This window comes from Bidens hawaiensis, unplaced genomic scaffold (assembly GCF_021521415.1).
Source record: "Bidens hawaiensis isolate Kalapana, Puna unplaced genomic scaffold, B.hawaiensis_p1.1 tig00022524_1, whole genome shotgun sequence".
NCBI classification, from domain to species: Eukaryota; Viridiplantae; Streptophyta; class Magnoliopsida; order Asterales; family Asteraceae; genus Bidens; species Bidens hawaiensis.
In genome coordinates this window covers 151,283-223,371 of record NW_027493513.1, presented here as the reverse complement: position 1 = coordinate 223,371, position 72,089 = coordinate 151,283, and the positions used below count along the sequence as shown (strand labels likewise).

Here is a 72,089-nt window from a genome sequence, read left to right as displayed (position 1 = left end):
CACGAAGGGCAGCATCCCAGTGACCGGTGTATGGTGTAGCCATAAATTGGCTCAGAACACTGACAGTAAAGGAGATATCCGGTCGGGTGACGGTTAAATAATTAAGTTTACCAACCAGCCGTCTGTATCGCTCAGGATCTTTCATTGGATCTCCTTCCTTTGGGAGGAGTTTCTTTGTAGGAAGCATTGGTGTATCAACAGGTTTACAACCCAGTAAGCCACATTCAGTTAACATATCAAGAACATACTTTCGTTGGGAGAGAAGTATTCCTTGTGGAGAGCGGGATACTTCTATGCCAAGGAAATACCTCAGTCGACCTAAGTCGCTTACCTGAAACTGAGACTGAAGAAACTGCTTGAGTTCGGAAATCCCGACCTCGTCATCACCTGTGATTATAATGTCATCCACATAAACAACTACGATAATCCTCTTCCCTTTCTGGTGTCTAAAGAAGACAGAGTGATCGTAGGCACTCCGCGTCATCCCAAACTGTCCCATAACACTAGAGAATCGACCAAACCATGCTCTGGGAGACTGTTTAAGACCATATAGAGAACGACGTAGTTTACAAACTTTCGAGGCCTCCTCCTCAACGACGAACCCTGGGGGCTGCTCCATATATACCTCCTCCTCAAGAACACCATTAAGAAAGGCGTTCTTGACATCAAGCTGGTGGAGCGGCCAATGATTAATGGCAGCAAGAGCGATGAAAATACGGACAGATGGCATTTTAGCAACCGGAGAGAAAGTTTCATCATAATCAATGCCATATGCCTGAGAATACCCTTTTGCAACCAACCGAGCCTTTAAGCGGTGTAGGGAGCCATCCGGGTGTAGTTTAACCGTAAACACCCAACGACAACCAATAATACGCTTCCCTTTAGGAAGTGTTTCAAGATCCCATGTATGATTGGACTTTAGAGCCCCGATTTCATCTTCCATAGCCTGTCTCCATCCTGGGTGAGCGAGAGCGCTCGTCACATTTTTGGGAATCGGGTAGGAATCAAGGGTAGTGGTGTACGCATGAGATTCAGGAGATAGGTGGGTGTAGGCAACATAGTCCTGAATTGGGTAACGAGTACATGTCCGGGGTTCCTTGCGAAAGGAAATAGGTATATCGGGAAGTGGGGCACCAGGAGGATCATAAACAGGTGTGTCAGAGGTTGGTGGATCGGGTAACGATGTAGTAGTGAGAGGTGTGGATTGCTCAGATGTAGGCGGAGTATCGGAGGGTATTTCGGGGTCGTGGCCAGGTTGTGAATCAAGAGTCGCTGATGTTTGACCCCTACCCCGCCTAGCATATGTGAAAAGCAGTGGCGGAGATTATGTCGGTGGGTCAGAATCAGTAGAGATTGGATCGGTAAAAGGAATTGACACAGGAATGGTGGGGATGAAGGGAGATGTGGGTATATCGAGGTCGGGAAACGGGTCAGAAACAGGAGTGGAACACTCGGGAAAGTAAGGAGACTCGTGAAAAGTGACATCGGCACTGGTAAAGTATCGGTGAAGTGATGGGCTATAGCATCGATACCCTTTTTGAACCCGTGAGTAACCAAGAAAGACACAACGAATGGCTTGAGGATCAAGTTTGATGGTTTTTGGACTATGGTCATGAACATAGGCGACACAACCAAATACTTTAGGTGCGAGAGGAAATGGATCATCGTTGGGAAATAGTATAGAAAACGGTGTTTTACCATGAAGAACGGTTGAGGGCATGCGGTTAATCAGATATGTGGCAGTGAGAACGGCATCTCCCCAAAAACGATGAGGAACACGTGATTGGATCATGATTGTGCGAGCAACATCCAATATGTGACGATTTTTGCGTTCGGACACACCATTTTGTTGAGATGTATAAGCACACGATGATTCATGAATAATGCCGTTGGTTTTTAAGTATGAAGAAAAGTCGGTGGAAAAATATTCTTTAGCATTATCAGATCGTAAAGTTTTAATGGTGGTGTTAAATTGGTTTTGAACATAAGCATTAAATTCTCGAAATATGGAAAATACCTCACTACGAGATTTCAATAAATAAACCCAAGTAGTGCGAGAATAGTCATCAATAAAGGTAATAAAATATTCAAAACCCAACGTAGATTTGATAGGGCAAGGACCCCATACATCAGAATGCAACAGTTCAAAACAAGAACTGACTCGATTGGGCACCCTAGGGGGATAGGGACGCCTGGTATGTTTACCAAGTTGACACGACTCACAATGAAAATTAAAAGACGAAATAGGTAAATCTGGTCGCATTTGCCTCAGAACTGCTGTAGAGGGATGACCTAACCGACAGTGAGCCTCCCTGACAGCGGAATCACATAAGTTTGCTACAGGATGCGAAAACGGGGATATACGATAGAGACCTCCTGATTCAAAACCAGTACCAATTACCCGATTTGTTCCTAGTTCATGAAAAACGCAGTGAGTTGGGTAAAAGGTCACAGAACAGTTGTTTTGTTTGGTAATCTGACTCACTGAACAAAGACTGGTAGGAAATTTAGGAACAAATAGGATAGAAGACAGTTTTAGGTTTTCCGAGTTACTGATGGATCCTATGCCGAGAACGGGACATGAAGATCCATCGGCAAGACGTACTGGTGCATGGGAAACATTTTGAAGACTAGAAAAAATACCCCGATTCCCAGTCATGTGATGTGTGGCTCCAGAATCAATCACCCATGATAAGTCAAGGCTAGAAGGTTTACCTGAATGTGCCGAGCTGGTTTGAGGATGAGGCAACTGGGAGGTAAGAAACCGTTGAATAAGATCATGCTCCTCTTTAGTAAATGTATACATGTATGTATTTTCGCCCATAGTGATACACGAAACTGAAAATTGACTGTGACCAGTAACAAGTGCGGGTGGAGGGCAGGAACAGATTCCGGCGTAAACAGTTACTCGTCGTGAACAGTTAATCCCGGCAGCGAACAGTAACTTTCCGGCAGCGAACAGTAATTCCGGCAGCAAACAGTAACTTTCCGGCAGTGAACAGAAATCCCGGCAATGAACAGTGTTTCCAGCAATGAACAGTACCTGTGAACAGTGATTTCGCGTGAACAGTGCTCGTCAGTGAACAGTAGTTTCCTGGCAGTGAACAGTGTTTTCCGGCATGAACAGTGTTTCCGGCGATGAACAGTACGGGTGAACAGGCTCGCGTGAACAGTGCTCGGACAGAACAACAAGGCAGGAGCTTGTTTCAGATCTGAAGGTTGCTGGTGACGGCTGGTCAGACTCAGGTTCGGGTCAGATCGCGTCTAGGGTTTGGATCGAGAGCCGTAGCTCTGATACCATGTTAAGAAGATGGTTGTAGTGAAAGTAATGTTTATTACTTGAAGGTGTGTCTAATACATAAGCTACTACACCTATATATACACAACTAAACCCTAGCTAACAGCCCATAAAAGGCCCATGGGCTCTATCTAACCAAATGGGCTAAAACCCTAACTAAATACAATTAACAATATCTTTTTAAAACCCGAGGTATTTGGTGGGTTTGAACTTTGAAAGATACCCATTATTACTGGTATAAATTTCAATTTTATAACCCATGTCCATATGCTTAAGACATTCTTTCACCATCATTCTCATTTTTGATATCCATACCCCCAAACGGAACACACCTTGATAATTTCTTAGAAAAAGAAAAAAAAAAGTGGACAAATGTGTTTTGGGTTAACTGATCTAACATGACGTGTTCAAACCAAACAATTAAGTACTTGTTTGGATCTCAAAAGGTAGTCAATTCGTCTCTCTGTCATGATTATGTTGAAAAAGATGTCAGATTTAGTGGTTCAAGTGAAAAAGGTTTTAGTTTCAACTGAATGATCGAGAGTTCAAAAGTATGATTGCAAATTATGAGATATTTTAAAAAAAACAGTGAACTTTAATGGTAACAGTTACCAACAATTAAGTGTAACTAGTAATCATCTCATGGTTTCAGGCTTTGGCAAACGTAACCTAGATATAATGATAAATAGTGTATTTATATTGAAAAGTCACATATACATAAGTTCCACGGTTGTTAAATTAACAACACGCCCACTATTATGTCATCTGCATTACGAAAATTAAATAATGTTGGACAATTTTGAGTCTTGCTTATATTTTGTTAGTTACATGTACCAATAGTTTCTGCTTTACACGACCACATCACTATAAAACTTTACTTGCTGCATGCAGAGCCAACTTGGAGGGAAATTGTTAATTTTCCAGAGCACTCTTCCCTCACTCGGCATTGGTCGGTTGAAGTTGCGTGGAGACGATCTTCGTATTTATGGAACAGATAAGGAGCATACTTTAAGAATACCAGAAGACCCGTTTTATAAACAGATGGCTGCTGATTTCACCAAATTTCAAGTTGCAGTTAATGTATATGCATTTAGCGACAAGTATACTGATATAGCCTCATTAGGTATGCAACAATGGCCAGTTTTGACCCATTTACCTATAAACGGGTCAAAACTTTTATCTCTTAACAGGCCAAAGGGTAAACTTTTAAAAAATAACTTAAAAAGGAAACCTGTCATGTGTCATATGCGTTGAAAGGGTTGAACATTGTCAGGGTATTCATATGCATAAAGCCACCTGATTCGTTTTATTAAATAAAGATTTAGATTTTTATTACTATACTCTAGTTTTGTGTGAACATTTGACCCTTTACATATTAAAAATGTTTAAATGATCAACAATATCTTATTGATTTACGTGCAGGCACTTTAGCGAAATACACTGGCGGCCAGGTATATTATTATCCAAGCTTTCATTCTGCCATTCACAAAGACAAGTTGAGACATGAGTTGGCTAGAGATCTCACTAGAGAAACTGCTTGGGAAGCTGTAATGCGTATTAGATGCGGGAAAGGTTTGGCTAATTTTAAGGCTGTGATATGCAGATTTTTTCTTCATTTGATTCAGATAACTTATTTTTTTAGTTTCTTTTTCTAGGAGTGCGCTTCACCTCGTATCATGGGAATTTTATGCTAAGATCCACGGATCTGCTGGCACTCCCGGCAGTTGATTGTGATAAAGCCTATGCGATGCAGTTTGCTCTTGAAGAGACATTGCTTACAACTCAGATTGTGTACTTTCAAGTTGCGTTACTGTATCCTTCAAATTTTTATTTGAAAATGAAAAATGGGACAATTTGGGTTATGTTCAATTAGTAGCGGGTCAAATAGGTAAAATGAAAAACTGTAGCTAAAAAGCTACTTTTGACAGTTGTTTTACATTTGTGAATACTTAACCACCAAAAGATACACTGCATCTTGTGGTGAAAGGCGTATTAGAGTACACACTGCTGCAGCATCAGTGGTTGCAGATTTAGGAGAGATGTACCGCCTGGCCTGGTGCCGTTGTTTCTTTGCTTGTTCGGTTAGGTAAGACAACTATCTCTCTCTTTCTCTCTCTCCCCCCTTCCCCCAATCCATTAATAAAGGGGACAGGACAGTTTTTGAAAAAAACATGGTTACTGTTTTGTAGATGCGGCACACTTTCCTATAAAAGGTTTAATTTTGGTTATCTTTGATCTAATGAGTCAAACGGGCTAAGCTAAAAGATTTAACTAAAAAGGTTACGTTTCATAGAATGAATGGGCTCTTTTAACATGTGCTCAAATACATAAAACCTCCAAAATCAGTTTATTAAAAAAAATATATTTTTATTCTAATAAGTAGGTTTCTCAATAGTATATAACACACCAAGATAAAAAGTGTTGTATGTTGACCCGATTCAGGCCAGATTATTTTGACCTGCCTATAAAGGTGACCTGTTTTAACCTGTGTAATAATCAATTTTCACTTTATGCCTGCTCTTAGTTTAACCATTATTGTATTATGAACTGCAGCAATTGAGAAATCATTATCATATAAATTGGAAGATGCTCGCAGCGCGGTTCAACTGAAAATCGTGAAAGCCCTCAAAGAATACCGAAAACTCTATTCAGTGCAGCATCGTGTAGGAAACAGGATGATTTTCCCAGAATCACTCAAATATTTGCCTTTATATGGATTATCACTATGCAAATCAACAGCACTTCATGGTGGTTATGCTGATGCACAGCTTGATGAACGGTGTGCAGCAGGCTTCACCATGATGGCTTTACCTGTTAAAAAAATGTTAAAGCTCTTATACCCTAGCTTGTTGAGAGTCGACGAATATCTTATCAAGGTATGTTATTTTCTCACATTGTTCCCGTTGTTGAAAGGTAATCATTTTGGCCCGTGCAGTTATGAACGGGTAGATTTGGATTATGTTTATCCAATAGCGGGTCATACGGGTAAAAATGCCTGGCTTAAAAGGAATGGGTAAAATTAGGGGTGCGCATTATACAGGGAAAAAAACAATAATCTGTAACCAAAAAAACTGAACCCAAACAAAAACCACGGTTTGGTTTTATGCTTTTCGTAAACCGAACTTTTTAGTTTGGTTTCGGTTTTTCATGCAACTAAATTCGACATAACCGAACCCAATAAAAACCAACGTTTTGATTTTAGCTTTTCGATAAAAACGAAATTTTGGTTCAGTTTTGGTTTTGCATGTAACTAAAACCAAACTGAACCAAATTTATGGGTTTTCATTTTTATTTTTGAATTTTAAGTAATACTAATTTATAAGAATTTCATAAATATTGTTACCCAAGTGCATCACATCAGTTAATTATTTATTAACAAAAAGATTTTGGCTCAAAGTTTTAGGCACAAATTCATTACTTTTGGTCAGCCTAAAAGTTTTAAGCCCAAATGGTCCTGAAACCGATTGGGTTTCAAAAACTCAAAAAATGAATTTTTGATTTTTGGTTCTGTTGAGCCCAGAACCAACACATGCATACCCCTATGTAAAATGGGTCGAATCAGTCTAAAAGTTTGCCCTTGTTACCATATATAACACTGGTTACCAAATTACCGTTTTGGCCTATTAAGTTATGAATGGTTCAGTTTGGATTATATTTGGCCATACGGGTAAAAACATCTAGCACTCTAACCTAAAATGAATGGGTGAAATGGATTGGATGGGCCTAAGAGTTTGCTCTTGTTAATCATATATGGCACTAATTACCAAATTACCCCGCTCTGACCTGTTACCGACACACCTAAACCGACAATTTGCCACCTCTACTAATGTTTATATTCCAACTTTTAAGTCTCATATTGGAAGATTTGTTTGCTTGTAGACACCTACTGTGGATGATGAATTTGACAAAATTTGTAGAAGGCTACCACTTGTTGCAGAAAGCTTAGATTCTAGAGGAATTTATATATTTGATGATGGTTTCCGTTTTGTTGTGTGGTTTGGTCGGATGCTTTCACCAGATTTAGCCCGAAATCTAGTTGAGGAAGATTCAGCTACTGATTTCTCAAGGGTATGTTCTTTTACACATGTGGTTTGTGCATATTTATATAATCACGCTTGTGAGCACTAAAAACCACCTTAAATAACCAAATGATTTCTTTTTAGGAATCTTGTTGATCTATTTTGCTATGACTAAAATACACTTTTTGTCTTTTATGTTTTTACCACTTTCAACGCATTTCGCTTTTTTAAACCTTGAATAACCAAACGATTTTAGGGATCGAATCGCATCGGATCGCAAGGCGCTTTTTAAACCAAGCTCCCAAAGTCCATATTTATCACATACAACCTCATAAAGCTTTTTATTTAAAAAAATAGTTAAGACTATTCTTGTAACCATAATTGATGCATTTATGATTTGCAAAAGTATTTTATGAAAACGAGCAAGAGAAAAGTTTGCTAGTCAACCCAACCTAACCTAGATCACCCACTCGCACTAAAAAAGGACCACACGTTTGCTAGTCATGGTAATTTGTTTTCTAACTTATTACTACTGATTATGTTTTTGAAGAATCAGGTTTGTCTGACCGAACGTAACAATGACATGTCAATAAAGCTGATGGGCATACTAAAGAAACTTAGGGAGGCTGATAAATTATATTATCAATTATGTCATCTTGTGAGACAAGGCGAACAACCCCGCGAAGGTTTCTTTCTACTCTTGAATTTAGTTGAGGACCAGGTCGGTGGTATGAGCGGTTATGCTGATTGGATGCTTCAGATTCATCGACAAGTACAACAATAATTCACAATAAATACGGTAAATATCCTAACTTTTGTTTGATAAAAAATTTTCATCTATGATTTTTTTTATAATAATCTTTTTTAATATAACATGATACGTACCACAAATACACGCTCAAACAATATTACTTATTTTGCAGGGACTTCACTATCATTCATAGACGTTGAGTTAACGAGAACGTGGATTTTTATTTTCCGGAAAGTTGGTAATTTATCAGTTGTGATAACGATAAAACATCGCCACAAACTTTTGTTTCATGGTTTCTTGAATGCATGCTTAAAGCGAGAAGCACAGGCACATGCCAGTGTAAAACCACCTCTAGTTGATATTTGAATTTTGATAGAAAGTTAAAACGATGACGTTTTGTTTGACAGGCCTAACATTTTATAGACTAGTGTTGTTTTTGTTGTGGAAACCTTTTGTAATTTGTTTTGTGTCATAAAATTTGGGGTTGATTTTGATTTGTTCTTATGCTACATATATATTGTTCTTTTTTCTTTATATAATAGTAATAATAACAAAATATAAGTTTTGAAAACAATTTTAATAAGCAACAAGATCAAGAATCTTTTAGCATGAAGAAATCAAATAAACTTGGAAATATTTAAGTGGTATATATGATCATATTTAAAAAAAATCTTTATCGTGGGTAAGATGTAGTAGGATTAGAGGGTGTGTTTGTTTCCTATTATAGAAAAGAATTAAAGAAAATTGCCGTTACTATACTTTATATCACAGAGTATCATTTGAAAAACAATGAAAGAGAAACCGAGCGAAAACCAGTGGTTTCACAAGTAAAGTTTTGAAGATTCGTGAGACGCATATACAGATGAAGATGTCGCATGATCTAATTTTTTCTTATTAACAACTTTGAAGAAAACATTAGATCATGCTGGCAGCTTCATCTGTTATTGCTTCACGCGGGCGCATTGTATCACTTTACCATGCAGACAATCTATGTTGGATATGCAGATAAAGAGGATGTGAATCATGCAATACGAGATAAGAGGGTATATACAGAGAGAAAATGAACTAAAGTACAAAATATTAAATTAAGAAAAGACACACGATATGCCCAATGAAAGGCTTCCATGTGAGTTGGGATAATTGTACTGTCGTCTTCAATTATGGGGTTTTGTTGGTATTAAGGGAACTTATTTGGAGATTTTAATGTTTATTATTTTAAAAATATTTGTAAGAGCATAGCCCAAATAAATGTATATTTGTTAATTTATTGATTCTTATCATAAACGCTTTGTGCTTAAATTATTACCAAAACAGCCACATTTGTTCGTTAGTAAATGGTTCATATACAAAAATAAGATTTCAGCTAAAACACGTAAGACGTGTTTGATAAAACAAGATGGAGAATGAGATGTCATTAACGTGGAAACTTTTATGTATAAATATATTTTTTTTAAATAGGTTTTATAAAATGTTAAAAAATTGGGACTTGGTGTAATCATATTATTTTTATCAAATTAAAGAAAATCGCTATTAAACAGGAGTCAAAATCTAGATTTCACCAAAAGTCGACAAGTAACATCTAATATTTATTCAATATTTAATATGAGAGAGTGTATGGAAAAAAAACTATTAGTTAGCCTACAAAACTGACATATGTCCCATACTAGACATAAATTGACACATAATCATTAATTTATGAGATCACATTAGTTTGTTCAAAATACATAAAGTAAAACCAACTTAGAACATCAATTTTGACCAAGATAATGAAAATAAAATCAACTCTAAAACACTGGAGGAGATGTGTTCTTAGTTGAATTATGTTTCATTTAGTAACCAAAAGAAAGAAAGAATTGAAGCAATTATTATTTTTTTTTAATTTGATAGTTTATTTGAAGGAAACAGAATGATATCGTCTTTAACAAAAAGGGCCTCAACAAGGAGCTTCTAGTTGATTCAATTATGGCTATAGGTTTTTATGGCTTTCAAGTAGAATTAGTAATTTTAAAATTAGTTGAACCGAGTGATTGAAAAACCGGCTGTTTGTCATGTAATTTTGGTCGTTGGCCAACTAAATTATTTTTAGTCGGCGGGTTTTAATAATATAATTAAATTTTATGGCTTTGTCAAAATAAATAAATAAATAAACCAATAATGATTCCCCATCTCATCTTACCATTAAGTTCTACTACTATAAACTGAAAAATAAATTGACCTTTCATAAAATATTTTTGTCTAGTAACCCAATTTCGTTTTATGAGTATACATCTAGTAAAACGAACGTGAGTTGCCCACTTGAAATAGCCTACTTTCATTTTATTTAAACCAATATAAATAATGAATTATACTTAATATAAAAATATATATTAATGTTACGATCCGGTCTAATCCAGTTTTATACGACTGAATTTTGTTATAAACCACAAACCAAACCATTTGTTATGGTTGAAAATTTTGAAATCGATCGATCGAAATATAAAACAAAAACCGACCACAAAACCAGACCTATGATTGGTTTGGATGATTTTACATTCTTAAACAAAACAGTAAACAACCCTATATATCACCCATATTTATGTAAATAAACTACTCAACATATATATACATAAACTCTTATATAATTATACAACTGTATGTATATACGTACCTACACTTGTACATATGCACAACCTTTATGTGCGGTAAAACATACATTTCAAAAAGTAAAAAAAAAAGTTGTTTCTTTATGAAGTATATACTTAATATAATAAAAGTACTATTGTGGCTTTCGCCCCTCTATAAAAGTTCAAATTTCGTCATTGATTATCATTACGTGTATTCTTAGCATTATATATGCACGATAATCTTTTATGGATAAATAAGAAGCAATAGATAAATAAATGAAAGTGATACAATGATATAAAACACATGTATTCTTTAAGTTTAAGTTTTGTTTGCTGTTTTTATGGAACTCCAAATGGCTACATACACGTGTACAAAGGCACTATTTTAAGTCTATAATTAACTAATAATATTAATATTTTAAGGGGGAACAAGAAAAATGACAAGTGGCTAATTAGAGAGGAAAACGTAATTAATTAACTAATAATTGCATGGAAAAACTATTTATGAATTGTAAGAGATGACATATGCAAAGTAACTTCTAATCAAATGAGAATCTCTCTATTACACGTTTCTTACTAGTTACGTGTAAGCCTCTCGATCATATTCTAGAAGCTCACTAATTATTTAATTTTTTGCTAAATCTTATGTTAACATTAGATGACTAAGATAGTAACTTTTTTACTAGTAATAAAAAAATTACCTTACCAAAAGTAACTATTATTCAAGTTAAAAGTAAATACAAGACACGTGTATATACAAATAATAAATAAAACAAAATCTAGCTAAATAAGACGAGGGTGGTTGGGATGTGCTACTTCTAATTGTTCGCGATGTAATAGTTTATTCATGGTTGATCAGAGCATATGCATAGTGCTTTTGTAGCGCATCCGCCTTTGTGTTCTTTGCCTACACCTCGGTCACCCATGCCGTGTTACGTGCCTCCATTGCTTCTAGTTTTTTTATTATTATTTTAAATAAGATGACAATCTACACGCATAAAATAAACGATTAGTAGTTTGATGACGATATAATACTTACATTGTATAAAATTAGCTACATACATGCGTATGAGGATGAAGTGCGTGGGATATTCCTGATGTTGGAAGTCTCAGTAGTGGCCCCGAAGCCGAAGAAGTGCTCCTTCTTGTTGTTTACAACGCTCTCCTCACACAATTGTAGGGAATCAGCATGTACTATAGTAGGATCAGTATTGGCACATTTGTCATGGTATCGCCTTGTATACCTCTCTTGTGATTTACAAAATTTAGAACGAAAGTGCTAGTTTATGAAAACACACCCGTGCTCTGTGACCTATAGCAAAAAAATTAAGTTGTTAGTCATGAAACAAATAAAAGTGTTAAGATTAAGATAAAACAAAAAAACAAATTACAAAGTTCTTCGGTTGTTTCCCCTCAATGTGCCTGTCAACATTCCCTAGTGTTACGAATCTTTTTATCGGTCATCAACTTCATCTCGATGTTTCAAACCTAAAACCAATAAAAATATATGTATCTGATTATACTCATAGCAATGCATGCTCTCTCGACCATCTCACACCAATCAATTAATTATATCCATAAGGCGGGTATGACTCCCATCCTCTTATACTATCCAATATTATCCATTTTGCCCACAAGAAGCTAATGTATTTGTTTTTGATTGCCCAAATTAATGCTTTCCAGGTGATCATCCATCTAATTAGTAGTGCTCTTACTCAAGCACTCTTAATTCCGGAGTTCTCCCCTCATCTACGACCATTGTACCCAAAACACATTACTGATTATTGAGACGAGCTATTCCTTATGAATATAAAATGACACACAAGTGCCTCTGTTACAGCCTTTAACCACTGGCATCTCACATCAACCCACATTGTCCTCTTTGTCCGCACGGAACTTACATATTTGTTTTTAGTAGCCCGTGAGAGACCAATTGCGCACACTCAACTATGGAGCCTTCCTATATAGCCATCGTGTCCACAACGCGTTGGTGATATTTGAGGCGAATCATTCCTTAGGAACTCAATCTCTTCTATCCACATATGAGATTTGCCTAGGGTATTATAATGGTCTAGTGGATATGCCATTATGATGCTATAGCCAAGACAAATTAATCTCATGCACCGCTATGTTTTGCCATTCTCACGGCATAACCAGACTATTCCCTTACAACGTCACCATATCGGCGGGTCATGGCCTTGTTCCATGTTGTGTGTACCCCGTTCGCTATGTTGGGATGCCACTGAAAATGCCCCTACTCATATTAACTCTTGGCCCATTGAAATATAAGAGTTTTTTTTAATATAACAAGGGTATTTTAAAATTTAACCAAATATGTTTACTTTCATTCATGTCAGGGATAATATTACTGTTACTTACTTGGTTGATCTAGATCAGTAATTTATGAGATTCTTATAATTACTTCACGTTATTATTTATATATATATATATATATATATATATACTTTTGTCGTTGGTTATTCCCATTAGTCTAGTGAAAAAAGTTGCCATACAGTAAAAAGGCGAGGCATATATATAGGATTAATAAGTAGTGTTTAGGCTTTGCAAGATTGTTGAATCTCTATTGACTTTGCTTAATTCCCACTAGTTAAAGCAAACCCATTTAGTGGTTTCGTTTAGTCACTTTGCTTAATCATTATTAACATATCTTAATCACTTAAAAAATTGAGATTTGGTTGTCAATAATCGCTAATTATTATCATTAGGTTAAATTAAGAAGATGGCTTGCTTTTAATATACTACTACTGTACATTTGTTTTTTTGAACGACTAACGAATAAAGCCCGACTATCCGGGGTAATTCAATGACAAAAGACAACCTCATGCGTTCACGATCACAAATAGCTATTAGTAATTGAGTAGCCCAAGTCCACCATCTTTTGTTCTGGGGAAAACTCGCTGCCTGAATACCCCACTGTGGTAAAACCCGGTTGAGATCAGATTCGAACTTGAGACCTTGCGACCTCTGGCACGAATCTTCACGTCCCCTCCAATTTCAATTAAGCTAAAACTCATGTATTCCATTATACCAAGGGATGTCTTTTGGGCTAGCAAGAACTAGCAGTCAAAATTCAAATAAATGATTTTTCGTCAAATAACTATTCATCTATTGTATTTTTATGCAAATATATAATATATAGGGGTTGGATCAAATACAAACTAAAATATTGTACAAAACGTGCGAATTAAAAGTTTCACAAATTTCTGGCAATGGCATTTTTGTAATTAAATGGTTCATATCTTTCATCCACCTGATTCAAACATATCAAACAATTAAAGCTTTCAAAGCAATCAATCAACTATAAAACACTTAATTGATCATTTGTAAATACCAAATCAATCGATCAATTGTAAATGTGTAATCAATCGATCAGTTTAAGAAATCAAGTTTATTAACAAAAGTTCACAATAGAGACGAATTGATGCTTGCAAATTGTACTAATCCATCAATTTGAAGCTTGTGAATTAAATTAATTGAACAACTAAAGCTTTTTGCAAATGGAATTAATTGATGATTTAAAGCTTTCAACGGAGATTTTTTAAAACAACCAAAAATTCAAAAAACAGAGTAAGATATGTTGCTGGGTATTACACTTCAAAGGTTTTCATATGATAACTAGAGTAATTATTTTCCTAAGTAGAGTAATTATATTATTGGATATTATGACCTAAACATGTAACTAGAGTAATTTTTTGTCCTAAGTAGAGTAATTATATAACTGGTATTGTGAGTAAACATAAAATTAGAGTAATTTTCAATTTCAAGTACTGTAATTTATATAATACATGGAGTAATTTTCAATAACAAGTATTGTAATTTTATTACAAATAGAGTAATTTTCATTTCAAGTAGCGTAATTATATATTACAAGTAGAGTAATCAACATTCATAAGTAGAGTAATTTGTGAAACAAGGGGGTTCATAATTTGTTTGATTTCATAATTACTCTAGTTATATAAATAATTACTCTAGTAGAGTAATTATCATATCGTACGTCTTCTACATCTGAACATCCTTTAAAAACCCTAAAACTTCAAAATCTTTAATCGACTGGTTATTGCACTACGTGGGCTCAACTGAACAATCCCAAAACTCAAATTGAAGTGTACGGCTCATGATTCTGATTCTAAAAATCAAATTAATTTGATGAAGATACCGAGCGATTTTGATGAAATTTGGGAAACAATTTGATATAGTAATTAAATTTGATGAAGACGTTGAGCGATGTTTATTTGTGGAGCCTGAAGAATCAATTTCCTGTTATATATTTACGACTATGCCACCGCCCAAGTTTTAATTTTTGTTCAGTTCAGACGTTTAGTACCATTTTTTACTTTGTATGATAGCCCCCCCTATATAATACTACTATACTAATAATAATAATAATTTACCCCTTGTTTTATAACAGTTTCTAAAATTTTCTAGGCACCTTACAATATCTGAATTCTCACAACACACCATTTGATCATCTGGATATCCTTTAGGGACAATTATCTATTATTGCTATTTGAGTGAAATTTATTAATGCTCATTTAACTTCGGGATAAAATGCAAATAATAGTAGGTAATTTTAGTCGGAAAGTTTGGATGACAATATTGCTAGCTGAAAAGTGAAAAGTAAATAATAAGAATTTTTAATATGATTAGTTGATTATTATACGTTTAGAAAACTAAATAAACCCAAATAAGTTATTATTATTATTATTTAAGTAATGAAAGAAATAGGGGAGAGGGAAATCAAATTCACCTAAACTTTAAACTTTACACTCAACTAGTAATTTACCCGCGTGATGCGCAGCTTCCGGGCATTGAGGCGGTAACTCGACGTTAATTCGGTCGGTTTCGATTACGTTCATTACACTACCAGAACAAAAACCAAAAAAATATAGAAATTGAGGTGGGCCAATGGGGTGATGCCAGTCGGTATAACTCGAGTGTTGGTTAACCTATGCGTTGTCAGTCATGTGCATTAAGGCGATGAGTCTATGTAAATTTGGTTGGTTTCCGTCATGTTTATTACGCTTTTGGTTATATTCATTATGGTGTCGAAACAAAAACAAACACAAAAACACAAACAATATAAATAATGAGGCGGGCCAATAAGGTGGTGTCAGTCGGTAAAATCGGGTGTTGGTAAAACCCGAGCAATGCCGGTCCTGGGCGTTGAGGTGAACGAGTCAACGTGAATTTGGTCAATTTCCACGGTGTTCGTTACAATACTAGACATAAAACAAAAAATTTGGTCGGTTATGTTTAGAAATAAAACAAAAACAAAAAACAAAAAATATATATAAATTGATGTGGACCATTGGGGTGGCGTCGGCCGGTAAAGCCCAGACGTTGGTCAAACTCGAGCGTTAAGGCAGTGAGTCTACGCAAATTCGATCAGTTTTGTCACGCTAGTTAACGATACCGGAACTAAAACCAAAGAATAAAATTGTCGTTTGGTCGGTTAGTGTTACGTTCGTTATGTTGCTAAAACTAAACAAATAAAAAAAAGCCCGGCGAATGAGGTGACGCCGCATGGCCCAATAAGGGCCTTGCGGCACCAACATCCTATTTTACTATATACAGATAATTGGTTGTCAGTTTCCGGCAACAAAGTTGCACTAACACTATGTGTAGTGGAGCATTTTGTGCCCCCCCCCCCCCCCCTTTCATTTTGAGCAATGCTTTTGGCTGCATCGTTGTATATACAAATGGTGGCTTGTGAGAGAGAATGAAGAAAATGGTAATAATTGCAGGAGAGTTTTGACGCTTTTATCACCACACTTTTTGTAAAACTCTTCATTGTTTACTAGAACGTCATATGTCGTATAACGCCCCTATATGAAGAGTTACCTCTACACATACGTCCCTATGTGAAGAGTTACCAATACACATAGTCTAAACCCTAAACTTTAAACTCATCAATAACAAATATTGGTGTCTTTTCTACACCTTATCAGGGTTAAATTAAACAAAGTATGATTCGAGGTGCCTAGACTAAGTATACCAACCTAACAATGTTTTATTTTGTAATCAATTCAAATTACTTTTTTGGCATAATTATAAAGTTAGTCTCTGAAGTTTCATTACAATAATAAGATTGGTTACTAAGGTTTAAAAGTTACAAGTTTAGGTAGTAAGATTTTAATTTTGTAACGATGTAAGGTACTAAGTTTAACTTCCGTTTAACTTAGTTAAAAGTTAACGGAACTCGCCGCCGTAACGCTCAGGTTTACCAATGCCCATGCTTCAACGCTCGGATTTTACCAATGCCGATTTTTACCGACTGAATAAACATCGTTTTAAATGTTTTAATTTTTTTGTATGCCAATCTTTTTATATGCGAATTCAACAAATTTATATTTTGGGTTTTATTAAGGTACTTTTACTAGCGTATTCAATACCCATCGAATATGTGTCAACTAACTGCTGTTACACAATGCGTGGTTTTACCGTTCGAATTAATATTGTTTTAAATATGATAATTTTAAAAATAATACGTTATACGAGCGCTGCTATTTTTTTTAAGTATGTTAATATGATGAACTTATTTTTTAGGTTTAGTTCCGGTACCGTAACGAATGTAGCCGGTATAGACAAAATTCACGTTGACTCATAACTAAAACGCCTGAGTTTTACCTACCAAATTCGTCACGTGACGCACAGGTAAATCACCAGCTGCTATACTAATTAGAACGTGAAATTCTAATATATTCCTAAACACAAATATGCCAAATAATTTAGTGAAAATGTGTAATGACAAAAATGTCATATTTAAAACAATATTTATTCGGCCGGTAAAATCGGATATTGTGTTACAACAACGAGTTGACACATATTCGGTGGGTATCGGTTACGTTAGTAAAAATACTTTAATAAAATCCAAAATATAAATTTGCTGTATTCAAGTATAAAAAGATTAACATAAAAAATTAAAATCGGGCATTGGTAAAATCCGAGTGTTGAAGCCTGGGCATTGGTAAACCTGAGCGTTACAACGACGAGTTGAGGCAAAATTCCGTTAATTGTTAATAGAAGTTAAAGTTAGTACCTAACATTGTTACAAAATTAAAACTTTAATACCCAAACTTGCAACTTTTTAAACATTAGTACCTAATCTTGTTACTTTTTGTTAGAAACCGAATTTATTTATGGGAGTTGAAGGCATCATATTATAGAAAAGAAAACCTTAAACTAGGTATATTCAAAATAGATATATTCATTGTAAGCTGTGGATGGGTGTAAATTAGAGGTGCATAAATTGGGATTTTTCAAATACCCGGTTTTGGGGATTGGAAAATCGGGTATTGGTAATATCCGGTCGGGTTCGGGTGTTGTTTCTAAAAACCATACTCTATGCATCGGGTTCAGGTCGGGTATAGAACCGGGTATTTGAATACCCTATTTTTGGGTATTGAAAAACCCTATTTACGGGCTTTTTTTGGGTATTTTTGGGGTATTGGTTGAATTTTTTAAGGGGTTACACTTTTTAGAGGTATTTATCGGGTATTTTTCAAGTATTTTTCGGTAATTTCGGGTATAGATCGGGTATTTGAAAAACCCGGTTCCGGGTATGGATCCGGTTCTGGTTTTCGGGTATTGTCTGGTACAAATTGAGTACGGGTTTTGGTACTGAAATGCATACTCTATCCGTACCCTATGGTTATGATCAGGTACGGGTTCAAGTATTAAAAGCCCGTGTATAAAAAACCCGGTTCCTGGTTTTTTTTCAGGTTCGTTTTTTTTTCACCTATAGCAATTTGGTTTTTTAGTAAGCTCCACTGCTCCAGTCTATTTGAAGTTATGGGCTTTTTACAAGGCCTAGCCCATTACTAGCTCAAGAAAATCAAAGCCCAACTACAGGCAAAAGCACTAAGGTCTAAGGCTGTTCAATGTACATCACTAAAGTTTTCTGATTTTTTAGGATTAATAGCATAAAATCAACATGCTTTATTATTTTTTATAAATTCTTTCATTCCAAATTTTCACTCGTTATACAAAACTAGTCAAAATCTGATGAAGTAACATCCATACACTTTGTGTTTTTCATGTTTTGGAAATGTGATTTAGAAATTTTAATATATAAAAGTTAGGTTTAGTGATTAATTTTTTTTTCATGAAAAATAAGTTTTTCCTTTTACAATATTAACCTTTTAAAAGTAATGTTTTCACTTTTGAAATAGAAACTGATGTCGGTTGTTTACCCTTTTGTTCATTCCAAGAAGTGGGGGAAACTACATATGTTTTTACCCTTTTCAGACATCATTTTGTTTGGACTTTGGTTGTTATTTTCTCATACAACAATTAATTGAATATTATTATTTGTACCATTAACATTGAAAACAAAATATCATCATACTATTCCACATTTTCATCCATTTTCAAACAACAATATTTTGAAACAACCACCCTAGCCAAGGTGAATTGAAAAGTTCAGGTTTCCTAAATAAAACATGTAATCAAGAGCATGTACGGATGTGTTATTATTACGAATACGAATCCCCAAAACATTAAATTAAACAATGTTGCAATAATAGATTTAAATTTATTATCCTGACTTTTAATCTTATACATGGAGTATAATTTCTTTTGCAAGGTAATTCCATAAATCTCACTTAACAGTAATAACATTTTATAAATGTTTGAAAAAGCTAAAAAATAAATTTTGTATTTAATTATCACCAAAGTTTAAATATACTTTTGGAAAATGCAAACAAGTTAAGAGTTTAAGAAATGAAATAGAACACATACGAAACTTAATTAGTGTATAACTTATATATGAACCTAAAGAAACAGACCAGTTTAAAAAGAATTACCTAAAGAAAAATACAATTTAAAAAGAATTATTTGAAAGGAACTCAGTTTTAAAACCATTTCACAATAATGTAACAATTGCTAAATGTATGAACTATTCCATTTATCTATAAAACACACCCACCACCACTGCCATTCCCACTTTGTGGGGTGGTAAGACGATTAGGGTATAAAATAGGAGATTAAGGGTTCAATCTATGTAAATCTATGTAGAGTGCAGCATTTAGTCGCTAAAAAAAAATCTAAAAGCACACACAACAGATTAAAACTTTTTAATAGCTCAATCCAGCTAGCATACAGTGGGGTTTACTCATTTGTTTGCATTTAATAACTAAAATAATTCTCTGCAATGAAATTGTAATTATAATGACTAAAAACCAATATATTAACTGCAAAAATCACAAACCTTGCACACAAAGATCCAAATATCATAAACACATAAAAATCCATGTCTCATATAGAGAGAATTAATTAGATAATAGACCCTAATTGCTAATAATTTATATAAAAAGAAAACTAAAACTGCTACACCAAACTTTGCATCAAGTATATATAGTTATATAAATATGTATTATATCATAAATATTTATGACGTGCAATTCATAATCTAAGAACAAGAACATCAAGATGTAATAACAAGAAAATGTAATAAAGTCATACAAATCATAAGGATTACCTTCATGTTTTTATAAACTTGGAACAAAGGAACGAGTGAAGCTGTCCGCATGACCTAGCTATGGTTTGAAAGTATTATCAGAAAAGATGGTGTTTTGTCTACCAAAAAAGATATAAAATCAACCATCCTTATAATACAAACACTTAGTAGATCATGCTGGCAGCTTCACTGATTCCTTAAATCCCTATGGCATCCATGGAGTTTTTTCCAGCAGGTTGCTTAGGGTTTCTGAAGAAGTGGTTAAGGGAATGAAGTGTGTGGATGGATAACATAAACCCTAATAGTTTGAATTTATAATGGGTTGGGGGTGGGGTTAGGGTTTAGAGGGTATTAAAGATTGTAACCTAGAGAGGTAGGAACAAGAGTATAAAAAACCAGAAGGTGAAACAGTGAAATAAAGATACCTTTAAGAGTGAATCATGTGAGCAGCAGCTGGAAATAACAGCTCATGACCTATGTTTTATACTTCACATAGGGTTTCACTTACAACTTGCAACAGATATACAATCTCTTTCTCTCTCTCTCACACATACACAGGTAAAGTTGTGGACCAAACTTATAAAATTGTCCATTTATATTTATATGTTGATACAACACCTAAAAAATATAGAATACTGATACACACTATTTTTGGATGGGGTGCGTTAAAATGGGTAAAACGGGTACCGGTACTGATTCGGTACTAATACCAGTATAGATTTAGTATCATCGGTATTGATTCAATATAAATTAATGAGTTTTCGGTACTAGTATGGTACTAGTATGTCTTCAATACCGGTGTCATCCCTAGGGTGAATTGGTTTTTGTTTTTGATGAAAACGTACTCTTTCAACTATTACTTTTGTTATATTCTATTCTAATTCAGTCCAAGTGTAGTGGGCGACAAATATGGTGCGACAAAGATGGGTCGACAAGGGGTGAGAACATCGCCCCCATAGGCGACAAATGGACGATTTGTGTTGGGGGGGGGGGGGGTACATTTGTCGCCTGCTTGTGTTATGAAGATGCTGGCGTGGCAATTAACTATAGGTGTGGGACGATTTTTGGGCTATAACATCGCCTGCTGGGCTACATATTGCTCCCTTGACCCTATATAGAAAATCTCCTTTGTTTTGTAACCCCTTCACTACACATAGCATCACTAGTCTACATACTTTTGTTATATAATACTTTACCCACTAAACAACTTAAGTTCTATGTACCTCACTTTGTCCCTTACCTACGTCACCCATTGTACGACCACCTCCACCTGTTCGGGTGTACATGCTACCCGAACACATCCATCACCCTACCCCACAAATTCCACTCAAGATCCACACAACGCATTTTTTAAGTTATTCACCCTATCTTCGTGGGTATCGATGCTATGATCCATCATCATTCTCAATACTTCCAACTCTAGTTTTTTTTTTTTTTTTTAAAACAATCATTAACACCCTCTCAAGGGAGTTTGCTATGTCAGATTTAGGTACCCTCTGTAGGGCCAATATTCTATATTGTTATTAGGATTGTGAATATCGTTTTAGTTTGCTTTTAATCGATGTATTTCATACTCGGTACGTTTATTATGTGAACTTTGGAGAAATGTGAACCCTATAAAAGGGTCACTTTACCCATTTCTCCACAACAACTAAAGACAAGCAACTCTTTTCACAACCCTCTTGAAATAAAGCATCATCTCTCCACATTTCATCTTTTCTCTCTTTTATATAAACAAAACTAAAATCTGAGATCCGAGTGTTGTTGGTGATTTTCGCTAACCAACTACACGGATTGATCCGAGTAAAGTTGTTAGATACATCTAGAGGACCTACACCCACCACCATTTTTAGGCATCACCACTACATAAGACAAACCAAGTCTTTTTCTGTCTTAGTATGCATATGCGTGTTATATCATCGAACGAGCTGCATGACAAATTGCAAGCCGTACCACCCTGGATGACACCTCAACTAAATGAAGTGCCTCCGCCATCAAATGTTTCCCAGACTATACATTTTACCATACACTTGTTGGGGCATTACAGTACTTAACGTTTATTAGCTCGACCGAATATCACATATGCGGTTGAGCATATTTGTCTATATATGCATGCTCCATGTGATTCTCACTTCGTATTTATAAAACGCATTATTAGGTGCCTAATGTAACATCCCCAAGGTTTAGGTCTCAATTTGACAAATTTATAAAGAAGAAAGACCAGAACATTCATGAGATAAGTAATTGAAAAAAATAATAAGATAACGAAATTAAGACAATTTTATATTAAGGAAATAAGTAAGAAAACTTCATCCCACATGGAAAGTGGAAAAGAAATAAAATCACTTTATGAATAAGGAATTTTCTATGGTAATGTTCTTATGTGGCTAATTACTCTCACTAACGCACGCGCATGGGCTCGGGCGATGAGCGCAACGTGGAGCTTTGATGGCGCACTTCGCACGCTTGCATCGTCGCATAAGGGCCGCTTTAGTATTTTTGAACTATAATCGAGATATGACGAGCTACGAAAGACCAGGGACGAAAAATGAAACTTTTGAGATTTAAGTTCCTTCGCTTGACGCGAAGGAAATGGATAATGAAACTTCGCGCTACGTGAAGTAGCAACGAAGTAACCTCGTCAGGTGATGGCACGTGTCACCACGTGTCGACACGTGGCAGGTCTAGTGGGTTAACTCATCAAACCTATTGGTCTACTTCGCCCGATGCAAAGTATGCTTCGTGCGACGCGAAAGAATAAAATAATAAAGGCGGCTAGGTTTGTCCTTCGCGCTACGCGAAAAAAGCCCAGTTTAGCCTATAACTAACAACACTAGGGTGGGAATCATTTCTTCACCACACACCACACTATCTCGAATTTAGTGCCAAAATCCCGTCAGTTCCGACATGCTCGTTGTCTAGAAGTATGTACAAGTAGAAGTGCTGCCCACGTGAAGTTTAAGCATTTCGTATAGACAAGCCATACAAGGTAGGGGTTCTGCCCGATTATTTTATTTTATATGGCTTAGACCATAGTCAGGAGTATAGTCTATACCTGATCAGATAAATAAGTGAAATATAGCTTTCATATGATAAGATTATAGATGAAATATTATTCTTTATTTTACATTAAGATATTTCTTATGAAAGAAGAAATTTGATTTACACATTTCTTCATGAAGAAGAAACATAGCCTATAAATGTTAAACATATGTTTTATAAAAGAAATGGATATCAAGGTAAAGGTTATGCAAGTAGACTAAAGGTCTAAAGCTATATTGTAGATCTAGTTATTTATAAAATGTTATTCTCGTGTTATAGGTCCGAGATAAAGATTAAGAATATATCAGTGAGAAACGTTGAATATAATAAAAGGTGAATACGTCCAACATTTTTATAAATGCGTTTTACAACGTGAGTACATCAAAATGTATTATCTTTTTAAAGATATTTACTCTTTAAACTATGGACGGTTATCCATATATAAAGAGTATTTACATGAGGGTTGATTCAAATCCTCTAAAACGTTTTGATACAAGGTAGTACTAAACACTCAAACTAAAATACACATGTGTTTGGATCCTTACATATATGTACTGTAGTGGGCACACTACATACACACTAACCATGAGGCAAGTGACTGTCTCTAGGGCGAGTGAAGTCCGATTATGTGGTTTGTGCGTATGTTTAGTTCCGGTGAGATGGGATTGAGACCCACAGAGTCGTTGAACGCTATTGATGTTGTGTCATAACGAATTATGAAAACCTTTTGCTGAGTCAGCGTGTTCACCAGCATATAGCTGACGTATTTTAAAACCATTTTTAGGTAATCAGGAGTAAAAAATAGAGGTGGATATGTCAATGAAGATAGAAGATCACTAGGCATAGAATACAGCTGATGGCTCAGCTAATTTTGTAATGATGCATATGAAAAACTTGTTTCTAAACAAGTAATTTTGTAAAATGAATAAGGGTATTTAAATTCCCTATGTTATGAAAGTAAATATTTTTATTTAACATTTTCGCTGCAAACTTTGATAAATTGACATAATTGGTATGAACTATTGGTCACACACCTAGGCCTGAAGGTCGGGTGTGACACCTAAGTGCCACGCTCGACTACGGTTTTTGACTTTGTTGGGAAAACAATGATTTTAACTTTAATCACTTAATTAGCGCAATGTGACATAAAATAATATTACTTCATCCTTAACACTTAATTGATCATCATTAGTAACAATTAAGCAAGTTGAAACACTTAATGACGACTACACATTTAAGATCAATTATGAAAAAATTAACAAGTTTAATTCAAGAAGCATTGCATGAAGATTTCTACATCAACATTGAAGATGAAGAATGAATCAACAAAGTGCTTAATAAAATTCTGCATCCTAGATTAAAGATTGTGAAATTACAATCTCAATTCATTAGAAGAAATCTCCATAAAATATTAATGGTAGTTTTACTACTTTATAAACTTAGGAAATGTCTTTCATTAAAACCAACCTTGAAGGCTAAACTTTGCCATAAATTGTTAAGTCGAATATAAGAATGAAATGTGTAGAGATTTTGGATGAATAAACTAAAAGATGTTAATCCATTAAGTGAAATACTTGGAATATGTTGCAAAGTCAAAAGATGATGAAAATAATACTTTGAAGCATGCGAGTAATTTTAGTTACAAGACTAAAAAACTTAAAAAGATTTTATAAAATAGAAAATTTATAAATCTTGCTTGTGCTTTATAAAAATCGTTTTATAAAACTTAGTTATTTGAAACTCAAATAACCCTTGAAAGAATAATACCACTAAGGGTAAGTTTTTCATTCAAACCAACCTAGAAATCCCAACTTTGATCAAAACATATGAGAGGAAGGTGAAAGAACTTGGGTTGGATAAACCATAAAATGTTATCCCATTTGGTGAAAAACATGATTAATAGTACAAAGTCAAAGTTTAATGATAAGACATGTTATGGCATGTGAAGAATCTCCATTTGGTGGCCAAAAAGGAGATAAAGACCTACATAGCATTCATATTAGCAGGTCCAAAGTTGTAGTGAACAAGGTGTCCACGGTCGATTGAATCAACGATGGAATCGGCCCGTCGGGTCAACAGATTGAAGGCAACCTTCTCCTCCTCGTTGTCTTATAAATAGAAGACTAGTTCACAATTAGTCTTAACCCATTTGCTCTATAACATTCACATATACACACAAAAATATTCTCTTCCATATATCAAGATGAATTCAAGCTTCAATTCCAAGAGAAGAGATCAAGATCTACAAGAGCAAAAAAAGGATCTTCAAAGATAAAAATCTTATTATTATTCTTACTTGTATTTTTTTAGGGGCCGTCACTAGAGGTTGTTCTAGTGATTTGACAAACAAGGTATCATCAATTTGTTGATGATTTGAGAGGAGAACACACTATCTTGATATAACGTTGTTATTGCATTAGGTTGAGAAACTCTATCTGCTTGATATAGAGTTTATTAGTGATTAAGAGAAGACTCACTATTTTAATATAGTAAAATATTAAAGAAGTGTAAAACTAGTCACTTGGTGTGGCTAGTGAAGAAGTTGTTCACTACCTTTGATTAGTGGAGAATTGTAAAGCTAAGCACTTGATGTACTTGGTATCACACTCGGCCTCGAGGATCTGGCCGTGCAACCAATAGTTGGTACCTCTTTTTTAAATACATCAAAGATGCGTTCTTTAGCGAAAGTCTATGAATAAAATATTCTTTTATAAAATCTCAGGATTGTAATACCCTGTCTTTTATTTAAAACATCTCTATGGTTAAAAACAAAATTTACATTGTTTTATAATTTCAATATCCGAGCCATCAAAAAGCATCTAATAACTAAATCTTGTTGGGTCTAACCTTAGAAATTCCTATAAAACAATTTTGAAAATACGTAAGATATATGCTGGTGAATCGTCGACCGACTCAAAAACATTTTCAGATCCATAGGGTGCCACTTCACGATCCTCGGGCTTCATTAAATATAATTTTCTTAATAATTCCGCAGGGTGCTATTTAACGATCCCTGGGACTCACTAAGACACAAATATGGTTGACTCAACATTGTGCCGCTTTTCACTATCCCTAGGACGCGTATCCACTAACATACACACATAAGTAAGCATTTCTCCAGGAGCTACGCATAGCCTACCTGCTAATTGTCAATTGTGTTTGGATTCAGACACATGTACATTTTAGTATGAGTTTTCGGGCTCTTCAAAACAAACAATCGGCAAGTCTTTTAGAATAAAATCGGTGTAAAGATAAGTTTAAAATTTTAATGTAACCACGTTTGGTAAAAGTTGTATGTAACCACACACATAAAAAGATTAGGCACATTTATGTTTGGAAACGTTTTCTGACTCTTCTGAGACAAACACTATAGGAGTAAATCCATTTAGAAAGGTAAGACGTATACACATGTTCTTTCGGTTTGATAGATCCCTATATGCTAATCTTCTATCTCGGACGCTTAACCTCAAATAAGCTTTACGGCCCAAGTACTAGTCGATGGTCGCTTGACAAGAACTGTCATGCTTTCCTAGATACGAGGATGAGGCTACTTGATAGCGAAGCAACACTCGGTAAAAGGGTCACTTTTTTTAAGTGTAGAAAGTGATTCAAGTTTGGATGAATCAAATTGAAACGACCAAAGTTTCTATCTACAATGTTAAGATTATTTCATGGGTAAGCTAAAAAAGATGAGGTGTCTTTTATAATAATGATTCTTTACTAGAATTTAGCATGCGTCAACTAATGGGGAGTGGTGACATCTATATCTTTGGCACGGGCCATTCTTTTTTCACCAATAACTTTAGAGTTTTCATGTGTTACCATAACTAATCAAAGCATTATATGAGGTGTTGAGGTATTAAAGAACTAGGATTTGATATGTATCATCTCACATCCACCATTAAATTTAAAGTGTGCATATGTCCGTCGCATTCATTTTGGAAAGAAGATATTTTCTTTTAATTATATATATATATATATACACACTAGTTTTAGTGCATGTGTCACACACGGGATTATCCAAATTAAAATTATAAGTAAAGTTAATAATTACATAACGTATATAAGAATATGTATTACATAAGTAAAACAAATAATTACATAACGTATATATAAAAATGTATTACATCTATGCTTATATCTATGCTATGCGTACATAAATTAATTTTATCTATATCATAAAATGATTTTTTTGAAATGAACTTAATAAAAAAATACATGTGCATACATATACCCGAGAATGTTCTTTTTATTAAAAATTTCATTCTCAATGTCATATATGTATAATTGAAAAAATTTTGGTTATTAACCAATTTCAGGAATAAACTTCTCATACAATAGTAGTTCTAACCACTCAGCCTAAATACAAAATAAGTGTTACATTTATTGATATATTTATCAATTTACCATCCATCGAAGGAAAGAAGAACATTAAATTGTAACGACAGATGTTCTTCGTGAACTATGTTTTTCTGAGCATCATCATAAAAAAGATTTTGATAAGTTTTAGAGAGCCTCTCGACTTTATCATAATGACAACATAAAAAACAGCATGTTAACTCATTCAATCTTTTGAATATTTTGCTTCATTTGAGCATAGTTTTTGCATGACATGCTTCCCATACAACGCTCTGATCACAATTGAAGGAAAAGTTAATTGTTATATAAATATCTCAAATTTGATAAAAGTTTGAAGAATTGATAGGTATAGAGGTCGCATGTCGAAAGTGTTCGCAATCTTTTCTTAAATTTTAATAGTCGATGGAAAAATAGTCAATTTGTCAAATCCCGAACCTTTATTTCCAAAAATGCCCTTGAAAATAATTTTGAAACCCGAATCATGTTTAAATTCTAACTTTTATTCGTTTGACATTTTCAAGTCAACACTTTGAACCCGCAACAAATTTAATGATAAATCTATTTGCATTTTAAAACTTTTAAAAATACATAGATTTCTCATTTTTGACTTGCAACAAATTTTGATCATAAATGTAGTTAACTTGTATCAAACAATTTATTTATCAACTTTTGACCCATAAAATCAACTTTAAGTTCCATAAAAAATCCAGAACAATCCTTGATAAAAATACTAAAAGATTAAATATGATAAACTTTGTTATATCTGAAAGTGATTGGTATATACTATCCTTACATTTTAACATATATATATAGTGTACTGAATTAACCCAAAAATAAATGTATAGATTTAAAGCTTAGATTTATAATTTATAAATTTATATGACAATTTACAATAATAATAATAGTAGTAGTAATAATAATAATAATAATAGATGAATTGATTGATTTTAAAAAAATGGGCAATATATATATATATAATTTAATGATCAAAAAATAACTTTATAAAATGAAAGCATATTCAAGTTTTGTTTTTTTTTACAATATTTTACAATATACATAGTATAAAGTACAATATATTAATGATAACATTTGAAACTATATGTTTTCAATATTTGACAACCATGGTTTGTTGTTGATTTTTGGATTTCATAAAGTATTTTGGAATATGTAGTAAAAGAATATGTTAATATTTGATTTTTAGATTTCATAAAGTATTTTGGAATATATAGTAAAAGAATATGTTAATATTTATTTTTTATAAAAATCTACCTATTAATATATAGTAAAAGAATATGTTAATATTTATTTTTTATAAAAATGTATAGATATAATATAAATAGAGTATTAAAAGAAAGTGAATAATTACTGATCTATTACATATATCATGGTTAATTAAGATCTTAGTTTTGGAGGGGAAAAGAATTGTAAGAATTAACCAAAACATGACAAGTGTTCACAATTATTTTATTTTATTAGAATAGGTAGATATATATATATATATATAAAGATATTATAGAAACATATATATTATCTTTTTATCTACAATATTTAGACTTAATTGCTCGGTTAAATATCTTGTAACTTCGTACATTTATATATATATATTTTTTCTTAACGATCGTTTAATATAAACCGAAATATTTTGTTTTATGACCCTATCTTAGTTTTATACCAACTTTTTATGTTGGGTATTTACCCTTCAATCCTTCAACTTTTAAAAGTTGATATTTCGATACGGAATTTTGACGGGTGTTACACTTGGTGAAGTAGGTAATCATTTTTTTTGAAGAGTGAGACATCTGTACCGGTGATCTATATCCTTTGGGGAGAAGATTAGTGAAGAAAACTCTTGATTGAGAGACCGGGGAGAGAACATATGATGGATTAGTTAACATTCACTTGAACATCTATACACTCATTGTGTATCTCTTTCCCTAAACTTTTTCCATAATTATTTGTATATTATTAGCATGTATCACAATTGTTCTTCTATACACAAGGTCTAAACATTAACTAAATACTTGTATCGTCCACTACTGACTCACGACTTATTCTAATGTGGATTGGGGCGTTTGTCCAGATTCTCGAAGACGTATGGCTCATCAGACTCCAGATCACTTAATAATATCATCTTTTCCACTTATTCCATGTTATATTTATAGTTTCCTCAACATTGTTATGAGCTTCTATGAGGTGACACGTAGATTCATAGGTTCAACCAGACACAATTGAAAAAATATATATAATATTACATTGAAATGATGGAATAAAAATATAAAAAATGATACATAAAAGACAAGAAAAAAAAAGATAATGAAATTAGTCTTGATGATAATAACTAAAAAGCTGCTAAAGAGTAAACAAGACAGTAAATGTTGAACAAGATTGTAGGTATAGCCTCTGTTCTGTGTTTACTGTATAGAGTGGTCCTTTCTTCCTCTTTTCCAACTATCTTTGTTTTTATATTTACTTTATAGATTCACAAATACTGCTTCTAATTTATAATCTTTTTTTTTTTTTTTTTTTTACTTTTGTTGTTTCAAGGGTTCATGCAAACAAAGAATATGTAGTAAGTGTTTTAAGTAATGGTATATATACTCAGAAAATGAAGATGATCGGGTAATGATTAAAATAATTGTTAGAAAAAATGGTCCAAGTAATTGTGTGTGTGTATATATATCAAAAGGTAAAGTATAAACTATGATTTCTTAAAGTTTGATCACATCACTTTAAAAACTTTAGTTCACTGAACTTTTGTTATAAAAGTTTCTACTAATACTTTTTGGCGCATCAACTTTAGTTTCGTATATTTATATTTATGTTTCTCTATTTTGATAATGAAACTTTTGTCCTTTCAACTTGCATGTTTACTTTTTAGCTCCTAAACTTTGTTAACGAAACTTTTTCCAAAAAACTTTACCATAACGAATCGAACCAATGCCATTGACTTCCCACCGCGTACCCGCTGCAACACACGGAAGCTTTTAAATATCTAATGCATTTAACCCCCCCCCCCCCCGTTACAACGCGCAAGTAAAAATACTCGTTTATCATTATTTACCTTTTATGGGGACATTTGAGTGGCAAGCCACATTCCTCTCATGAAAATGGCCAGGCTCCAGGCTTCCAGCCAACCATTTCCATTAATTACAACTAATGTCATCATACAATTACAGGGAAACTAAATGGAGTAAGCAAAAGAGTTAGGTGTTATTATCACATAGTTTTATGGCCCAACAAGTTACAAGTCCTACTATATTTGAAAATTAAATTTATATATTTTTAAATAATAAATGAGTAAATATTGGGCCTATTTGTTGCAACTTCAAATGGCACACCCCATAACAAGATTCTGTTTTCACTTGGTGTGACTACATACCTAAAATATACCTAAAGTTACTCATGTTAGTACTCTAGAAGTGACAAAACAAACAGGCCAAGTCAAATAGGGTCCAAGGCTCTAGTTTATTCTTTCTAGCTTCAGGAAATGACGCTTTTGCCCTTGAACAATATCTTTGGTACTTGGTTGTAAACCAGCCAAGCCACTAATAATTTATTTCTTATCAGCTCGCTAAGAACTTGAATCGAGCTAAGTTGTAAACAAGATGGGCTTAAAAGAGCTCGAGCTAAACATAAGCTCGTTTGAGCTCATTAAAATAGCAAGCATAAACCCGAACTTCATATGCCGAGTTTAGCCAGGCTAGGAAACTTAAACAGATATATTGTTCATACACATGTAATTATATGCATATGTGTGTGTATGTGTGTGCCATTAAGAGAGAGAACTAAATAATATATCAGTAGATGGGTATCCGTGTGATGCAACGGGATGCGCGCACAACCCGACATCGAATGCATAATCGGTGTGCCCGATGACGGTGCATACGTAACTCGAAATTAGATGTGTCACGCGCGACTCGTGCAAAGCCCGTATGTGTGTAACCGAAGATTGAACATGTGTAGCCGGCACAGTGTTGCACACTACCGAACATGTAACTCACGCCGATTACTGATTTGGCGAGTTGGATTGGGCTCTTACCAAAGTTGGGTTGTGCGCATTAGGTGGTGCTGGACACGCGTTTATCGGCCTCGGTACGTGTAAAAAAAACAATGTCATCCTTGTAAATGATGCCTGAACGCATGTAACCGATGGCAAAAATCAATAAACAAAGCTAACATATATAGTAAATTCAAATATATCTTTTTTTGACCTGAATCCCTTTCCGACCCAGCAACGTTCTGATCTGAAACCTAGGTTCTAACCTGACCTGACACCTTTCGACTCGAACCCCTACCGACCTGATCCAAACAAAATTAACTATTTTTTATCGACTCGTTCCGACCCTTAATTGGTCTTACACATAACTCGAGCTCACCCGACCAGACTTGTTGCCGGTCCTAACTAGTAATCATGTAACATGTTAATATTTTTAAAACTAAAAATATATAGCAATACTATACTCATATTAAAGAGAATAAAATATTCGTGTTTATAGTTAAATTTAAATATAGAGAAAATTATGATTTGTCTTCGTGTGCTTTGTGGGCGTGCGCAACTTACAGGTCCCTTCTCGATTGGGCGCGCATTATGTCGCTGCTGTTTCTGGGCAGGCTCACTTTGATCCAGCCGCTAGTTTTGACCGTTAAAGACTGTTAGAGTTGAGGGTATTTTTGACTTTGTTCAAAAAAAATTAAGAGGATGATACAACTGTGCAATTCTGGTTTACTGTTTGAGTTGTACGATGGAGAAATCGGGTCTTTTTGAGCAATCTACTATCTTCTGCTTAATCACCTCCAAATCTTCTTCTTCTGGCCTCGATTCCAGTGCCTTACTTTGGGTGTTGGATTTACTCATAGACACAGTTTTAAATATCATTGTGAATTAAAACTTTTCGCTGAATAATTAAAAGTCAACTATATATTACTTAAATTCAAATCTTGTCTTAATAAATATCCATTTGTCGTTAACTAATTTTTTTTTTTTTTTAATAAAAATATATTTCATCCATACTAGTAGAAACATAGATATTACATCAATATAGCAGATAGGCGGGCAACAAGCTGCGCCGCCACCCCTTTCTGAATTGCAAACCCTAACCTGCTAAAGACATACCCCTGCCCCTTTGGAGTCGACACATTGCTATGCACAACCTGTTGGACCCTGGTTAGAAAACGGATAGCTTCCGGTGCCAAGGAGCCAAATGTTAACTAATCAAAACATAATAAAAGAAAACACCATAACATTCTTTCTCTTCAGATACCAGCCTCTTCAGTTCATGCCATATGTCTTCCTTAAGCCAACTGCTTTAGTCTATTTGTCTGCGTGCATACTAAAAGTCAGCTAGGCTGAGTGAGTTCTAGTTACTTAGGCAGCATGCATTACATCACATACTTACATATACGCATCCGAAGATACATATTACATACTTGAGATGCTTACCTTTCATTCATACATACTTACATGCATTCATCCTATGTTAATTTCATACTTTCATTCTTTCTTGCTATAACTTACTAATGCATACATAATTATCTCTACGATTTAAAGAGCCTCCAGTCCTATAATCTTTGTATATATTATTAGGGTCTACAACCCTTTAACCATTCAACTATACAAACCATTCATTCTTTGTCATGTAACCATACAACCATACATACATTTATATATATATATGCATCTACATACATACTCTCGACCCTTTCTATATATTCAATCAACATTCATAAAAGATTCATGTAGCTTACACTTACCACCTAAGGTAAGTGTATTAACTAAGCACAGAAGAGTCTGCATACAGCCCCGAAAAACATAGCAGAGAAAGGGGGCTAGAAACTCACCTGGATCATGTTTCTCTAGGAGTTAACAGTAACACCTTTCTTCAGCTGGGCACCGCTAACTGTGTAACAAATTACAAGCATCACTTAACTACTTCTTAGCATGTCATATTTCTAGGTTAAAGAAGTCCCTAACGAGCAGGGCCCTAGGGCAATGCTCCTGGCGGCGGCGGCCCCTAGCAGGGTCCAAGGGGCAGACCCCTGGTTGGGGTTATTAAGTCTTTGTAAGAAATTCATTGGACGAAAAATTGACTTTTTAAATGAATCGAATCGAATTCCAAAACGAATTTAATCGAATTCCAAAATGAATCAAATCGAATGGCGTTAACCCCAGCCAGGGGTCTGCCCGTTGGGCCCTGCTTTACCATAGCAAGTCTTTATGAAAGAACTCTGATGAGAAGAAAAAGAAAGACGTTAAGACACCCTCCTGGCCCAACCCTATACACTCTGAGACCCTTTTCCAAACATGCTTTCATTTCAAGTCTGCGTCTATAATTACATAATTTTGTGCATTACATGCTTTATTTTTTGCATGCTATCTTGTACCTCTTAAATTTTAAGAATCCGTCAAATTTGTATTATATATAGTATATATAAGTTATGTGATATATATAAAATAATAACTATAAGCATATAAAATCGGTATTTATGCATATGAATAAATAAGTTCTATAATTAATAAATAATAATAAAAAAACTCAAGATTACAACTATGCATATGAATAAATAAGTTATATAATTAATAAATAATAATAAAAAAAACTCAAGATCACAACTAGCCAAGTTTGAGCTTTGTTAAGCATAAAAAGGTATGAACTCCCGACTGCACTCGCAAGTCTATTATTTGCATGGTTGTATAAATCTAACTATGCGCCGATTAATTGTGATTAATTCTGATTAATCTCGTGTAATCGCTAGCATTCATCCACACCGCCCGACTAGCGATTGCTAAAAATAACTGTATATACATGTAGGATTAAAAAAAAATTACTAAAGGATATATTACATATATAAAATCACAATTGTATAAGAAAAGTAACTATATATGTATAGAAATACAATATTTATATGATTAAAAACAACAAATAAGTGTAGTTTGAGGCTTTTAAACTTTATATACCGGAACTAGCCGAGATTGAGCTAGGTTTGTTAGCAACTATTTCAATGCATACTCCTCATTAATTGACCATTTTTCCAACACTTTTCCTACTTAGACTTATTTTTCTTATGTTTCCATTTTGTGTTGCCCGGTCCCGTTTACTGGAACGGGTGTTGCTTGTGTTCCCAGGAGCATTTGTTGCGTAACTTGTGTTTCGGCAACTACATCAGGTGGTGGTTGGCGTTGTATAAAGTTTAGGGAATGCCATGGCATTATAGAGGCTTTGTTGCGGGTTTTGAATCGGGTTTTGTTGTGGGTTTTGTTGCCAATTTTGGTAGAACGGGGTATTAGGTTAGTTTCGTAAAAGGTTTTGAAAGAGTGGGTTGCTTGGGTCCCATGGGGTCATATTTATTTTATAAAAGAATTTAGGGAGAGAGAGAGAGAGAGAAGAAACGATGAAAATGTAAGAGATTAAGAGGTTGAATATTTATGAAATAAATAATGAACTTTAATAATAATAATAATAATAAAGAAAACCACCTCCAACGGTCATTGAAGATAGAGCGGTTGACGCCTCTTTTACTTGGAGTGTAACGGTGTTGGACGCCTTGTGGCACCCATAACACACCCCTAAATAAAAATCACTTGCTACTCTCCTAGTGCTAATCTCATTTGATAATTTCCAGCTAACACTTTTATAATTACTTTAGCAACTTGAAAGTGGTGACGGATAGTAAACTCAAAAAACATCACATAAGACTAGGAGGGATGTGTAAATGATACCAGGTATCAAAACCGAACCGAGCCAAACCAGGTACCATTGGTATCCATTTAGGGACCAACTGTTTAAGGTTTCTGAGTTTGTATGGTTAGGTATTTACCGTATTTTTTCTACAGTACCGGTACCAAACCAAGCATTTTCGGTACATTGAACCATGCATTAAAAACCATAGCAATTGTCATCAAGTTTGGAATATGGATTTGAAATCATATATATCTGTTCATATCCTTACAAAATAAAGCACAACACATCACAACTATATTCCCCGACCCAAATAGGGGCAACTCATCTCCCATAGACAAAGCTATACAAAATCCATCTAAGCATCCTCTTAATTAAAACCCCATCTTCTATGTACATTAGTTCATCATTCATCATAAAAACAAAAACAAACACCACAACCCCATTTCCCCGCAAAGTCCGTGTACCATGGCTTCATCTCCATCACGTTAAACATCCTGTCCTTCTAAGGCCAGCCCGTTTCGTGTTAGGAGGACGAACACAAAACCCATCAGGGCACAAACAATAACATACTCATATCTACCCGACTCACCCCCGTCTGATGGAATTTCTCAATGTTTCATCAGGTAATGTCCATGACATCAAATGACCATCCGAGTCACCACTCAAAAGCTGTTTCAAGTCACTTGTGAGATGCAAGGCGGTGACTGGATGTTTATGACCTCGGAGCACCTTTCGTAGGACCAACGTGTACTCGGGCACCTGGCCACCTAAACTTAACCCAAACGTCTGGGCTTGGGTTTGGGTTGGTGTGGTTTGGACACTTTCACTAGAGTTATGAACCATTTGCCAAACCTTAACCGCACCACTTTGATGACCGGACACATACCAATTGTTTTCCAAATAATCAGAAAACGTACACATAGTCACCGAAACAATGAAATCAGACGGTAGTTGGGATGTGTTGACAACCGATAAGCAGTCACCATTTATACTCCAAACCGCAAGCATAATACCTGCAGCCGTCACGATCTCACCGGTTAACTCATTCATATAAATAGCCGACACAGGGGATGAGAACACGGGAAGCTGTCTAATGAACCCCAATGAGCTAAGGTCCCATAAGACCACGGTGAAGTCATCCGAACCACTTATTACAACCATGTACGGTTGGCATATATGAAGACACGTGACTTTAGCGGTGTGAGCCGAGAGAGATTTTTCCAAATGTAGGGTTCGTGGTGCACGGGACCCACTTGAGCTACCGACCCGCCACACACTGACCAGACCATCGTCTGCACCGGTGACCAGGACCTGCCCATCATGGCTAGCACTGGCACACTGGATCTGGCTCCCACCGTGAAGGTTTTCGTGAGTCGAAACGAGCTTATCTTGGTCATAACTCATGTATCTCAAACTACGGTCCGGGAAACCCCATGCAACATACGTCGAGTACGTTGGCGGTTTCAAAAGATTGTTGGGGCCGACTATGAGAATTTTGTCGTTTAAGGTAAGGATTTGTGTGATCGAAGACGCGCTTTTGCGAACCTCGTGTGGGACGAGGTAATTAGAGTATTTGAGTGGGTTTACTGGCGGTTTTTTATTACTCTTTCGCTTCGGATGGGCCCGTTGAAACAGTTGTTTAGGTGTTTGACCAAAGTGGTTAATTTGGGCTAAAATTGAAGCTTTCATTGCGGGATCTGTAACTGCATCGATGTCTACACTTCCCTCGTATGTGTAATGGTAGAAAACATTTACAGCTTCCTCAGCCGCCTGTTGAAACAAAAGTTAGTTAAACCAATTATTGTTATTTATTATAAAAAAAATTAGCACGCACCTTGCCACGCTGTTTATAACCGAAAATGAGGTCGATCCAATGATGCAAATTCTCAGAAACATAATCGGATTCAAGAGCTTCTCTATGTTTTCTGATGAACTCTCGTGCACTACCTTTGGCCCAAGGAGGCAACCCGACATCTCCAACCTGGAAAAAAATAAATGAATGGTTCACAAGCTTAAACAAAGGAACATAATTGAACATAGATGAAAGACCATATCCAAACAAACACCAATTAAAAGTAAACGTGAGCATCAATATGTTACATATTGGGCCTAAAAGTTTAATAAAACTGTACTAACTTGTAAAGATGATATTTTACTTTCATAAAACTAAACTAAATTGTAATGCGTCTAAATATATTAATAAATATATAAACAAATGTAAACAAACTAACATAAGGAAGCATAAATAAACGAACGCAAATGAATGTTCACAAACATATACGAACGAAAGAGGCGTGTTCATGTTCGTTCGTTTAACAAAAAGAAGAGATCGAGAGTAATATACGAGCGGACCTTTTCGCCTGATTGTTTTTCCCCAAGATCAAGGTCAAATCTGTTTTCCAAAAATTCTGGCATATAAAAGAATTCTGGGATCAATTCTTTTACGTCTGATGTGTTGCCTCTTCCGGCAGCACTTGACCATGTGTCACGTACACTATTGAAAAGACGGTCAGCATGGTCAAACTGACCACCCTGCAGCTTTTGGTTCTCTGTACTAAATGGCGGCAACCTTAAAAGATAGAAAAGAACAATCCCCGCACTAGAATAGTGAGAACCGTAATGAAATTTGGGTATCTCAGGATCGTCCCAGCTTTCATACCTGCCAAAAAGCAGAAAAGATTAGTTAAAACAACAAACCCGATTTCCAAAGTTTCCAGCTTTCTGTAAGAAAAAGGGTAAATCATATTTGTTTCAGTAACAAACTAAGTTTCTGAATAGTGATTTTGGACATAATTGGCCTGTAAACGAACTAAAAGTTCAGTGAACCATTCTGACAGGAAGTTCATTTAAGTTCGTTTATTAAATAACGACCAGACATAAACGCATGCCTCATTTGTTGATTAATGTTCGTGAATGTTTATTTGCGTTCGCTCCATTACGTTTGTTTATACATAATACATCCAGTTAATTTTTTAGGCCCATTATTATGTAGTCTAGCTTATGAAATTAAGATGTCACCCAATACAGTTTAGTTACGTTTTATTAATCTTTTGGGCTGGACAGACTGATGTTCAGTTTACTTTTTAAGTTTTAGCTGGTGTTCGCTCCGTTATGTTCGTTCATTTACGTTCATGACCCGTGAGTTTATACTTTATAGTATTGAGGAACGAGCATTTACAAACACAAACATGTTCTTTTTCTTAACAATCGAAAACAAACAAGAAAACCTCTTTGTTTAGTTGTTCGTGTTTGAACGTTTGTTCGGTTAAAGTTGAACGAACACGAGCATGTTGCATTCGTGTTCGTTCAGTACGTTTACAAGACTATTTTATACAAATTATACCCATCATTTGACCCATTAGAGATAAACATAACCCGGCTCATTTGTAAATAAACGATTCTAAATAAATCAAAACCGACCTTTTCTTGAACTCATCTTCTCCCTCCTCGGTTTGACAACCCATTGGTTTGTCAAGCTTCCGGAAAGATCTTTCATCCGTTAAGTCAAGATTTTCACTTTCATAATCCGCCAAAACCCAAGGGAAAACTGGATATTGTGTAAGATCACTGTACCCACGACCCGCAAGTGTGTTGAGATGCATCAGATATTGGAAATTACTAATTTCACCATTTTGCCATCTCTTGGAGAAGGATTTGGCCATAATCTTAAAAGTGCTTTCTTGTTTCACTGACCCAGAAATTGTTGTATCCAGCCTGTTTAAGAGAATATATTAAGATATTAATAGTTAATGCATTAATGAAATTTTTTTTAATAAAAGGACAAAATATAGTGTTGGTAGGTCAACCCTAGTTAATACTTGGCATGCTTACCAACACGTCCATTTTGCTACATTCTATTAAGATGTTAAGGTACCTAACATATCCTACAAATAGCATTTGCAGTTAAGTGGTGGTTCTACAAATAAGTAACCAACATGAATCTCAATTAATTATACTGTAGCATATAAACACAAAGTTTTAAGAGTGAAATGATGCTGCTTTAACTTCTTAATGAGCCAACTCAGTAAGAAAAAGAAATTGTAACTTTATTTCACAAAGCCTCATCATTTTATTAAAAAAAAATAGATATTTAATGACAAGCTAGTAGTTACTTGTATAAAAATCAAGTTTTTTTAACAGAAAAGTGATTCGGGTCAATCCAACCCGATAAGCCCCATATCAAAGTCTAAAACATTTTGACCCGTTACCCAAACCGCATGTTTTTCCACCTCTAGACAAAGATATAAACTAACTATACGCGAGATAAACAACATACATGCTATTTCTAGGAAGATTCATGGCCAACAAATTCTTAAAAACTTCCTCACGCTCCTTTTTATGAAAAACCAGAAGATCATTGCATCCATCCATGCTAAATATCTCAACCGCAACAGGACGTAACTGATAATCCCGTTTCAAAATTTCATGAACACTATTAAGCTTCCACATTCGCCATAGATGAGGTATGTTACCACTGTTAGCCACTTTTTCCTTTCCCCATGCACCACCATTGTAGGCCCAAGCCCGCCCTCCACTATGAGATTTTTCCGGCATACCCCATGGTGACGTCATCTTTGATTGTGAGTCTGTACTCAGAGAGAAATCTTTTGTTACACCTAAAGCTTGATCAATAACCGAAAGCTCATCTTCACATCCTTTCTCACAAATGCAACCTGATTCATCAATGTAGAAATTCTCTATCACATATAAACAAATTTCACCGATGAGGAATATTCCATCATGCTTATCGAGACCCATGACGCGTTCACAATTGTATTTGAACTTTATTTTTTCAAAAGGTATCAGATAAGGGCGGATTAAATACTCCCCGTTGTTACTTGATTCCTTATCTTGTTTATCCTCATTGGCCCTAATTTCATCAAATCTTGTTGAAGTTGACTTCTTTGGAGAACTTAAAACCGACTTTTCTTGAATACTTTCTGAGAATGGTGCGGTTGCCGAGCTAGACTTCATACTGAATTCAGCAGCTGAATGAAGACTTTCATCATTAATGCTACCGTCCATGTCCCTATCGATCTTTTTATTGTTATTATTCCAAACTTTCACACCATCTGCATCTTTAAATATCAATTCATCATACATTTCATCATCAAACGATTCCTGTTTCACGTCATTCAACAAGAGATTAACAAAATCGGGACCAGAATCAGAATTGGCATCGGAACGGGTATCGTCGTTTTCTGTTTTCTCCTTTTCGGCTACAAATTTCCCACTTAAAATGTGTTGAACCGGGTCGACTTTCAACTTGCAACACTCTAACTTCTTACGCATTCTAAACGGGCCTTCAATCGGGCAAAGTTGCCATTCAGGCTCGTCGGGTGAACCCGATTTGGGCAGTGAGAATATACCTTGCTCGTGCATAAGTTGTTGAAGATGTGTCTGCCATTCACTCTCGGCATGAAGAACCCACCCATATTTATCTTGACGAACGACTCGTAGTTCAGTTGACATTGCGTCACGAACCAATTCTAACGCAATTCTCCTTTCATTAACCTGCTCCCAATGTCTTTGATCCAATCTCATTGAATCCCGTGATTTTCTACCAATCTCTCGTTTACGACGACCGTCCATACCTTTAATTCGAACTCCCGGAAACTTAACGGACCCCGCAACAAACTGGACCCACATGATGGCAGCACATTGTTCCAAAGTTCGATTAACAATTTGTTCAGATATGTTAAACCAATCAAAAAAGGCGGTCAATCGTCCAGTGAGAAGAAGGTCAAACCCACCATGTAAAACATCCAAAACCGGACCTTGGTTCGGTTTAGAAACAAGCAGATCCTCGAGTGCAGCTCGCCGGTGCACCAGAAGTTGTTTGAGGATGTCCACAGCTAAGTTCCGCGCATTCGGTCTCGGATCATGTAAAAGCGAGATCATGTTTATACAAAGACAGCAAGTTAGCTCGGTATCGGGATTACAAGGGCAAAATATTATTCTACTATGGGCCACCAACAACTGTAAAACCGTGCATATGTCAATCACCCCATCTTCTTGTGACCCGTTGGTGAATAATCTCTTTTTCGGCTCGACTTGTAACCCTAATCGTGAAAGAAACTCATCTTCACCAACTGATATCAAAAAATTAGGAAGGAAACAGTACATTGTAACACGATTCATGTTTTTGAAAACAGAGTGCACGTAAGAATCGAGTTGTTTTGTTCCTCTACCGATTGACAAAATCCCTTTGCCAGTTGGCAGTGCTTGTTCGATTCTACCGTCTTTATTCGCCAGCTGTAACATAGACAACAAAAACTCGAGTGTTTTCAGTACAGCAGCCGGTTGGGGAAACGCACCCATATACACGCGATCCACTATCAAATAACACAACGCGTCTAAATTCACAGACCATCGGGTTTTGTCTAGTTTTTTCTCGTCTTCTTCATCATCACGCAAGAGCCGTCTTTCTAGAAAGTTCATGAGTCGGGTAAGACACAAACCTTGGAAAACCAGAACAGATTCAGAGTCCACATACAAAGGGACGGTTTCCAAAATGGTTTCAATAATGGGTGTTGACTTCATATCCTCAGTTACAAAGTCAGCAAGAACTTCCACCATAAAGTCAAGAATCGCGTTTGCAGCTACGAAACAGGGACCGCCGCCATACCCGGAATCATCCACATCAAGAAGCAGTTTTGGGTTAACTGTAGAAACATAATTAGTTGGCATTTGGGATGAAGGGTTCAGGTCGGGAGTTGACTCGAACTCAGTCAAAGATACAGAAGATTCCATGGAAGGAGATGCAGCTGATCCAAGCCAAGATGGAAAACCGAGAACCTGTGATGGAGATGGTACCGACGGAAACCGAGAATTCACATTCGAATTTGATCTCTCAGATAAAATCGGCGAATCGTATATACTTAACGATGGAGAATCCGGTGATGGTGAACTCGTTTGGTGAACATTAACTGGAGCGATTTTGAGATCATGGAAACTGAACGGTTTGCTGTCGGATAGCTGGTCAACTTCTTCACTTGACTTTTTATTCTCAGATTTGTTTGTGTCAATGTTGTCGGTTGCAATGGAGATGTCTTCAGAGCTTGCACTTCCTTGTACCGGAGGGAAGCTTGTGAGGCTTATGGAGGTTTTAACATATTCTTCTTGCTCGTGTGGCAAGCTAGAAAACGTGTTCTGAGAACTACTAGTTTCATCACCATCATTAATGTTTTTGTCTTGTGTCTTTATTGTCAGATCTTTCGCCATCATCACTGCATGTGAAGAACTAAAAACATAGCATGAACAGGCTAAAATTATTAGCAAATTAAAGAACAGCATAATCTATCGAGGATGAGCATATAACCTGTTTATAGCTTATTAATAACAGATTAAATGCTTTACCTTTTAACAGATTAAATTATTAAAATTATAGGTAAAAAGTTCCAAGATTTGGGTTAACTTAAATCTCAAGTGGGTAGAATGAAAAAATAGCTTAAATGGAGGAGTGTCAAATCGGTTGAAAGTCGCCTAAGGTGTGTTCTTAACACATAGAACCCCTAATCATTTTATTTTAAGATTCGAATTAAATTATCGCAGTAAGAAAACTGTTTCGGTAATCATATTTACCGCATTAATTATCGATTATAACTTTTTAAGAAGTATATTACCATTTAAAAGATACAAATTTTGTAATCATATTTCACAAAAACTGACCAGAAAAAAGTTGGTCAGTCAACCCAGCGCGACCTGTTTTGGCCTGCATTACAAAATAACTTGTTTTGACCGGAACCCATATTAACCGATTACCCAACCGGTCCAACCCATGCATTGTGCCGCTTGTAGCCACACCAAGTTAAAAAAAGGAGAAAAAAGAAAGAAAAATAAAGAGAGATAAATTGAAACCTGACACATGAGAAATAAAGATCCACACAACTCTCCATAAACTCAGCTCGTCTGCAAACAGCAAGAAAAGGCGGACACATTTTGGCTAGGTCAACCATGAACCTAAGAACCGATGCTGTAGCCGCGGGAGCCGAGGCCTCACCACCCATAAGACGAGCAGCATAAGTTTTGTGCATCAAAGCCTCACCCTGAAGATCCACACTCATTTCTGTATTCCCGTCCACAAGCTCTGCCACAAGCCCGCTACCTACTTTAGACAACCTATCAAATGTCGATTTCGCCATTGCAGTTACTGAGTCCAAAAGTTCTAAAAACTTAAATTCCACATTATCTCCATCATTCGGCATTAGAGCATGAAAATCCAACATTCTGACTTCGGGTAATCTTGGATACACGGGCTTCCCGAATATTAAACAAAACAAAACATAATATATATCGGGAGAATCATAGAAACTCGGGAGCACCCTCATTAACCCTTGATACCCGCCACTTGTTCTAAATTTTAGAGCAAACGTTGGAGATGATGTAAGACAAACACCAAGAAGAGTCATGATCCATCTCATACTTGTGGGATGAACACCTTCATCAAGAAAATAAGTAATTAATTTTGATGAAACAATCTTATGCCACTGTTCAAGAAGATCTTCTGATGTGATCGTGACTAAAAGATCGATTAGCATCTCAAGGAGCATGTTTCTAACAATAATATGTTTCCCCATTGGCTCTCTCGTTATTTGACCACGTGAAGTCAGATCCGGGGGGTCAAAAGTCATAATCACAAACCGAACAACATGTTCGAGTTCTGAAATGACAAAGCCGTCCTCCAAGATAACTCCTAAAAGCACAACTAACTTTTCTAAAACAGGAACTTCAACATCACCTCTTTGAAGTGTAACAAGCAGATGTTGTACGAGGTTAATTCTTCTCAAAATTGTGAGATTATGATTCCGATACCAATGCATTGAAACAAGATTTTCTAGAAACCCGAGAAGAGTGATTTGTATTGGAATTTCAGCTGTTACCCAAACGGTCCAGTCTAATAACACATGCTCGACCATATCAGCATTTGAAAGAACTATGCAATTTGATGTTTCGGTAGGCATGTCATTATCAAGCTCTGAGATATGGCTAAAACTGTCTTTTTGCATAGAGAAATCATCCATGTCATCACGTGAACCATCTGAAGAAACTTCATCACGTGATTTGGTTAAGTTAAGCTCCTCAAAGGTGGTTTCATTAACAGTCACTGACGGTGAGATACTGTTATGAACTTCTAATCTTTTGGGTTCAGGAAACGAAGCCTCGCAAGCAGCAATTTGGAAAAATATTTCGAGTGAACGCATATCAAACATCGACATTCTTGAATGAAGAAAGAGAGCTAATAAGTGATAGCCTCTAAATGCTTGCATGTCTCTAATGTTTTGTGGATTTTGATTGAGTGCACATGCAAGCAGTGTTAATGCCATGTGTAGCATTTCACGAGTTTCTGCTACTTCAATTAGGGCTAAAACAACAGCTATTCCACCAATCGGACGCACGGTTTCCCCAATTGTACAATGCTTACATACATACACATCACCATGAAGACGTCCAAAGCGCGGTATGCCTGGAAAAGTATCATTTAAAAACTTTAGAACATCTACTCGTATTATTATAATATTATTATATAATTCATAACAGACCTCCAATAGGGGAAGCAGCGGCTGACAATGGATCAACCAAATTAAGCATTGACAAAGTTCCAGAAGCTGGAAAAGCTTCTGTAGAGGTTCCATCAAATGCGAATATAAGTTTCCTTCCCGACAATTGTAATGAAAGATTCCCTAATCTTTCAAAATCCCAAACCATTCCACTACAATCACTCCTAGGGTTTCCTTGCTTATAACCACTCTCGCCCCTTTGACTATTAGAAGTCAAAGCCAAATCCGTTTCTAAAGAATCTAAAATGGCCATACTACTGCCACGACAAGCCTGGTTTGGAAGAAACTGCAAAAGATTCATGTCTTGGAAAAGACATCTATACCCTCGGCCCAGAATATACATAAAAAATATAGAACCTGGAGTCAACACTTCTTCAAACAGATAACATGACCGTAGGGTCCACGACATGTCACTGACCCGTGCATAAGTTACCGGTGTCCCAATGGTTACTTGAAGAGTCTTGCCAGCTGGCGAGGGAGAATATCCTAACCGTCCCGTGTGTCTAAGCTTCCCATTAAGATAAACATATGCGATGCTCGCTTGGAATAATCCTGCTAAAGCATTCGGTTTGCTATGAACCACTACAAGATGATGCCATTGGTCTTCATTCAAGTCTAACCCTGAAAAAGTCAAAGATGATGAATTGCTGGTTGCAAGGGTCAAAGTTCCATCATCTTGAAGACGAAGCTCTGCATAGAATGTATCACCGCCATCTGTCGAACCAACCGAGAAAATCCGCAAAACTTGTGGGCGCCTGGTGGTTGTATTTCTTCTAGAAAACACGGATTTGGAAGATTCTGTGTCTTTCACGGTGGATTTCAAGAAATTTCGATATTGAAACCAACAAGCGAATGAATAGCCTGCAGCAGGAGGCCATGATCTCTCTCCTAATGACACGTGTATCGATGCATGACCGATTTTTCTCATATCCATTTCTACAAAGGGTGCTAAAGAAACTTTTTCTAAAGCCGTATCTTGCATGATAACTGTTTTTTCTAACATGCTAACAAGAATATGATCAGTGTTCCTCTGTCTCACTTGCAGAAGACATCTTATAATCATTCTAAGTTCTGCTGATGATAACCTGAAACCACAAACATAGTATTATTTCATGGAAAGATGGAACAGGGGAGATATAATTTCATGACAAGAAAAGGTTTTAACCTGTAAGCCCCAAGTACTTCAACAATCTTTAACGCATGGGAAAGTAGAGAAGATGAGCCCGAAAGAAAGGGATATATTGTCTCCAAAAGTTCTACACAACCTGAACAAATTAACAAATGTTAGATTCGACACATTGACTTATGAATGAGTCAATGCAACAGGACAAACAAGTAAAGAAAGTTAGTTACCAGCAGATGTTAGGTTTTCTTGATTAAACGGGCCCGCACAAGCAAGCTCTTCCATAAATTTCAGCAACTCAAGCTGCAGTTTTGGAGTAAAAAGTAACAATGAACGGATCAAAACCCTGAGTGCACCAGCATTATATATTCTCTCCTTATCAGGAACAAAGGGGCCTGATTGAGTTATTATTGGAAAGCTAGAAGACGAGTTTCCAACATCATTTGCATCAGGGGTCGAAAAGGGAGGAATTACTATCTCTAGTGCAAGTTCAAGGAGCAACTGCATTAACTGCCTTTCACACTCCACACAAATCAAACCAGACTCTGATAAAAGATCATAAAATGTGTGTGAAGATAAAATTGTGTTAAGTTTTTCCCTATTGACAGCATTATTGCACACTCCAGCTGTTATTACACGCAGTAAGTATGTGAAAACTTTCATGCAAATGGGTAAAAAAGACGGTTCAATCTGTGATTTATCGTTCTGGAAACTATGTAGTGTTGTTAACAGAAGAGAAAACCCTGTGGCTTCACCAAATACTCTTTGAGCAGAAGTATTAGCTCCTAGAACACGCCATATTGCTCCAAAAACATCACATTTGGCATCGTTTTGTAGGTCGTATTGAGAACCTAAAGCACTTGTAACCATTCCACTCTTTGAAATATCAACCAGTATGCTCAGTTCCTCAGAATGAACCTTGAAGGAACATAAAATTGTGGGTCAATTTGGGTACTTGAATTAAATATAAAAACAAAATTACAAAATGCATATGCAAGCATGTTTTAAATAAATAATATAAAGCATGTGAAGCGAAGAGTTTTGGATTTCATATAAGCTATACTTCATTCAACTTGGAAGACATAGATTTGACCCTGTGTGTAGGCCTGTAATGGAACCGAATGTTCTGTGAACCATGCGTTAACCATTCGACGGGAAGTTCACTTATGTTTGTTTATTTAATAAATGAACGAACATAAACACATGCCTCATTCAATCAATTATGTTCATGAACTTTCATTTGTTTACGTTCATTTACGTTCGCTAGCTTACGTTTGTTTTAAGTTTGTCCAATGATGTATTCATTTAAATTGTTCGGCCCGTTACAATTTAATCTAGTTTCATTAAGTTTTCAGGCACAACAAATTGATATTCACGTCTACTTTTGATTGGTGTTTGCTCAGTTATGTTTGTTTATATGATTATATCCATTCATCTGCGTTCAGTTACATATGTTTGTTTATGTTCGTTTATGTTTATGAACAGTTTGGTTATACTATTAGCGAACAAACATAAATGAACAAACGAACAAGAAAATCCTGTTCGTGTTCGCTCAATTGTCCAATTAGAGTTAACAAACGAACATGTCCCGTTTGTGTTTGTTCAGTTCTCTTACAGGCCTACCTGTAATGATAAGAACTTTGTGATTTAAAGTAGTAGGCTCAACCGGATAAAAAGGTAAAACAACTTTCAACAAATTTCTTTCATGCATAGTTATTAAAAGCGCACTAGGCGCGCGCCTATAATTCAAGGCGTAGCGCAGGTAAGGCGCCTGGTGGTAGTCGAGGCACTCTTCCGGCAAGATTCCGGCTAAAATCTGAAAATTCCGGCCAGATTCCGGCCAAAACCTGGAAATTCCAGCCTGAAATGGAAGATATTTACCTGAAGCCTGAAGGGAAGAGAATGAGTGTCTTTTTTATCTTCTCGTTTTTTTGTATGTGGGTTGTTTAAAGCTGCAACAAGTTTATATATTTTAAAGTACAGCATTATTGTAGCTATGCAACTATGCATAGTGCTGCTACAGTGATAACAGATTTGACCTTTCAAATCAGTGGATAATTTAAGTTATTTTTATAAATGATAGGTTAATTCAAATAAATTTTTAATGTTAAAACCATCTGTTATTGGACTGCTAAAATAATATTTGAAGTTTTTATGAATCTTTTTAGCTATCTAATCTCTATATTTTAAAATTTTAAACTTATTGTTTACTTTTTATTTTTTATGCTTATTACATAATAGCTTTTGTTTTTTTATATTTGAATAATATATTATTTTTTAATACGTAACATAATTTTTTTTTTATTTAAGTGCGCTCTTTTTATCTCAGGCCCTCGCTTTTTTTGCGCTTTGCGCCTAGGCCCTATGCAAGACCTATGTGCCTTGAGTGCGCCTAGCGCTATTGATAACTATGCTTTCATGCAACCAATAATGGTTTTTTAAAAGATTTTAAGGGTTTTAATCAATAAAACAAATAAAAGTTGTAAGGGTTTGTAACCACAAAACAAAAAAATGAATATTACATTTGAGCCAAATTTGGTTATCTTTTACGTCCTTAACATTAATAGTCTGGTCTTAAGCACAATAACTTTTGTTATAAACACGATTCATGAAAGATTAAAATATTATCTTGATCATAGAAGCTTAAAAGTCAAAACATAAAACATGGCAAACCTGTGCAGAATCTTCGATTATTAAACACGATAGCACGCGAAGAACACCAGGACGGTGAAGATCAGACACCAAAAAAGGAAGAGCAGTGTTTACACCATTAGCAGAACGAAACGTTACTTGATTCTGGTCTGCTTTCTTCAGCAAATAAAACAAGCAATCCCAAGCAACTGATACCGTGCCTTCGGTTTCAAAAAGAGAAAACTTTCCCGAACTCGAATCCAATAACTTTGGAGATGAAATAATAGTATCTTTATTGTCAAGGTGTTTCTTAAAGCTGCTGGAGTTTGGCTGCTTTTCTAACTCATCACCATAATTACTATCATCCTGTTCTTGGCCCGATAGAAACTTGTGCTGCTTAAGATCATCTAATAAAACTTCCAGCACACCAACTTCCCGTAACACCTTTTTGTATTGCTGATCAAATGATAACAACTTTATAAAGAACGATAAAATCGTGTGCTTCAATTCAGATGTTATTTGTTGTTGTAATAAGCAGCAAAGTGCAAGTAATTCTTGTTCGGGTATGCAGTTAACAACTGTCACTGCATATTCAAGAATCTTGAGAATGATCTCTTGCAAAGAAGATGGGAAACCGCCCATATTCAATATCAATAAGGGCACGGTTCTTAACTGTTGACACAGCATGTAATTCTCTAAATGACTCGAGAAAATCTTGAACATTCTATTTAACACCTCTGCTTGCAGATCCCGACTGTCGGCTTTCAAAAAAATGTCTTGTAAAACTTGGATGGCGTCAATATCTTTAACTTTATAACTATCTTTTTCCCAGTTGTCATCCAGGAAGCGGTCAGAAGATGAAGTTCGGGTTTTGCGATTACCCTTTGGCCCGGTCAGCCTGATATCAGTTGGACCTGTTTGAGATAAGTTGACCAGAACATCAAGCAATCTGGATAACGTGGGTGAGAGATCTTGTGATGAGGTGCCATCCATTGCTGGCTCGGTAGTTTCAAAGTTGTGATCTTTTGAAAGTACCAATGCAAATTGAACAAGATACTGGTACCCATGAGCATTACGAACGTCCTCCCTCAGCCTGATGTCACCAGCCTCTACAGATCATATTGTTTTCAGTAGGAATTATGAGAAAACTTTGCACATTAAAAACAAATAAATTTGATTCCTAAACTAGTTGTGATAATCCAAGAACCATAAAACCAAGAAATAATATAAAATGCAGTAATCTGAAAGCAAACATTTAAGATCGGCAGGTTGGGTAAGCAGTTAAAAATGATAATTTTTTGGTACGGATCAAAACAGGTATGAGTCAGGTAGGGGTGTACAAGGGTCCCTTTTGGGCTTAATCTGAACACTCAGTTCTTGAGTGTTTGAAAATCGTTGATTTTTTTCGATTTGGTCAATGGGGTTTGGTTTCAGTTTTCAGTTAGGTTTTGGCTTTTCCATTTGAGTCTGAAAATTTTGGGCCTAAAAAATGAAACTGGGGCTAAAATATTTGGGAGCAACATTTTTATTTTGGTATTAATTACTTAAAACACTCAAAAATAAAAATTGTAAGCTCTAAATTCAATAACAAAAGTCGATTTTTCCGGTTCTTAAAAGATCGGTTCCGTTATAAAAGTTGGTTCGGCTTTTATGGTTTGGTTCGGTTTTTAGGTTTTCAGTACATGCAAAACCAAAACTGAACCAGAAATTCAATTTCTTAAAAAGCATAAAACCAAACCGTTGGTTTTGGGTTGGGTTGGGTTGGGTTGGGTTGGGTTATGTCGGTAATTTCGGTACGGGTTTGTTAATTTCGATTTCAAGCACACCCCTAGAGTCAACTTGGGTTTAACCAAAACACTTATGTCCAAATTTATTTATATTTAACTAGTGTGCCAAGACTACATAAGTTATACTTTTCCAGTAATAAAATGATTTAATTAGCATGTCACGCTTGACCCATTCAACGGATTTGACCCCTTTCCATTAAGCAATATTTATATTTTATAGAACATAACCAAATCTGCCCATTCATTAAGTAGGTTGACAATTTCCACCTCGACAGATAATTTTTTTTTTTAAAAAAAAGGCTTATCATTGCATAAGTTGAATAAGTTGAAATGCAGTTTGCTTTAGCAGAAGCCAATAAGATGGAAATTACAAGAAAAGAGTTATATTCAGCATTGATAGTTCTTAAATAATAATCAGTGTTTTAAATCAGAAGAAAATAGGGGAAGCAGCTGACCAGGTCTATATGACAATTCTATGCATTCAAGCAACAAGTCCACGATGCTCATTGTATATGCAGGGTCTCCAGTTTCTAGTTTAAAGTCCTTCACAGCAGTTAGCAGCACTTTCATCTGCATGTAATAATGATTGTATCACATCGGTAGTCTTGGTGTAACAGAAAAGGAATGTATACTCTCAAAAGGTTCTTTAAAAGGAAATCTTGAAATACCAATACAATTTAGAGGGATAAAAATGTGACAATTACCAGCTGATGCTTCCTTATGTACTTGGCCGTGCTTCCATTGTCATTAGCCATCAAAAGACCAAGTATCTACGTAATAAGATGGCCAACAAAAATAAAACTAAATATTAACATTATGATGATGAAACAATCACAAAACAATCATGTTTCCTCTTAAATGTCTCAAAATATAATTCAATGATCACCTGCATTGCATGTCTATGAAGCTGAATACTGTGCAAGGGAATTAGACCTTCTTTATATCTTGAAAATAAAATTAAAGATCCTTTGGCAACCTTTTCAAACAGTAACTGAAGTGATTTGTCTTCAATTAAACTCTGAGCAGCTGCAGGATGATTTGCCAATGCCTTCATAATATGCACAACACTGCCCTCTACCTTCAAACATAAACATTTGTAAGGCATACTTATTCAATTATATGATAAAATAAAGTGAAATATAAATGTATGGATAACAGTAAAACACATAAAACATAAATACCTCAAGCCGTCGATCTGGACCTGTGTTGTCCATAACTTCCGGCTCCTCTTCAGTGGAAGCAATTTTTTGATTTGTGAATTTTCCATCAGGGCCCAAAAGTGCATTCAGAATATGAACAAGACAACAAAAGATCCCAGAATCAAGGAGAGATTGTTTATCAATAGGCTGCAAACAACATTGTATAAAATCATCTTAATAGGATTTTACATTTGACAAGTTAAATATTATTTAGCCTAGAAATAGGTTAAAAGCGTACCCCCGATACAAGGTATTCAACTGCCTGCAAGAGATTTGAACCAGGCTGAATTCCATCCTGCAAAAATGCAGGTAAATCTTATAGATTGAAAAGATTGATAAAGTTTCAAAAACATAAAGAGAGGTTTGAAGGCAAACCTCTGTTATCTCAGAAAAATAACCTATTAAACTTTCGATCTCCAATGATCGTAATTTGTTGCTTAATCTTAACTTATCAATATCGGTAACAAATGCTCTACCCACGACAAAAGAAAATACGTGCGTCTCTACTAACCTGTAAATCAACAATACTTGTCAAGATCAGAATAATAACTGCGTTTATACTGTATCCAAACAAATAGTCTATGGTGTAGTATAATTGAAGGCTTCAATCGAAGCAATAAGAATTGCATTTCAAAAAGTTTAATTCATTGGAACTCGTCAAAACAAAAATGCTTTTCAAGAACTAAGGTAACTTTTAAATCTCTAAAGACTTTTCATTCATAACTTCACTGAGACCTCATAGTGAAGTTATTAAGCTATATAAACACTAAAAGGTGAAGTAACATGAGCTGAAATGCTGAATAATAAAGTTAAAAAAGGTCTACTTTGGGATAACAACAAATGTGTGTGTAAACAAAAACCAGTAAAAAGTTATAAATACTATGGATGAAGTAAGGTGAAGTGGTTCTCATACATGGTAATCAATTGTGCTACATTAGAATGTTGCTTTACAAATCTACAAAAGATGTCGACAGTCATATTCAAGGCCTTTTCTTTCTCCTGCGTTGTAAAATACCATTATCAAGCATGTCTACATTTCTCAAAAAAATTTTAACAAATAACTGACTATAAGGTAAATTGTGTGCACGAACCTCCTCAGAAGATGACGATCGGAACTCTTCCCAATGCCTCTTGAAGTCCAATTCCAATTCATATCTGTCTCTGAGATGTGAAGTGACAAAAGTGAATCATGGCCTTTTTAACACATACATTAAACATCAAATGGAAAAAAAACTAAATAATTATAAATATGAGAGAAGATGGTTTAAGTTTGTGTAGGTAACAGTAATTGTGAGAACTAGAAAGCTGTTTGATAGAGAAGTTCATCATTTCTGTGCGCGTATGTTTGTTACTCCAGGAAGGTTAAGGGCTTCAATTTAGTATAGTTTCTTCAAATAAATAGTTAAATACTATGATAACCATCGCCAAAAATAAATGCTAATGATTATGGTAGCTCGACCAAATAATTTTCCATTTAAATGTCGACACAAAGATTCTTTTTAGTTTCCTATTTAAATAGTTAATCTCATTATCGGAAATCTTGTGCTCTAACTAAAACGTGTTTAGAACTTCTAACACAATTAACTCATTTAACGGACTAACTCTTCAATTACGCAGTAACAATTTCAGCTAAGCAAAAACCTTACCAGATAATAATTATTTACGATCTTACATACAAAATCTAACATTTAGATCTCAAGAGCCAAACATATCGAGAGAAAAAAAAACATTGAAAGTCGCTTTATATGTTTCATCTTATTATAAGAAAAGACCACATTTATCATAAGTGACCACTTATTATACAAAGAGTAACTAAGGCCTCTAAAACAAGAAGCACAGTAACTATACTTGAGTCACGTAAACTTTCTGGAAACCGCACAACTAAATTTTCATTTCTTAATTCTTATAAACAATTATTCACTGCTGCCATTGAAGTTGAGATAAACAATGGATTTTATCAACTTATAGTTTATCCGCCGCCTCTGTGCCATAGGTTATCAAACAAATGCACAGTCATGATCAAAATATTGTAGTAACAGAGTATGACGAGTTGTTCATTTTATTCATAATTTGATATCAATTGAGTTAAATCAAATACTCATGAAGTATTATTTTCTTTTCAGATCTCAAAAATATCACGTAAACCCTAAATCCATTTTGAATTAATCCTAATTCAGTAAATACAAGCCTACAAGTCAATAAATAACATAAAAGAAGCCTAACCTTGGAGTAGACGACGAGAAGTAATTGTGCGATGACGATCCGGCACTGTTGACGTCATTATTATTATTAAACGGCGACGGAGCGGCGGAAGACGAGGGAGATGAGGCCGGTGCGGTCAATCCAACCTTCTCCTTGAAGTCCTTAAGCAATGATACCCATTTCATTGTTTGATTTATTTATTAACTAACCTCTCATCCGCCGCAAAACCAGATCCGTTTACTCCGTCAACTGACTTTCAATTGGAAGTCAGCAGCTGATCGGACGGAGTCAATGAGTTAGGGTTTCGATTTGAACGAAGAAGAAGACGAAGAATGCTGGTGCTGACGTGTGCAGTGAGAGAGGAGATTTGAGTATTGTTTTCTGAGCCCTAGGTCTTGATTGTGATTGTGATTGCTGTTGCTAGACGGCAACTCGTGATTTGGTCTGTTTGTTTTCTCTCTCTGAAACTTATTAGTTTGACAAAGGAAGGAACTGCCTGCTAAACTAATAAACCCTTTTTGCTGTTTTTTTTTCCTTCTTCATCTTCTTGGTTCTTGCTTGCTTGATATTTTTCAAAAGGGAGTGATGTGTTTTAGTCCTTGTAGTATCTCATATTCACAATTTCCCACCCTTTCTTTACATCTTTATATGTACTAAAAGGTAGGGGTCACGAGATGAATCAGACTCGCGAAACCTAACCCAAATCCATTAGGTGGTATTCGTTTCTACTGTAAATAACCAGGTCTGTTTATCTAAGGAGCAAGCGGGTTAGACCAGCGAGACCCGACCCGTACCCATTTATTGGTATTCTTGGGACCTGGGAACCGAGCCTATTGTAAATAACTAGGTTAGATCTGGTTTGGGTCTCGTGGATCTTAGGACCTGGAAATCGAGCCTATTGTTAATAATGTCTAACAAATGTTTTATCAGTTGAAAAACATAAAACGAATATCGATACCGGTTAGATAATGCTGATTTTGTTCGCTCGTGGTTGGTTTTGTTCGTCATGGTACTAGTCCAGAGCTGGTACTCGTATATAAAATTTTTAAAAAAATAAAAGAAAAGAAAATAAGAAAGAAGGTAAATATGTAATAAAATAATAAAACGATAAATAAATAAAAATAATAAACGAGGGGGGATTGTACTTTAATTCTCTTCTACTTCACAATTACTTTTATACTAAATTGTAGTTTTTACGAATTTAAAACTTGGTGCAATGGAAGGTCGCAGGTGACGCCCCATGACAATGTATTTATTTTTATTGACTACCACATCTCCTTCCCTCTAACATCCGCCAATGTGCTAGCGCATTCGCCCTTACCCCCCCCCCCCCCCCCCCCCAAGACCCTTTGATGCCCTGGAAATTGGAGCCTATGGTCTTCCATTGTACTTAGTCTAACATAATAAAATGAAAAGTAAAGTCAAACTGTATATAAAGGTTAAAACGCTATAATGTATTGTATTTATGTATTAAATAATGGAGAGTATAATGAAACTAATATACTTTCCTTTATACTATATGAAAAATATCTCTCGGATTGATTTGGTATATAAAAGTTTCGGAAACTTTTTTAAAGTGCTTTTATACGGGAAACTAACAATAAGCATTAGATATTAGTACAATCATTTAATTTAACATAATAAAGTGATTTTGTAGTTGGCGTGTCATGTAGACTCTTTTGCTAATGTGAAGCACTATCACATCAATTTTATACTATATATATATATATATAGGAAGTATAAAATGAAAACTCACTTGAGTTTTGGAAACCCGTAAAAACCCTATGTAACATCGTTTTTTTTTTTTGTTACACGCGTAATATATGTTGTAATATTTAATACAAAACATCGAAAACTAAAAAAAAAACATTTTGTTATTTTTTAACATTTTTTTACTAATTTTTATATATGTTTTAAGGAGAGAGAAAAAGTTATGTTTATATTTACATTTTTTATTAAGTTTAATTGTGAACCACAAGATTTAAACTTTAATTAAAAACATGTAGTTGAGAATGGGTTTCTAGAGTTTTCACAACTCAAGTGGGTTTTTATTTTAACCTTACCATATATATATATATATATATGTGTGTGTGTGTGTGTGTGTGTGTGTGTGTGTGTATAGGGGAGATTTCAAATGAGAACCCCTGTGAGTTTTAAGAACTCGAAAGAACTCAGTGTAACGATTTTTTTTTCGAATTTTTTTTTTACACATGCGTAATATATGTAAGTTACATACACGTAAAAAAATTACAGAATTTTTTACACGCCGAGTCGACTTATTACACATGTGTAACGGACGTAAAAATTAGTGTAATCACTTACAACTTTATTCTCTCTCCTGCTTTGACTTTTTAGTCAGATTTAATCTCAACCACAAAATCCAATCCATTTAATAAAATGTGTGGCTAATAATTGAGTTATTAAGTTCTTAAAACTCAACATGTTTCTCAAAATATCCCTCCCCTATATATGTGTGTGTGTGTGTATATGAACCCTTCTCTAGAAACTCATTCTCAACAACATGTTTTTAATTAAAGTTTAAATCTTATGATCCACAATTAAAGTTAATAAAAAATGTAAACATAAATATAACTTTTTCTTTCTCCTGAAAACATATATAAAAATTAGTAAGAAAATGTTAAAAATAGCAAAACATTTTTTTTTTAGTTTTCGATGTTTTGTATTAAATGTTACAACATATATTACGTGTGTAACAAAAAAAAACGATGTTACATAAGGTTTTCACAACTCAAGTGGGTTTTCATTTTATACTTCCCATATATATATATATGTGGGTGGGTTAAAATAAAAATAGATAGTTTATAGAAAGATTATGAATAAATAATAGCCATTGGATCATGTTAATCAATTGTTGAAATTTAAAATTACCAAAAGCCGACATAGTTTCCTGTAATAACTCTTTCACCATTATAACCGACATAGTTTCCTATAATTATTCTTTTACCATAGGTTTTAATGCCAAATGTTAAAAATCTGTCGTTCTTACCATTCCTAGGAAACTCTTTATTATTATTTGAACCCTTGTATATATAGGGGTGGGATATAGTGAAAACTGCTCTTAAAGAGAAAACTTAAAAACTCCTAAAAAATTATTTTTAACTTTTTTTAAAAAAAATTTTTGAAGTTTCTTTTTTTTCCATTATTCTTATATGTTGTTATTGGTTAAAAAAAATTTGTCGGTAACCTCGTCGGTATAATGCGCATGTGTAATAGTGTGCATTGTATATATGCAAAAGTGTTTGTATTGTATAGAATACAACACTATTGCAAATATTTGATACACACTATTGTATATATGTAATATAAGACTAATGCACACATCGAATACACATTAGTACGTATGTGTAATACAACATTAACGCACATGTGCACCACATCGACTTTTATTTTATTATTATTTTTTCCATATAATACAACACTACTACACATATACAATACACAAATATTGAATATATGCAATAAAACACTATTAAACTCAAAAACACATAGTAATACACATGTGTAATACAACGGTATCGTACAGTAATACGTATGTGCATTACAGCGGTTTTTTTTATTTATTTTTATTTTTTTCGAGTGAAATATAAGAAAATATAAGAATAATGGCTAAAACAGAATTTTGAAAATATTTTTTTATCTTTAATTAAAAGTAATTGTTTAGGAGTTTTTAGGAGTTTTTAAGTTTTCTCTCTAAATATGAGTTTTATATATATATATATAAGAATAATGGCTAAAACATAATTTTAAAAATATTTTTTTATTTTTAATTAAAAATAATTGTTTAGGAGTTTTTAAGTTTTCTCATTAAATATGAGTTTTCTCTTGATCCTCTTCATATATACATATATATATATGGTTATTCAAGTCAAAACTTTTTGAACATTTGGAAAACCAATTTAATATGTGTCAAAAACTAGGTTAAAAGGTTTTTTTTATAGTAAAATAAGGAATTATCTATGTTTTTACATGGAATCGAATTATATATGGTTTTGTAAATTAAACTTATATCGTCACAATATAAACGGGAACGAAGGCAAAAGACGAGTCATCCATTCAATTATTTTAACAACATGTTGGTGCCTATGGTAGGCAATGTATGAAACAATCTTCAATAACACAAGGATGTCGATCACTAGAAAAGAAGACACTGAAAGATTAACGCTCTTTTGGGTCAAGAGCATGGGCAAAATGGTCGGATTAGATTTGAAGGAGTGGTTTACGTTTTCAATTTAAATAATTGTTGAGTAATTTTGGCGTATGTTATAATCGGGTGTTGCAATGGTGTTTTGTAATGACTAGTCACTAGGTAGTCTCTTGTTATTAATAAAATTTGATCATTCGGTAAAAAAAATAATAATAATTAGGGCAGCATGCACACAACACACTTTTTGGGTGATGAAGCTTTAAGTTTACCTATAAGCTAAGATTTATTCGGTTTTAAAAGGAACAAACAAAAAAAAAGGTTATGAAACCTTCATAAAAGGTGTTTTAATAAAGGAGTCTAGAGTAATGCTTATCTAATATAAGTTAGAAAAAAAAAATACTAGGACTAGGTATTGTAATTACGTAACTGATTAAAATATATTATTTTTCATTTATTGACTAGTATTAATTTAAAATATATCATTTTTCATTTATTAGTTGGTATTAAATATAGAGATATATTCGTAAATCTACCGATTTAACATATTGAACCACTTAGAAACAAAATGATAAAATAATATATTTTTCAATATTTAGCCAATTTAGTTGTATACATACTTAATTTTGAGCGAGAAAGAAAATCATGATGAAGATATTGGTTACGCTACTTTTATTCATAAACTAAGTTTGAAATGTGATATATTTATACGAAAATAATAACCAATAAGATTACAACTCAAATTAATATGTGAGTATTAATATGAAGTCAATATAAAAAAATGTGCATTACTACAAATGTTATATAAACTATTTAGAAAAATATAAAAAATATATAAATATATCTTGAATACAGCATACTTATAGAATAAATATACATTTTTGTTTGATGTTTTTCATTTATAGTCTTACTTTTAAATTCGAAATTTAAAGGATAGAACTTATAACAGATCTCGTTAGTAGTAGTCTTCGATGGTGCAAACGTTTTTCAATTGTCATCCCGTTAAGTCAGCATTCCAATATTTTACGACAAAGTGTATATACAGATAATAGTTAAGTGTCAAAACTGTAAATTAAAAAATGTAGGGTGTAATATGACAATATTTGATAATGTAGTAGCCATAAATAACCTTTCTTAAAAAATTCAAATTTTGTGATGACCAAGTCAGAGAATCCACGCCTCTAGAAGTGCCACGTGTTATGTTGTGATCTACTGCAAAAGACGTGACGCCCTCACATGATTATTTTCTATCAATCTGTGCTTTTGGCTTTTCCTTTTTTTCCTATTATGTTTCTAAGACAAGCAAATAAATTCTGATTATCCGATAACCAAATAATAAAAATCGACTCTATACATATGTGATTGCAGATATCGCTGGGTAATCCAAACCCACGGTACCCATCGAATATGTTTGATATGGAGCTTCTAGCTTAAAGCTTTTAAGAAAAAGCTCATGCGTAGGGTATGTTTGGCAATAAACTTTTAGAAGCTTTTAGAGGTTTCAAACTTTAAGCTTTTAAGAAAAAACTCATACTCAATTAAAAACCTTGTTTGATTGAGGGAGCTTAAAGCTTTTAGGTCATAAGAAAAAACTTAAAGCTTGAAATTCCTACCAGTAGCGTTTTTTTTCTACAAGCTTTTAGTATTTTAATTACTTAAATAACCTTCAAAAATAAGTACATTTAATATTATTTTTTAGTTATGCTCATTTTGGTCATTTTATGCATTTTATTAAAGCTCCAGCTACTTTGCCAAACATCTAAATATATCTAAAAAGCTACAGTTATCAACTACCAGCTACAGCTACCAGCTTCAAGCCACCAGCGTCCAGCTACAGCTAGGGATGAGATCGGGACTATACCGGTGCCGACCGGTCCCGTCCCGAAAATCCCGGCCCCGAAAATCACCAATTTTTGGTACCGTTACCACAGGTAAAAAAATCAGGAAATACCGGTACCGGTCCCTATCCCGATACCGAAACTCAAAACTTTGGTTTGGTACCGACGGTACCATTTCGGTACCGGTACCGGTACGATACCGGTACCAACCGGTACCAGTACCGAATTTGCACATCCCTAGCTACAGCTACCAGTTTGTTTTGTCAAATATACCCTCAATAAAAAGTTTTATTTGTTTGAATGAGCTTTAAGCTTTTAGATTATGAGAAAAAACTTTAACTTTGAACGCTACTACTACTAGCGTTTGAAAAGAACTTGTAGCTTTTATATTTGAAATTTTACAAATTTGATACTTGAGTTTTTAACAATTTTTGTTAACTTATATAACAGTTGCACATTTAACCCTTATTCAAAATCAACCATACGACTTTTTAAGAGGGCATGACTTTTTCGCAGGTTGATATTTAAAAAAAAAATAAATCATAAAAACAAGCATTTTATTATCTTTAATTTGAATATGATATTGTTATACTTTTTTAACTTTAAAAAATTAACATATTTCGTGATTACCGGTTAGGATCGGCAACAGGTCGAGTTAGGCGAGCTCGGTAACGTGCAAGACCAAATTAGGGTCGGAACAAGTCGATACAAAAAGGGTTAATTTAGTTTGGTTCGTGTCGGTATGGTTTTGAGTCGAAATGGGTCATGTTAGAACATGTTTCAGATTTAAAATAGTGTCGGATCGGAACGGGATTCAGATCAAAATGTGCTGGTTTAAAAAATTATTTATTTGAAATCACTGTATATTTCAGCTCTGCTTCTTGATTTCGCCATCGATTACATGCGTACTGCCTTCGCACGAATTCCACGTCTACATTCGGGTTATGTGTGCACTGTCATCAGGTGAATCATGTACTGACACTGATTACGCGGTTGATGTCAGGTTGCACTCCCACTCCGCCGCACCGCGGGGGCACCCAACTAGTTTTATTAAAAGTTTCAGCTACTCTGCCAAACACCTAAACATATCTAAAAAGCTACAGCTACCAGCCACCAGCTAGTATTGCCAAACATACCCATCATCTATGTTCTAAAAAACAAACGGCACCGATTCAAACATGAAACCTTACAATCTCTATCATAAATCTTTATTCTCCTTCTAATATCAGTCAAGCTAAAGCTCATTGGCTTTTCTTTTTCTATTTTTAAACAATCAACGCAAAATAATAAGATATAATATATTTTCAAATTTCAATAAGTTATAAACTCCATTTAAAATTTTCTTTATACAACCTGTCTAATATGTATATACAAATTCAAATATTTAACGAGATTAAATAAACTTTGTTTAATAAACACGCTGACAGTTAAGTTCAGCAAAAAAACATGTAACGACTATTCTATGGTACCAAACCAAAAATGCTGATAATAAATATATACATCATCAGAGAAAATGAAAGATTTAAATTATTTTAGACCATCGACAAATAACAGTTCTAATTAACAAATTAGCTGCTGGAATTTTCATCTTTACATATTATATCATAATGAGTGGCAACTAACGAAAGCTTAACTACATTAGTCTCTGGTCGTTGAAAAAACGTTATTGCCGTAAAACTCAACCTTTTTCCAACAGAAAAATCAACCTGAACACCACCACTGACCACCACAAACCAACGAACTTTCGTTTGTCCCCTGTCGAATTCATCGTTTAAGTGGTTGGATGATAGTCGAATTTGCCTCAAACTGTTGCCCATCACCATCATAGAGTTGGCGTCCCTCTTCTTCTACCCCCGTTGACTAAAAATGTTTTTCCGGCGACCGAAGATTAACGAAGTTAAGTGTATGTTAGTCGCGGCTCGTTGGAAAAAAACATGTTAAAAGATTGGACCGTCATCAACCAACTCGTTAGTCGGGACTATTATTTGCCAGTACATAATTGGGATTATTTAAATTTAGATTTTCTTAGATAAACATCTATTTTTTTTATAGTAGGGCTAACAATTTTTTACGTACATATAAAAAATTAGATGTTTGACTGTCGTGTCTAGCGTATAACTTGTTTTATAAATTGTTCATATCTGAGCTAACTTGTGTAACTCGTCTAACTAAACATGTCGAACTAACAATATTTTAATTAAATACATTTAACCGCTAATCCGTTATACTTGTTTTACAACCAATCAACGCAATTAACATGTTTACAACTTGATTACTAACCCGTTTGACATCTAAAGATCCTATGTTCAAGTTCTGGTAAGTATGAAATTTTTTATTCAAAAATATATAAAATAAAAATAGAGATTTCAAAATTAAGGAATATAAAATCATGAAGCAAACATATTTATCAAGTAAATAAAAGCGGAAAATTAAATGAGGACTTACATAATGGTGACAAGTGACCTATCCTTTTGCTTATTTATATTTTGCATAGATTACACAAAAGATGGCCTACATATTTCATGTGAATACATATACATATGTAAGACAAAAGGTTTAAAAAAAAAACAAATCATAAACATCAACCACAGAAGTAGAGATGAGAATAGTAGCACTAGGCAGTGGTACTGAAAACGAGTTAAAACAAAAATAGAAAACTATTGTGTTTTTGAAATTAGTAGTGAAAAATATTGAAATTGACTCGTGCTTAAACCAAAAACCATAAAAATGAAAATTGATACCGAGACAATATTGAAATTGACTCGTGCTTAAACCAAAAACCATAAAAATGAAAATTGATACCGAGACGATCTTGTTCGGCCGGTTATCGGCTTAATACGGTACAATACCGGTTCGAAACATGTAGTGAAAAATATTGAAGTTGACTCGTGCTTAAACCAAAAACCATAAAAATGAAAATTGATACCGAGACGATCTTGTTCGGCCGGTTATCGGCTTAATACGGTACAATACCGGTTCGAAACTTGTAGCGAAAACATTTCGAAAAAAACTCAAAACCCACTCATACCAAAACCGGAAACGATAAAATAAAATACGGGCACGCTACAATTACATTATCGGTATGATATAGATTTTCGATAAAAAAAAATTATCATCTTTTCGTCACGGGGTAAAAATTTTAAAGCAATCACCTATCGTCACGAGGCAGTCGAAGTTACCAATCCAAGCACATTGAAAAACCATTTACGATGCTAAAAGTTTTATTTTATGTTGATGTTGGGTTTGTGGAGGCTCGATTGTTTTGGGCCCGGTTCAAGAGAACTATGGAGCAGGAAATTAGAAGACCAAATGGGTTGGCCCGCTTTGTTTTAATTAAAGCTCATATTAGTTTTCTTGGTGAACAAGTAGAAAACCTTAATCTTGTATCTATATATTTAGACTTGTACTTGTAATTCCTCATCACGAGTGAGGCAGGAAGCAATAATAAAAGTATCCTGGTTGCAGCTCGTGGACGTAGGTCAGCCGACCGAACCACGTAAATCTCGTGTGTCAACTTCATTTATATTTTCTCTTGCAGTTTATTTGTGTTTGTGTGTGTTTTGCAATACCCGAATCCCTAACAATTGAATACAATAAAATTTATATCGGAATGTTGACAAAAGAAAATTAAGCATACATGTGAATTTAAAACTTTCAAACATGTTAGCAAACGAACATTATTTCAGAAAAATCAAGTAAAATGACCAGTTATGTACTTTAAATATAAAATATTGATAACCTTAAAACTTGTCAAAGATAGATGAATGGCTAAGGTGTTATTTGTTTTTTTAGGGGTAAAATGTCTGCGGATCATATCTTCAAACATATGTATAAGAAGAGGTGAACAAAACATCTGCATTATGCATAAAAAAGACTGTTTGTTTTTTAACATCTTTAATTTGCTAAAATAAGCTGGTAGTCCAATGTTTTAAAAACCGGTTTTTTACTCGTACCAGATTGGGCTAAAAAATGGTACAATCGGTTAAACCGGGTTATATCGAGATGTTCAACCGGTTGAATATTTACCTTATAATTTTCTATAAATACAATTTCAACTCCAAAAATAACCCAAAAATAAATGATTCCATAGCAAAAAAAGTAATCCAAAAGTTAATCCATACTAAAAAAATAATACAAAAGCACTCAATTTTAAAAATTAATCCTAAAGTTTACACGTTTGAATGTTAATTGTTGAGTTAAAAGTAATTTTGATAAAACATGGGCCGCAAATATTAAAAATTTATCGGACTTAAAACCAGTTTACCGGTATTTTAGAAAAAACCGCTGGTACGATGTTTTAGCAAACCGACCAAAAATACTGGGCTCAAAATACCGGCCTGCTGTGCGAAATCCGGTTTAACCGATTCAACCGGCTGGTTTGAACTGGTTTTTAAAACACTGCTGGTAGTGGTGTTACAAGCTGTGGTATTGGGTGATGGTGGTGCTAGATGGTGATAGTGGTAGTGGTGTGTGGTGGTGGTGGATGGTGGGTGGGTGGTGGTGAGGGTGGATAACGATGGGTAGTGGTGGCAGTAGGTGGCGGGTGGGTGGTTGGTGGTGGGGGTAAAGAACGGTGGGTGGCGGTGGTGGTGGGTAGTGGACGGTGTGTGGGTGGTGGTGGACAGTGGATGTTTGTAAAGTATGGTGTTTTAACTATTTACAAACCTTAGAATATCTCATATGTGGATGAGCCAGATCTGCACCATGTAGAGCTTGCATAGACGTTTTTTAATTAAACGTCTTCAAAAAACCAACAGTTTGTAGATGGCAATGTCTACGCGTGGTTTGTGCGGCGCAGACAAAACAGCCTGCACGGACATTTTTCAGAAAAACAAACAGCACATAACTTATCATTTATTTTAAGTTCTAAACCACCCATAGTGGGCAAGTTATCCACGCGTTTTGAGGCCAAAACGTCGGGGAACACCGCCCCCCCTCATCTTATCTGCGTTTTGGGGTGATGTGTTTGGTACCGGTGTTTTGTACATAATGTTGGTGTGACACGAGTTTTGAATGTCTTGTGAGAGAGAGGTAAAGAGAGGGGGAGGAGAAAAAGGCGTTTTGGGGGGGCATTTTCTTACCACATCCACTTTTTACAAAATGTCTAAAACTGATTAGGCGCTACATAACACAAAATGTCAGGACATTTCTAGTTTTGACTATGCATGGTCTAAATTGTTAGTTATCATATGCATTGCAAGTAATTTTTCAATATTTTGATAAACTCAACATTGCTAAGACAACCGTAAGCATTGTAAGTAATTTTTATCATGCTTATTATAACTTCTATAGGTGGTTGCTAGTTCAAAACTTTTAAAAGTGTAGTATACTTAAAATAGTAAAAAGATCAAATTGTACAATTGCTCCAATCAAATTGTAATTTTGTTGATATGGATATTGACCCATTTTAGACGTTTGTGGCCAATATTTTATAAAACTAAAATCCAATCGAATTTCTCAAAGTAGGCTAGGTTAAACAATTGCATCCAAATAAACTCTATTTATACATGACATGTGATGATTTTGACTCATGGTGATGATAAAAATGTTTAGCACACATGATGACATTAATAACAACACACGGCTAGTTATTGTTATTTATTTATTTTTATTTTTTTAAACGATCAACGAATAAAGTCAGGTTACCTAGGGTAAACCAATAGGAAAATGCGACCTTATACATCCGCGATTAAAGAACTATATTAGGTAGCCCATGCCCACCAGCTAGCTTCTATTCCGAGAAAAACCCGTCACTTGAGAAAAACGCACTACTAATTATACCGATAATAAAACTATTGATGTACATGACACACGACTTGTGATTCTTATCGATTAAGGTTAATTTTATATTATTAACGAAGAACGTACCCTTATGCTATTACTTTATTAGTAAATAAAAAGTATTTTTTTAATAGTTATTGTTATCAACAATAAAATATTATTTTGATCACCAACACCAAAAAGGAAAGTTGCTATCCCACTAGCGTGGATTGGGCAGGCGGGAGTTGATGGTTACATGTCCTTTTTTGTTTGTCAACGTGATTTACGGTAATGGAACCGTTGATTTTTTAATTTCCTATTCATAAAAACAAAATTCTTAATTAATCTTTTAACATTAAATAAGTTAATTAAAGAGCTAAAATTATATAATATTATTTAACGCGTTCTCAAACTATTATTAACTTTTTTTTTTTGGAAATATATAAAGGATGAGCATTGGAACATTTTTATTGATTTTATAAGTAAATAATAAGAATGTACATTTTTATTATAACTTCAGGCTATAACTTCAAACCATTAAAGATTCGTTTAATGCATTGCCAATTTCTAATATAGAATTAACACTCTCTTTTGGTGCATACAACATCACATGCACCTGATAATATGATTTTCGCAATTATCTATTTGAAGTTATTTTATATTGGACGTGCCTCTGAAGAATAAAACCATCAATCTGTTAAGTTAATTAAATCTAAAAAAAACTATTTTAAATTAGTTAAAACATGTTATAAAATAGATACTCAGAACACGTTAAAAGCAACACTTTGTTGTCTAGTATTAATTTAAAATGATTACATAAAAACATAGATGAGTAAATCGAGTAAATAGTTATATCATTCGATCAAACACCAAGAAAAACCCTAACAAGTGTTGTTTTCAATATAATTTAAAACGTATTCGAATTAGGTTTACATATTTGCTTAAAAGTAACACTTGATTGGAAACCTAATGATGGATTACTTCAAAGTTGAAGGAGTAACAGTGAAAATACTCTAAACCTCAAATCGTGCATGTTTGATTCCTTCGACATGTTCACGATCGACCGTATCTGTTCACGTACATCAAATTAAACAAACATATAAATTATATTTTTGCATTTATTATTTCAACATTTTGATCCATCCACCATTTTAATATTAGACATTTTAAATTTTTTAAACAAACCATTATTATAACGAGTCAATTCTTTTTTTCTTATATGGTATAAAAACCTCAAGATAGATTTAGTTAAACTTTCTCTGTTCGTATCCTTGTAAAATAATAAAATATAACTTTTCAGTCTAATTTTAAACAAACACACAAATTAATTTGTTTAATTAAATGGGTTTAACATATTAACTCGGACACAACATATGCATTAAACATAATTTGTTTAATTCAAAGGGGTCAGCATATTAACTCGGACATGACATATACATCTTACTAATATATTAAAACAAGACGATTCTCTCCACATGTCCTTATTCTAGCATATCCACATAGGATTCCATGTAATCACATTTCCATATCAATAATTTCCACATATTCATAATTATTTTTAAGCCACTAAATTAAAATTACCATTCCAATTTAATTCAATTAATTCTACAATTAAATCTATTTATTCAAATTAATGCAATTAACTCCATGATTAAGTCTATCTATTCCAATTAATAATCACCTTATCAATGATTTAATTTACTCTTGAGGAAATAAGAAGAGCCGGTGAATGGTGATATAACTGAATGTTCTTTAAGTTTTATTTATTTATTTATTAAGAAATGACATGACATGAAAAATACTATAAAAATATAGATAGCTCTGAAAATTATTTATAAAAAACACTCTAAATGAAAAAAGAAATAAACGTTCTTTAGAACAATTAGGAACATTTAAAAAAAATTAAATAAAGCTGTTTACAAAGAGATTTTCGAAAACTTAATGTGATACAGTTTAAAGTTGGTATGTATTTATAAACTTAGTTTTCAATTAATATTACAAAATCTTTTAATAATACGTGTTTCTTTATTTTTTTTCAGGTCTAATGGTTCATTTATGTTATATTATTTTTTGTTCATTGCATTGTTTATTTATTAAGTATTTTCTTTTTATTTTATAGATATAGTTTAACATCTTTTGTAACATCTGATGGTAAAAAACTTCTGTCAAATATTTGTGTTGACTGAATGCGTAGTTTATATTTTATATTGTTTGTTGATATGTTTTCCACCCGTGTGTAACACGAGTTATTATCCTAGTTAAACATATAGGTATTAGACAAATTAAATGTTATAACTCAAAATATAATTACCTTTTGTTATCTCGTCTAAAAGTTGGTTTCTAGAAAATATATTTTACTAAACATTTACGCACATACTAAAAACAAAACCCTCATATCATTTCATTTGTTAGCACCTATACTGGATGACGTTATTTATATTTATTTTGCTTCTATCATCTGTTTATATCAACATTGATCGCCTGCTAATCGAGTAAATAAATGTGGACATAAAAAAAATAATAAATGGTATTTAAATATCATAGTTTGATGTTTATTAGTGCACTAACGAATCTATAAATTTTTTTCAGGGGCCAAAAAGGATTTGAGTTATAAACGGAGTGTGTTAATCTTTTGTAATTATGGTAATATATTTATGTCATATGCTTTAGAATTATCTTGTGAGCAATGGTGTGCTTGTAAAAAAAGCAAATAAAATTGGTATTCACATGTTTGAAAATCATACGTATAAGTTTATAACCTTATAAATCTTTTAACCCATTTATCATGAATAGTAGTTTTCGTTCTACCCGATACTCAACCCGCTCATAGATTGTATGTGTATGTGTGTTTAGTTCTCCCGAGTTCAAAATTCCACTCCCCTCTCTCTTGTGCGTTTTCCGGTTTTCCCTTTCTTTTTTGTTTTTTCTTGTTTTTGTTTTTTAGTTTAGTTTTTTTTTCTTTTTCATTCAGTTGTTTTATATATATATATAAAAAAAACTATTCTTGAAATGTTTTAGATCCCCATTTTTTTTTGGATCTTATCTTTCGTTTGCTACAATGAGTGCATCGAACCCCACCAAATTCTTGCACGCATCAACCGTTAGTATATTAAACTTAAATTCCATCAACAATTAATGATTTCATGGTTATAGTAAAAGTAAAAGCTACAACTTTTTCTTTTTTTTTCAGTTAAAAAAAAAAGTAAAAGCCATAACTTAGTTTTCATTCGAAAAGTTTTATGAGAAATACATATGTTTGTATATTAAAATTTTCTTTCTTGATTTTGTTCTAAAAAATTTTCAGCCAGCTGACAAATCTTCATCCATCCAGAAATCCTTCCATGTCCATATATGTTATATTCCATCATCCACTTTATCCAAATCCACAAAATGATGGATCAGATTGGGTGGACATTTACTGGATCACATGATAATATTCATTCCTATTCTTAAGACCATTATTCTCGGGCTCTCAAGGCCATAACTTGGAATACATATCCTTACAATTGTTTTCTACGACTCTCTCACTTTTTCAAAACGATCTATTACATTTTCTAGACATAGATTCATAAGCAACCTTTTTTTTTCTTCGATTTAATGAATAAACTATAGCTCAAATATGCATCACAAATCCAATTACGCAAACTGGACTTCATGTACTTTATTGCGGATAAACATCTCTTAGCACTTCTTGTTGTGATCGATAAAACTAATGATAACCTCAATAAACGAATAAACAATACCAACGTAAATGCAACTGTTTATTTATTTCCACAATCAATCTTACAAAAATAGATAAACCATTCAAGTTGTGCATGCTATTAAATAATCTACATGACAAATAAAATTACCTGTTTTATCCTAACCATTAAACCCTTTGATAACAAATACATCTCTGTGAACTCCTTAGTAATCCTTAAACAAGTAACAATACAGGCAAATTGATGTACCGAATTTTTTACTGCACTATAACCAATTCCCATAACTATCAAACCAAGTAAGACGTAAACGCATTGCATCACCATTTGTTATGTCTATCATGCAAATTAAAACTTTGTTTTAGTCATTTTTCTCTTGAACCGTATTCAAGCAATTTATAATTGAATTTTGTAGGTTATAAAAAAGAAAGGCTAAAACGTTATGAAAATATATAAGCTTTTGAAGTCTTGGCCATGAATTATGTTGGGCTGTTAATTGGGCTCTGACCCATAGCAAATACAAAAGGTAGAACAAAGCACACATGTGAAGAATATTAAGGGGGTGTTTGGGATTGCTTATTTTCACTAACTATAACTTATTAACTTTTTTAAAAGTAATAAGATGTTTGGCATTGCTTATACTGTGAGAGGAAAAGCTCAATAAGTTACACTTTTGTAACTTATTAACTTAATGAAAAGTTATAAAGAGGTAAAACAAGGAATCCCAAACACCCCCTCAACGGTTGAAAATTATGGAGTATTAAAAAGTAGCATAGAGCACACAAATAAATTAATTTAGCTGCTACACAGGCCACAGCTGTTAGTAATTTAAGCTAGAATGTTAGTAGCTGAATTATTTTCTATTTACTTTAATGAATCATAACACTTATGTTATTAGTTTTGTTACTGCTATGACGAGTTAAACCTTTTGACTTACTTAGGTTTAGATAAATCTTCAACGGCTTTGATTATTCGTATGATGTTTACGGTGATGCTTTTGCTGTTTTATGATACCTGTTCTTTTGATCTTCAATGTTCATGTATGTCTAATATAAAATTAATTAAGACCTTGATTTATATAAAGTCTTTGATCCTTGCAAGTGGCGAAACCCCAACGGTTGATTATTTAATTTTTGATTGTTAATTGAATATGCATTCATTGACCGGGCTATTTTTTTGAGTGTCGAGTTTGCATTACATCAATTTTTTTTAGAGCGTATAACACATAGCTTTCGATCAAACCCAATCTTTTTTTTTTTTTGGCAATCAACCAATGGCATTAAAATATTTTTGAATTCATAGCTTATGAAAATTTTAGTAACATTTAAAAAAAAGAAAAATCTTTAACTAAATGTCTAAATAAAGATATAGAGGGAGGGTAGCAAATCTAACCACGGATCCGTTATCCGACCCGCGGATCGTCAAAGACATCCGCATCCCACGGATCCATCAACCACCCCCCGGATCGTCAAAAGAAATCCGCACAAGTAATAAGTGGATTGGTGAAGCCATCCACAATCCAAGACACTTTGTGGAACTTCGTCATAACCTGCGGACGGTCACGCGAACATCCGTGGAAGGAATCCAAAAATAATTCAAGGGATTCATCATACGCATGACCCCCACGTGATATGGAAGAGCAGTTGTAACAAACTACTTCTAGAAGATTCCCTCAAAACCTCCTGATAGCGACATCGGTCAATGGAAAGAGGACATCTATACACGTAATGGCCATCCCACGACGTGCACAGATAATGGCTACACCATAAGCGGGCCCAGGCTGTCACATCCAATAAAAGCCCGACACGTGTCCATTCAGGCAGAGAAGGAATAACTTGATAGTGACAACACCACCGATCACCTTCCTTCCCCCTTCGGCTATAAATACGGAGATCATCTCTTCAAGGTATTCATTCACACTCTCAAGCCTTAAGCAATTACATACTGTGTCTTACCTTATTCCGATAAAAGTACGATACTTATTCTCACGCCGGAGGGTGGTTACGGGAAGACCCCCCACTCTGTCCTTCCAGTAACGAGACTCAACGGTGTTCTGTTTTGCAGGCATCAGCTTGGATTTGTTCTCATCACTTCAGTATATTCACATCTGGGGAAATACTCAATCGAACTACCCAGTTCGACCCAGTGTTTCTTCATTGGCGCCATCCAGTTTTAGCTAGATACACGGTTTTCTACGTTTTTTTCGATTCACAGTAATCTGAAGATGAGTCAGAACCAACAGCCATCTGCTACTCCGGCTAGGCCCCGTCGTACTGAAATTCTAGACGAATCAGTCCACGAAGGACAGGTGTCGGAGGAACCTCGCCGGGGCACCAGAACTCCGGTCTTCGAAAATAGGACCGGAGAAGCAGATAATATTTAATTATTTTCTATTAATATTTATACATAAATGAACATAAATAAACAGACATAAACGAACATTACGCTCATGAACATAAATGAACGAACGGAACATGTGTTCATGTTCGTTCGTTTAATTAAACGAACACAAATTTTTTGTTCATATTCGTTTGTTTATTAAATAAACGAACATAAACGAACTTCCCACCGAACGGCTCACGATAGTTCACCGAACGTTCGGTTTGTTTAAAGACCTACACACTTCTAATTTTTGTTTCCCTTTGCATTTTAACTTTCCCATAAACATAATAAAAGTTGTTTAACTAGTTAAGAACTCCGACCCAATGGGCAATGGCCCAATTTAAATTTGTAGTCAAATTAAATGAAATAAACCTTTACCAAAACGTGATTAATTTAATTAATTCTAGAATTGGTGATTGACGGGTTCAATTCCCGTCATTCGCCCAGGTGATTATTTTGCATTTGCTCCTCTGCTCGATTGCTGAAAGATGTTTTTCTTTAATAATGCATGTGAAGAC

General features: G+C 34.5%; 1 protein-coding gene and 1 pseudogene across 2 annotated transcripts in view; one reads left to right on the top strand and one right to left on the bottom strand.

Annotated features, from left to right (window-relative positions):
• Positions 1 to 8,138, top strand: part of LOC143565795 (protein transport protein SEC24 A-like) — a 12,541-nt pseudogene extending 4,403 nt beyond the window's left edge. Inside the window, exons 6-12 of the transcript XR_013141132.1 lie at positions 4,190 to 4,421; positions 4,721 to 4,870; positions 4,954 to 5,110; positions 5,262 to 5,384; positions 5,852 to 6,174; positions 7,178 to 7,366; positions 7,874 to 8,138. The product of XR_013141132.1 is annotated as a protein transport protein SEC24 A-like (transcript). The remainder of the gene's footprint in view (positions 1 to 4,189; positions 4,422 to 4,720; positions 4,871 to 4,953; positions 5,111 to 5,261; positions 5,385 to 5,851; positions 6,175 to 7,177; positions 7,367 to 7,873) is intronic.
• A 27,593-nt stretch (positions 8,139 to 35,731) lies between these two features.
• On the bottom strand, positions 35,732 to 53,919 carry LOC143565793 (protein SPIRRIG-like). Its single transcript, XM_077052659.1, has 19 exons — positions 53,753 to 53,919; positions 52,621 to 52,690; positions 52,443 to 52,528; positions 51,905 to 52,040; positions 51,768 to 51,824; positions 51,512 to 51,676; positions 51,217 to 51,408; positions 51,035 to 51,100; positions 50,786 to 50,900; positions 48,586 to 49,652; positions 46,143 to 46,830; positions 45,955 to 46,054; positions 44,772 to 45,874; positions 43,090 to 44,695; positions 39,506 to 42,472; positions 38,650 to 38,943; positions 37,582 to 37,888; positions 37,064 to 37,210; positions 35,732 to 36,999 (listed from the first exon to the last, which is right to left on the bottom strand). The coding sequence occupies exons 1-19, from the start codon at positions 53,914 to 53,916 to the stop codon at positions 35,815 to 35,817; spliced, it is 10,515 nt and encodes a 3,504-aa protein (XP_076908774.1). The 5' UTR covers positions 53,917 to 53,919; the 3' UTR covers positions 35,732 to 35,814.
• Between the last annotated feature and the right edge of the window lie 18,170 nt (positions 53,920 to 72,089).

Excerpts from the sequence above, each read along its gene's own strand:
- LOC143565793 (XM_077052659.1), bottom strand. The coding sequence starts at position 53,916 with ATGAAATGGGTATCATTGCTTAAGGACTTCAAGGAGAAGGTTGGATTG. Across the intron at positions 49,653-50,785 it reads AGAATTGTCATATAGACCTG|AGGCTGGTGACATCAGGCTG; the intron begins GTCAGCTGCTTC and ends TATGATCTGTAG. Across the intron at positions 42,473-43,089 it reads CTTTATTTCTCATGTGTCAG|TTCTTCACATGCAGTGATGA; the intron begins GTTTCAATTTAT and ends CTATGTTTTTAG.